Here is a 72089-nt window from a genome sequence, read left to right as displayed (position 1 = left end):
TGACGGCCATTGTCATGGCTTTCTCTCTTCACTTTGAACTGCTTGTACAAGATGAAGACGTTGTCTCTGGAAGCCTGATGAACATGGTTGTCATTACAATATCAGGCTTATTGGTTGATTTTTCTATTTCTTCTTGGATTTTTTTGGTTTTGCCCTCTGTTTTGTTGTTTCTTTGGTTTTAGACAGGGCCTCTGTCATGTCATGTGGCACCACCCCTAGCCCAAGTTTGCTATTTCTTTTCAAAATAAATCTGACATCTTATACCTTTCCAGAAATTTAGTTTTTTCCTTTCCAACATTTTGATGAACATTTGTTCACGGTATCCATTTAAAATGAGTTGTTTCTACAAATGTGTCTTTGTTCTTTGAAAACCATAGCCTCTCACTCTGTCTCCCCAGCAGTGTGCAGAGACCCTGGACACTTTATGGAAGGACCGTGGAGATAAAATACAGAAGGAGTTTAAAACAATATCCAGGCATCATACAAGCATAGCCACAGAAACAGCATGATCCACACATTCGTTGTTGCTGTTCACGTTACTAATATTTCCTTTAGATTTGCTTATTAGGAGAGATTACGTGGTTTATTAATTTTGCCCCTGAGTTTATTTTTAATTTCCTTTCTTGTGGTTACTTTTTTCTTAGCATATTGGAGTCATCTTTTCCAAACATGAGCTTTCCATACATTGAGCTTTCAGCATATTAAATTTTATCATGTTCTACAGAGTTCCAGATTTCCCTCCCAGGTCCATTTTCTCTGTGGAAACACCACTGCTGTTCCCACACTCTGCCTCCGTGGTTTTTTACAAGTTCTGCTCTGATCCCTCTTCCTGGTGATCTTCACATGATTTTGTATTTTTACTGCAGTGTTGTCTGAGTGGTGTTACTGTTAGTTTGGCATACAGTAAAACAGGGCCCTGCGTATGCTAGGCAAGCCTCTGCCATGAAGCTTCAGTACTGGACTCATATGACGCTTGTATGTTCTGTCCTTGCTAGCAAAGTGTTTTACTCTCTGCCGAGGACCCAGGTGTACCGGTGACTTCTTCACGTGTATGTGCGGGTTTAAGCATGTTACCTGTATTGCTTACGCCAGGTATCTATAGTGATGTTTTATTTGTGTTCTAAGACATAAAGCTTGCCCGAAGATCAGAGTGCAGAGCTAAGCCACTAGGTGCCAGGGAGTGATAGCACACACCTTTAATCCCAGGACTCAAGGCTACCCTGGGCTACAAGAGATTGAACCTGTCTAAAATGAGAAAGAGAACTCACACGCAGGTACTCCCAGCACTGGAAGTCCCACGCCTTAGATCCCAGCACTAGGGAGGTGGAGACAGGAGATATAGCTGGGCAGAGTGAGGTGTGTAAGGCAGGAGGAGACAAGAGTGTGGCAGTCTGAGGTCTGACGAGAGCATGCAGTCTGCGGCCATGTTGAGGACGGGATCACCCCTTTATCTGAGCCTCGGTAGAGGTAAAATCTCTGATCCTCAGCTTGAACCCCAATATCTGCCTCTGGTTTTTTATTATTCATGCTACAGATATCTCTCTACTTTGTTTGGTTCTCAAAAGAAGCACATTACTATCTCATGACTTTATTTGATTTTGGTTTTTTGAGATAAGGTCTCACTATACTGTTCGGGCTGGCCTCAAACTCACAAAGATCTGCCTGTCTCTGCCTCTTGGGTGTGGAATTAAAGGTATGAACCATCACACCTGGCCCTTGTTACATTTATTTATCTATTTGCTTGTTTGTTTTTTGAGACAGGGTTTCTCTGTAGCTTTGGAGCCTGTCCTGGAACTCACTCTGTAGACCAGGCTGGCCTTGAACTCACAGAGATACACCTGCTTCTGCCTCCTGAGTGCCGGGATTAAAGGCATGTGCCACCACCGCCCAGATAAATTCTTAATTTTACTGTTTAATTTTGTGGATATGCAGCAAGTTCTAGCTTTTCTGGAATGTTCGCAGCTCCACTATGCTCTCATCCCCTCGAGGTTCCTTCGGGTGAATACCCAGTTCTTTAATGAATCATTCTTCTCTATTTGGTGTACGCTGTTAACTTTCTTCTCCCTCTATGACAGTGTAATCTTTCTGCTCTCTAGTGTTTTCTTCCCATAGGAAATCTACCCGCTGGAGAACACTGTGTACCTCGAGGAGAGGAAAGAAAGCATAGGTGCTAATTAGGTCCTTAGTTTAGGGACCTTCAGTGGGGAAGCTGCCATCTAGCGGAGGGTGTCTAGCATTACAGCCTAGACTTGACCACTTTGCGCGGGCACGAGGGTCAGGTCGCTTCAGCAGAACCCCACCCTTTTGTATTAAGAGCTCTTGTGGTGTGGGGCAGTATTCTTAGGCTCCTGCCTCGTCCCCACCTGTCTCAGGTACAACCTGACGTCACTGCCCCGGTCCCATCAGTTACTGGATTTTTACAATGGTTCTTTGATGGCAGACAGTAGCAGTCAAGGACCGCTCAAAGGCAGTGAGATGGGAAAGTGGCCCCATTAATAAGGTTTCTCTGCTCTTCCCAGCTCCGCACAGACCTCTCCTGCCCTGGCCACTGCTGCTTTCCCTCAGGGGCTCATCAGCGTCTCTCTGTCTGTCTATCTCTCGGGGATGTGCCGCAATCTTTACAGGCTTCTCTCAGATTCAGTATTCTTCCTCCTTTCCCCACCGCTCGGAGAACACGTGGTGCATTCTAAGCAGGAGTCCCAGCACTCAGCTACCCCACCAGCCTTCCAGAACCTTCTTCAAGAATCTTTCTCCGCTTCCATGTTGAGTGCAAGAGAGCCCCTGACATTCCAGGAATGCTTTCTCTTGGTTAGAAAATGCGATCTTCTGAGAAAGGAAAGGCAGGCATGTTCAGATACACGCCTGAGGTCCAGAGTGTCGCGTCCCTCTGCAGGCAGTCCAGGGCTAAGTATGATAACCAAGACATTGCTTTCTATAGTCAGAGGGGATGCTGAGTCAACTACAAAATGTCCATGATGCGGACCAGAGAATCAAGAACCACTAGTGTACAGCTCCTTCTACCAAAGTCCCCAGTTTCGTGATCCGACCATTCCATTTGGTTCCGGTAATGTAACCGCTTAAGCTCTCTCTGTGCCTTGGGCTCTGCAGTAAGTTGTCCCTCTGCCCTTTGAGCTGAGGTAAAAGTGGCCACCTTTGGGATGGTGACACTACACTTCTCAGGCTGGTTTTGAAGTACTGGGCTTTCGCAAATACCTCCCACCCCCGCACCCAGAGCATCCGGGTCTTTTCTTTTTGATGCCGGTGCTGCTTTCATCTAGACCAACACTCTGCCATTGAGATTCACTCCCCTAGCGGTGCTATAGGGTTCAAGTGAGTTGGTAGCTGGAAGAGGGTTATTAATAGTAACCTGGGAGGTGACTAATGTATATTTCATTTGGAGAGCTAGAACAGAAAACAAAAACAAAACAAACAAAAAACCTAAGCAACAAGAACCCAAACCTGAGATTTTATGTCAAGCTCTGTAATTCCTTCTTTTGTAACTTCGGGGGGAAAAAAATCACTTCACCTGTCCGAGATAAAAGGGCGTGGAGGCTCTGAAGGGCTCTACCTCCCTGGCAACTGTACGATTCGGGTTGTACCATGACCTTGACTCTGAGTCAAAGGGAACAGAGCAGGAACACCCTGCACGGAATCAAGCCGTTATCCATAAACACTCGCCAGGGGAGTTTGCAAAGACAAGTAAAACCCTGTTCTGAAGGACTAATTAGGCAAGATGTGTATTTGAGTTTGTCTAGGAAGTGTCCCTCCCCCAAAGGTTCACTGCTGGGGGCTGATCCTCACACGGCCGTGCTGGGGTACAGCTTGACCCTTCCTGTCTCCTGACTGCAGTTCTCAGCCACCAGGATGCAAGTCCTCATCATCCTCGCCATGACAGACTGAGCCCTGAGGCCACCAGGAAAGTAAGTCTGCCCTCATGAACGTTGTTCCCAGCAAGCTTCTGGTCAGTCACATTCAAACTAACACAGCATTTATTCTAGGTGTTTCTGTAGGTCGAGGCTGAACACGGAAGAACAAAAGGGTCAGGGAGATGGCTCGGTGGGTAAAGGCACTTGTCATCGAATCTGGCGACCTAAGCCTGGTTCCTACAGGAAAGAAGGAAAGAGTCAACTCCCGCAAGCTGTTGTCTTGCTTATATTTGCACACCACAGTGCGCACTCAGGGTGGGCACGCACACACACACACACACATACACACACACATATACACACACACACATACACACACATACACACACATACACACACATACACACACATACACACACACACACATACACACACACACATACACACACACACAGACACACACACACACACTGTTTAAGAACAAAAGAATGAAAGTGTATACACATTCTTTGGGCTGGACTGCCAGGCCTGAGCGGTACACAGGAACTGAACCCTGACACGGCCTATTCTTCAGAAAAATAAGCCTGCTGAAGACGTGTGCTCAACCAACGCTGCTCCCAACTGGTATAGAAACCCAGAGAACACTGTGTCTTTCATCGTTAGCTGTTTTGCATGCAAACAGGATAATAAGTATTCCTACCAAATAGGACAGTCTCCTATGGGCAAAGGTAGTAATAGTTTACATAACGCCCACAGGGAAAAGACGTGTGTTCGGGTCATTTGAGGGCAAAAAAAAATTGTCTTCATCCAGAAGTCAAACAGGCTAGCAGAGGAGAAATTTAACTTCTAACAGGTTCCAGCTTAAGTTGTGTCTGCGGAGGGGTTGTGGTGTGGGAATCGAACTCTCCTCGGCCAGATCACCAGTGCCTCAGAGAACACAAGCGTTTTCAGAAGCCTTATTTTGACCAGTTTCCTCCTTCTGGGGCCTGGTGGCTCTCTGATGCCCTGGGTTCTTCAGACTCCTCACAGCACAGAAGCAGAGAATGCTTCTCTCTGACACGGGTCACCTCCATCCCCAGAGCTCTCCTGTCTCCTCTGGCACCACCCAGGAATGACTGGAAAGAACTGGAAATGTTGCAGTGGTGGGTTGGGTAAAAACACCAAGCAATCTAAGTTCCTATGAACTGTGAACGTAGTTTCTTTTCCCACCCTCCCTCCAGTCCAACACGACTTTTAACTCGGGAATCGCAGCAGGAGAGACTGTGATGTGTTCTCAGAGGCAGGCATCTTCCAAGGACACATGACAGACTTTAGTTTTCCGATGTTGGGAATGGAGCAGAGCCCCAAGCATCCGAGAGAAATGTCTTGTTATAGAGCTACGCCCATGGTCCCACACGTTTCTTTTCTTCATATAAACACCAATCTTCAGCGTGGAGTCTGCCCTCGTGTTAAAAGTTTCCCGCTCGAGTTTTAATCCCAGTCTTCTACATCAGATTGACAGACACATTCTTTTTTTATATACATTTTTTTTCTTTTTTTAAATTGATTTTTATTGAGCTCTACATTTTTCTCTGCTCCCCTCCCTGCTTCTCCCCTCCCCTTTAATCCTCCCCCAAGGCCCCCATGCTCCCAATTTACTCAGGAGATCTTGTCTTTTTTATACTTTCTACTTCCCATGTAGATTAGATCTATATAAGTCTCTCTTAGGGTCCTCATTGTTGTCTAGGTTCTCTGGGATTGTGGTTTGTAGGCTGGTTTTCTTTGCTTTATATTTAAAAACCACCTATGAGTAAGTACATGTGATAATTGTCTTTCTGTGTCTGGGTTACCTCACTCAAAATAACACATTCTTAACATTTTCTCAAAAGGGGTCTTAGTAAACACCTTAGAGACACATTCTGCCAAGTAAAGTTTAGAATTCACATTCCCCAAGACAGAAACTTGGGTACAAAATTATTCTCTCCAGTTTAAAAAAAGGAGGTAGTAGTGCTTCAACAGTAACAAGATAGGGCCTGAAGCCCGCGGAATCCCCTTTGAAATGTAGGGCTCTGCTGCCCTCTGCTGGCCAGTATGAGATACTGCATAGAGCAGAACGAAATCCCTACAGTATCTGACACACTACACACTACACACACACACACACACACACACACACACACACACACACACACACCCTGAAGGGCACTGTCCTCACTGTCACCCTGCTATAATAAACACCATAACCAAATATCACCTTGGGGGAAGAAGCAGCACACTTGCCTTAAAGTCCCAATCGCTGTCAGTCACTGGGGAAGCCAGGGCAGGCAGGACCTGGAGGCAGGAATTGAAGCAGAGAGCGCACGGGTTGTATAACCTGGTCTACCTGCCCAGGGTGGAACCACCCACAGTGGGCTGGGCCTTCCCACATCAATCATTAATCACGGAAATGCCCCACAGACACCTACAGGCTCATCAGACGGCCGCGAGTCCTCAGCTGGGTTCCTTCCAAGGTGCTCTGATTTGTGTCAAATTGACACAACCCAAACTTGAAATCCTCTCCCCTCAACCTCTCAGTTAACTCGGATCAAGGCTTCTGCCACCAAGCCCAGCTTCTGTCGTTGTCCTTGATGTCCAAAAGTCTGGGGACAGCAGGCAAAGAACATACAATCTCTGTCCTTGACGGTCAGTCTGATATTTAACATGTTCCAACATGTATGGTTCACATCTGTGAGTGAACACACACACACATACACAGGGGCCATATCCATCCTATGCAGAAAGAAAGGAGGTGGGAACTTCTCAAGAAAAAACAAACAAACCAGCATCAGTCAGTGAGACAGTGGACAGGCAGGGAGCAACCCTGAGCCTAAAAGGGCTGGAAGGACTGGGGTCTCTGACGGGGAAGGAAACCCAAAGAACAACGGGACATGATCTTTAGGTGTCTTAGTGCAGAAGCCAGTGCTGCCAGACACACCTGCGATGCTCCTAACTTATGACTGCCCCTTGTCTTTAAGATTCCCAAGCCAAGCACTGTCTGTGTGTTGTTCCTGGCTACTAAGCTCCTACCATTATCATCTTGCACATAGTAAGTATTCAGAATAAATAGGAGAACAGACAGATACATCTGAGAAAACTACCTGTAACAAGATCGTTTGGGGTATCCACGTGTGGCATTCCCTGACTTAGAAGATGGAGACCTTCAGAGGAAGCAGAAGTCAGTGAACACAGAAACATCTATCACGTGTCGACACATGCTCTGACAAGCTAAATGGACATGAGGCTTGGAAGTTCTTGGTGGATGGAGGGGTTAGGGGACCCCCTGAGATGCTTGCCATGAGCAATGAGTCAGGGAGGTCCCTCGTCTTGACTCTGCATCAGGTACTCCTGACACCTGTAACGGAACACTTCAAGTTCAAATTCCCTACTTCGCTGATTATCCGGACCGTGGTTCTCAACTAAGAGTGATTTTGCCTCCTGGGGGCATTTGACAATGCCTGGACGTATTTCTGATGGTTGTAACTACTTCCTACCCCTGGGCTTGGTTAAGTAGAGGCCAAAATGGCGGCTAAAGAGCCTCCAATCACAGGACAAGAGGCCAAGAGCCTCCAATCACAGGACAAGCTCTCACAGTGAAGAATGACCAGTCTAAAATGTCGATAGGGCCAAGGCTTAAAACCCAGGCCCCAGAATGAGGAATCAGAAAGTGGCTACAGAGAATGCATACTGCTCTTGCAGAGGATCCAAGTTCAATTCCCGGGGCCTGAGGAGGCAGCTCACAATCACCTGGACTCTTCTGGCCCCCATTGGCATCTGCATCTCATGTGCACACACACACACACACACACACACTTGTCTTTAATCAGACAGTACCATACAAACATATTGTTCACTCAAGGTCTCTCTAAGGCAATTAATATGATTATAATAACCATTCAATTATATATAATAACCATTCAACTAGCTACCTCAATGAAGCAGGAATACAACTCGTAATGGCTGTGAGTGAAATTTACACACACAAACACACACACACACACTTCAAATGTATTAGTCAGTCCTATTCCTCAGGAGTACATATTAAGTCCAGGGTCTCAGGAAAACATTACTCAATTCACTTTAAACGGTGAGGTTTTCCTTCTATCGCTGGCCGCTTGCAGTGTGGAACAGGCTCAGCCTCTTCCTCCTGAGTTTGCAATGACACCGATCATATGTTCAGTGGCCTTCAGCTGGCTATGTGTGCTCCCCATAGGAAGTTTATAACCAGGAAGAGGAGTTTTATGCAGAATACAAACTGGGAGTATTACATGACTACCTCTTGAGGCTGCGGAGCTGTGCAAACAGCATTGCTTTATCTGACGCGGTGGCTTCGGATTGGTCTGTCTGTTAGCCCCAGGGCTGACTGGAATCACAGAACGGGGACATCAGTGTCGTACCCCAGCTGCTGCAGAAAGCTACAGGAAGAAAGGGAGATTTATGAGTATTTGGGTTCGACTGAACCAAGGATGCAGGAGCTACACAGCAGGGAGCCTGGCGACTCGAAATTGTAGGCATTATGCAAAAAGAAAATGCAGAGTGAGGTGTCCAGGGAGCCCTCCAGCCGCAATAGGGCATCTTCGCAAAATCTCCAAAGAATCAATTTAACAGTTATTAAAGAACACCACCCCATTGTTGCGAATGCTGAACTTTATGCCGCCAGAAGGGATACTGGGATTCTCAGGGAAACATCTGTCATTTAGTAGTGACAGTGACCTCAGCACTGACAAGCAATTCAAGTCTCAGCTGGGAAGGATGAGTTAACCCTTTGTGGGCAGCCAAGCTGAGAGGACTACCATGAGCAATTATTGATATTTCTTGTTTGCCCAAGATCTTTGACGCCCAAGGAGAAAGACTATTATAACTAGATTAGTCCTGCTAAATAAGATATTATTTCCTTCCTATTTTATCAAATCGTCAGGTCTTGATTTTGTTAGTTTGGGTCAGAAGCCTACACAGACCTTGAGAAGAAATGAGTGCGTACAATGTAACCATCAAAATAGATTCTGAAAATTCAAGGCTACGTCGATTCTCTTCAGTAGGATAGCCACCAGTCAGATTCCCATGCCCCTGTAAACAACCTAACGACACTCTAGGGGCCACACATAAAGACGTGAAGGCAGAGAAGGCCGAAGGAGGACTGTCCGGGAAAAGGGACGGGATTAGAGGTGTGGGAGATGAGAGAATAAAGGGAGTGATTGATGGAGGAAGGTCATTGGTTAAAAAAAAATAAAGAAACTGCTTGGCTGGCCCTCATAGGTTAAAACATAGGTGGGAGGAGTAAACAGAACAGAATGCTGGGAGGAAGAGGAAGTGAGCTCAGAGAGACGCCATGCCCCGCTCCCGGGCAGACACACTCAATGAAGCTCCGACCCAGGATGGACATAGGCTAGAATCTTCCCGGTCTTGGTAAGACCGGTGCTCACAGATTATTAGAGATGGGTTGATGGGGATATCAGAATTAGCCAGTAAGGGCTAGAGCTAAAGGGCCAAGCAGTGCTTAAATGAATACAATTTGTGTGTTGTTATTTCGGGGCATAAGCTAGCCAGGCGGCCAGGGTGCTGGGGACGCAGCCCCGCCGCTCTTATTACTACAGGTGATTACTCTCAAAATATATTACGTGTACATATAAAATGTCAATTAATCCATTCATCATATATATATATATATATATGTATGCCATAAAAACATTTTAAAAACTGATTCAAAGTAAGAAATCTTTAAACCCAAATGTCTGTATTAATTTTACACACAGATTTGCCAGCCAACACTTGCTTTACTCTTTATCTCTGGTTACCAAAAGTAAAATAAAATAAACTCTGGTTTTGGGTAACAGTAGAAAAAGTGAAGTAGGAGCAGCCCCGGGCACCTGACAAAACAAGGAGCTTCCTTCTTTGCCTCTTTGGAGAACCCAGCATGAGAGGCTATTTCACCTTCATCTCGCTGATGAGAAATGAGGTCGTCTGCTCACACGCCTTTCCTGAGACAAAAATGATGCTGCAGGTCTGGTAACAAACTGTACATGATGTCGTCATAGGAAAGACGCATGGTCACCACGTCAAAGGGAGGTTCTGCTACTGCCACTCCCAGGCTTGTCAAGCACCAGGACCACGCAGCCAACTGTGTACTTGGTAACACCATTTCAACGTCCCAGAGGCAAAACCAACTCAACATACTCCCAAGTGATTTAGCATCTTCCTCCTAAGTCTAAATCTCTTACCTCGGGAAACAGTCTCAGTATCTCTCTGAGTCTGGAAATAACCAGGGACAATGTAAGGGCTCATGGGGAAATACACAGAAGCTGGAAGAAGTGCAACATCTAAGTCAGTGTTTTCTACTTTATTCATTGTTTCTCTGTCTCAATACACTGCAACATTATTCTATTCATTCAAAATAAAACCAGGAGCAGCAGGTTTGGAGAAAAATTCCCCATCCAGATGTAAGCTCCCTCATCAGTGTCGAGCACCATTTGTTTATCTGTTCAGACATTTTTCCTATGAATAAACTATCTTTTCAGGCTGTTATGCAAACAGCTTGGATTTTATGTATTTATACATGTATAGAGTTTCCCAAATGGGATTCTAGTATACAGTGCCACTGGCTTTTTCTCTCCCAGGTCAGCATATGCAGCCCACTTCTTTCCAGTGGCTGGAGCATGCCTGTCCCATCACTTAGCCATTGTTCTCACTGATGAGCCTATTTCCAGCTTCCTGTCACTACCGGGAGCGCTGTGAAGACCAGCCTTACAGAGATTTCAGCAATTCTTAAACCAGTGCCCGCCTCCCGCCCCATTTGATCATTTCTGGTGCTGGAGGGCATCCTGCCATGGATGACGGGGTGGATTTCTTTTATGAAAAGCGGTGCACCATCTTCCTGTCAGAACACAAAAGCATTTGCTTCAGTATAGCTCCCGTACCTTTTCGATTGGAAGCTAACAGTTCCCCTCATTCCTAGGTCTTCAGACCTTAGAATTTCAGCAACTGTGTCCTCTTTACAGACACAGCTAAATCCAAACTGCCCACTGCATCTGGGAAAGGACACTTCTTCACCAACAGAAGCCATTGCCGATCTCTGATCTAACTGTAGACAATGATTTAATAAACTCACCTGCATTTCCAAACATTCCTTCTGTTACTCTTCCATTTCCTTACGCTATCTTTGGCCCTCAGCACCCATCCCTGCCACCCTTAGGCTAAACTCACAAGCTAGGCCCTTGACACTCCTGCCCCAGCCCCCCAAACGCTACATTTACAGCTGTAGACCATGCTGTTTAGCTTCTGACTAACTTTAATGTACCAAATCCGTCACTTTTTCCTTAGGACTTCTGGGGTGTGGATCTTGCCTAGAAAATTCTCTGTTCTGAAACCAGAAGTGACTTTGAGCACTGTTGTGTGCCCCTCCATCCACTTGAAATTTCTGTGCATTGTGTGCAATGTCTTTAGCTCCTTCTTCAGCTGTTTTCCCCAATGACTCTAACATACCACTGATGTGCGTCTCTGGGAGTTCTTGCTGCACTGTTTTCTATGAAATAGAAGCTCCTTGTCCTCACTGCTTTGTAAGCTGCCTTTGCACGCGGATTCCTGAGCCAGCTGCAACTGCATTGACCTAATGGTGTTGCTGTCTGTCCTTCCTACAGAACCTCTTGTGCAGCCAGCCACTGCCTCCGAATCGAAGCATCCCTTCCTACAGAGAGGGCCTTAAGACTCAGCAAGTGTAGGGAGCTCAGAATCTTACTCGATTCACAAAGTCTCTCCCTGGGGTTATGTGACAAGCAGTTTATGGGCAGATGTGCTGTACCAAGGAGCCAAGAGGTTATGCAGGAAACTCCAGGGATGCAGATTTCTTGAGTGGCCACCACGCTGGGGTGCACTTTCTGGTGAGGCAACCGCCTTTGAGTTATGCTCTGGTAAGTGACCCCAACAAACTCACTGGTTCACTAAGCTAGAGTGGGTGAAATCACTTCTGGATCTGCCTGCAGTGCCCTACGTGGCATTTACACAACAGAACCCCCAGCTTTCCATCCGAAACCCCACCCTTCCTGGAAGCTAACTGGAAGTTCCCAGGGCTGCTTTAATCAGTAGGACTGGTACAGAGCAGTTCCAGGGCTGCTGTGAGGCAGAACCGAGCAGCCTCCTGCTTTCCCTCCTTCTTCCCTGGGTAGCTAGGCTCGAGGGGGCTGCCTGTGACATGGTGACGTGCTCAGCGGCCCTGCGTCAGCTGTTCAGATTTAAGACCAATGTTCATGTGTGTATTTGCTACCACTCGCGTGCTTGGTGCCAGAGGCCAGAAGAGGGTGATGGATCGATCCCTTAAAACTGGAGTTAGACAGTTGTAAGCTACATTGTGGGTGCTGGCAACCCACAGCAGGTCCCCTTCAAGAAAAGCAAGACACTTCAACCTTCCATAAGCCACTGTTATTTTTAACTTTTACCCATAGCCTATATTAGAACAACTGGAATGTAAATTGATTAATCTACTTGAAACAAACTGACATATAAACAATCATTTTTTTAATTAGAAAAATCATTTATTTCTGCTCCTTTCATACATCATATTGTCCAGGAAACAGTCTCCCGTGTGTGTCTGAAATGGCAGAGTGCCACACACACCATTTAAAGGAAAAGCACCGCTGGAGGAACTGACCAGTTGTCCAAGAATCTCAGCTCTCACGATATACTTCTCAATTTGTATTAATTTCTGAAAATCAGAAATATCATGTCCGAAAAATAATAGGGAGGGTTGTAAAAAATAATCACTTTATTCAATACCAGCGTATTAGAAATAGAGTCTATTTTCTTTAGGAAATAAAAAACTAAAAAGACAATGCCACCTAACATAGTTGGTACAGAAGAATAGGTCAGCAGAAAAATACCGTAATGAACTTGTCTCTGATACATCAATTCCAGTCCTAGCTTTCGTATGCTCAGCGCTGCTTCAACTCTGCTCTTCACTCTTCTCCATGCCACAGAAGGGAGTGGCTCAGCCTTAAAAGCTTCACTAACAGGAGCCAATCCAGGATTCACTGTTTCTTCTCAAAAGGCACTGACCCAGCAGGTTGCCCCGCAATTTCATTCTCATGAATACTCTAGCCATGAAGAAACTCAACAGGACACAAAGCCAATGAAGAGAAGAAGAAACCTATTGAGTTTTAGAATATTTGGAGCATTGGAACGGCCCAGAATTATGAAACCTAAACCTCCCATTGTGAACAGGAAGCTAGATGCAAGCCCTTTCATAATATACTGTCCGTTTACTCTGCAAGCCAAGAAAGCTACCGGTTTCTGATGTCCACGTTCATCAGTCCTTGAGCCAACACTTGGAGGTTCAGCAATAACATCATAGATTATTCCTCCAGTAATGAGGAAGTAAGACACCACCACCAGGGTGTACACCATCATGGCCGACGGCATGCACACGCAGGGCGGCTTCTTTAGCTTCAGGTTGGGGCATTCAAGTATTAAAAATGGGACTTGGTACAGAGTCTCTATGTCGGCGGCAGCATGGCAAGCCCTCTGGCCTCCAGCCTCCCGTGCTGCCCGGAAACACAAACAATCATTTTCTAATAGATAGGAATATGAACTAGGCAGTAATGGTGCACTAATCCCAGCACTTAGTAGGCAGAGGCAGGCAAATCTCTGAGTTTGAGGCCACCCTATTCTACAGAGTGAGTTCCAGGACCGGTTCCAAAAGCTACAGAGAAACTCTGTCTCACAGAGAGAAAAAAAAAAAAAGACAGGAATACAGGTTGTTTTGTCTACTCAAGTATTTCATATTCTCCATTAAAATATGTAGCGTGAGAATCAACAAAACAGAAACAAAGAAAGCAATAGAAGAATCAATGAGCCAAAGAAAAGGTTCTTCGAGAAAATCAGCAAAATAGACAAACCTTTATCCAAACTAACCAAAAGGCAGAGAGAGAATATCCAAATTAACAAAATCAGAAATGAAAAGGGGGACATAACAACAGACATGGAAGAAATCTGGAAAATCATCAGGTCATACTTTGAAAACCTGAACTCCAAGGAATTGGAAAACAAAGGAATTGGACAATTTTCTGGATAAATATCACTGACCAAAATTAAATCAATACCAGATAAGTAAATTCAACAGACCTATAACTGCTAAAGAAATAGAAACAGTCATCAAAAGTTTTCCAATGAATAAAAGCCCAGGACCAGATAGTTTCAGCTCAGAATTCTACAAGATTTTTTTGTTTTTATTGAGCTATGTATTTTTCAGTTTCTTTATACGGTATATTACATTGACAGATTTTTGTGTGTTGAATGATCCCTGCATCTCTGGGACGAAGCCTACTTGGTCATGGTGGATGATTTTTCTGATGTATTCTTGGATTCGATTAGCCATTATTTTATTGAGTATTTTTGCATCAAAGTTCATGAGTGTGATTGGTCTATAATTCTTTCTTAGTAATGTCTTCATGTGGTTTGGGTATCAGGGTATTGTAGCCTCGTAAAAAGAGTTTGGCAACATTCTGTTTCTACTGTGTGGAACAATTAGAAGAGTTTTGGTATTAGTTCTTTTTTGAAAATCTTGTAGAACTCTGAGACTCTATCTTATACCTGTAAGAATGGCCAGGATCAAAAATACTGATGACAACTTATGCTAGAGAGGATGTGGAGTAAAGGGAACACTCCTCCATTGCTGGTGGGAGTGCAAATTGGCACAGCCCCTTTGGATATCAGTATGGCAATTTCTCAGAAAATTAGGAAACATCCTACCTCAAGACCTAGCAATTCCATTTTGGGGTATATACCCAAAGGATGCTCAATCTTACCACAAGGACATGTGCTCACCTACGCTCATAGCAGCACTGTTTGTCATAGCCAGAACCTGGAAACAACCTAAACGCCCCTCGATTAAAGAATGGATAAGGAAAATATGGTAATTTACACAGCAAAACAAACAAAAACATAATGACATCTTGAAATCTGTCAGTAAATACATGGATCTAGAAAACATCATATTGAGTGAGGTGACCCAGACCCAGAAAGACAAATCACATGTACTCACTCACAAGTGGCTTTTAGACCTAAAGCAAAGATAATCCAGCCTACAATTCACAACCTCAAAGAACCCAGACAACAAAGAGCTCCCCAAGAGAGACATGCATGGATCTAATCCACATGGGAAGTAGAAAAAGACAAGATCTCCTGAGTGAATTGGGATCATGGGAGAAGACAGAAAGGGAGGGGTAGTGTAGGGGGTCCTTCTGTTTATGTGTTGCTTTCATTGGTTATTCAATAAAGAAACTGCTTGGCCTGATAGGGCAGAACTTAGGTAGGCAGGGAAGACAGAACTGAATTCTCAGAGTCAGAAAGCAGCCATGGAGACGCCAGGTCAGACATGCTAAATCTTTCCCAGTAAGCCACAACCTCGTGGTGAACACAGATTAATAGAAATGGGTTAAATCAAGATGTGAGAGCTAGCCAATAGGAGACTAGAGCTAATGGGCCAGGCAGTGTTTAAATGAATACAGTTTCCGTGTGATTATTTCGGGTGTAAGACAGCCGGACAGCCAGGACAACAAGCAGCCCATTCCTCCTGTTACAGAGGGGGCAGGAAGGGAAAGGACCGGAGAAAAATATATAGCTCAATAAAAACAACTTAAAAATATGTAGCCTCTGTTCTTGAGTTCTCAGTAGTCCTCATTGTCCGCTATGTTCAGAGAGTCCGGTTTTATCCCAGGCTTTTCCAGACCCAGGCCAGCTGGCCTTGGTGAGTTCCCAGTAAAACATCCCCATTGTCTCAGTGTGTGGGTGCACCCCTCGCGGTCCTGAGTTCCTTGCTCGTGCTCTCTCTCCTTCTGCTCCTGATTTGAACCTTGAGATTTATGTCCGGTGCTCCAATGTGGGTCTCTGTCTCCTTTCATCGCCTGCTGAAGGTTAATATTCAGGAGGATGCCTATATGTTTTTCTTTGGGTTCTCCTTATTTAGCTTCTCTAGGATCACTAATTATAGGCTCAATGTCCTTGGTTTATGGCTAGAAACCAAATATGAGTGAGTACATCCCATGTTCCTCGTTTTGGGTCTGGCTTACCTCACTCAGGATAGTGTTTTCTATTTCCATCCATTTGCATGCAAAATTCAAGAAGCCCTTGTTTTTTACTGCTGAGTAGTACTGTAATATGTATATATTCCATACTTTCTTCATCCATTCTTCCATTGAAGGGCATCTAGGTTGTTTCCAGGTTCTGGCTATCACAAACAATGCTGCTATGAACATCATAGACCATATACTTTTGTTGTATGATAAGGCCTCTCTTGGGTATATTCCCAAGAGTGGTATTGCTGGGTCCAGGGGTAAGTTGATTCCGAATTTCCTGAGAAACCGCCACACTGCTTTTCAAATGGCAATGGGTTTCTGATCCTACTGCACGCACTGGCTTTGTGGGAGCCTAGGCAGTTTGGATGTTCAACTTACTAGACCTGGATGGAGGTGGGGGTTCGTTGGACTTCCCACAGGACAGGGAACCCTGATTGCTTTTCGGGCTGGGGGGGGAGACTTAGTTGGGGGAGGGGGGGGGGAAATGGGAGGCGGTGGAGGGGAAGAGACAGAAATCTTTAATAAATAAATAAATAAAATAAAAAAGGTGAACCCAAAGAAAAACATATAGGCATCCTCCTGAATAATAACCTTCATCAGGCGATGAAAGGAGACAGAGACCCACATTGGAGCACCGGACATAAATCTCAAGGTCCAAATCAGGAGCAGAAGGAGAGAGAGCACGAGCAAGGAACTCAGGACCGCGAGGGGTGCACCCACACACTGAGACAATGGGGATGGTCTATTGGGAACTCACCAAGGCCAACTGGCCTGGGTCTGAAAAAGTCTGGGATAAAACTGGACTCTCTGAACATAGCGGCCAATGAGGACTACTGAGAACTCAAGAACAATGGCACTGGGGCTTTTGATCCTACTGCACGTACTGGCTTTGTGGGAGCCTAGGCAGTTTGGATGCTCACCTTCCTAAACCTGGATGGAGGGGGCTGGTCCTTGGACTTCTCACAGGGCAAGGAACCCTGATTGCTCTTTGGGCTGACGAGGGAGGGGAACTTAATTGGGGGAGGGGGAGGGAAATGGGAGGCGGTGGCGGGGAGGAGGCAGAAATCTTTAATAAATAAATAAATAAATAAAATAAAACCACACAAAAAAAATATGTAGCCTTTTTCATGACTCATCCTTCCTTCCAGCTCATATCTGTAGCATGGAGTTTACATTTCTGTTGTAAATGGAACTTTAAATTTTCCTCAAACTACCTTTTTGATCTTTGAAACAAGGTTTCTCTGTGTAGCTCTTGCTGTCCTGGAACTTGCTCAGTAGACCAGGCTGACCTTGAACTCCCAGAGATCCGCCTGCCTCTGCCTCCCAAGTGTTAGGATTAAAGGCATAAGCCATCACTGCTGCTTCAAACAATTAATCTATCAGTAATAGTTTTTCAACTGATATTTGGTGATGTTGCCTCCATAATCATCCTGCCTGAAAAGTCTACAGTGTCTTTCCCTAACATTTCTCAGGTTAGGTTAATTTCAGCAGCATAGTCATAATGGTTCAGAAAAGCCATAGTTGTCCCCCCACACACACATGTGTGTAGGCACATGGAGGGTGAGAGCTGGCTCCTGTGGAGGCCCAAGGCTACCATCAGTCACTCCATCACACTCATCTTATTCTTTGGAGCAGGGTCTCTCACTTGTCCACACAGCTAGTCTGGGCTCACCAACTAGTTCCTAGGATCTCATCTGCACTTTCTTTAGAGTGCTGGATTTATAGGAGGCTGACCCACACAGCAACTGTTCACACAGCTGCTGGGAACCAAGTCTGGTCCTCATTCTTAGCCAATGGTTTACACACTGTGCCATTTCCCTAGTCCTAGAAAATTTAGTTTTAAAAGCTTAATTTTGGCTGGGATGTGGCTCAGGAGCTATGAGTGCTTATTACACAAGCATAAAAACCTAAGTTCAAATTTCTAGAACATAAACATCCAAGTGTGGGCACACACAGGCTGTAACTCCAACACTGTGAGGGACAGAGACAGGAGAATCTCTGGGGCTTACTGACTACCACCCTAGCCCCAGCTGCAGTGAGATCCTGTCTCAGGGAAACAAGGTGAGGCATGAGGGCATCCCACATGTATGTGGGAGCTGTGGATGTGCACAGACATGTAATACTCACACATGTCTACAGGTGCTCAGACATTAATCAACTTAGTGTTTTATGTTAGTTGACCATTCGATACCTCAAACTTTTGAGAAGTTAACTTCATTAACTAGTTGTCAACTGTTATGAAACTGTGGGACTCCTAGCAGTGGGAGCAGGGCTGGTTTTTAGGTTCTGTTCCTCATACTAGGCTGCCATGCCCAGACTTGATACAATGGGAGGAGCTTAGCCCCACAACTTGATATGCTTTATTGATACCCATGGGAGGCCTGCCCTTTTCTGAACAGAAACAGAGGAGTGGATTTGGGGAAGGGGATGGAGGAAGGAGTGGGAAGAGAGGAGGGAGGGGAAACTGCAGCCAGGATGTAAAATAAATGAATAAATTTCACCAGTTTCCCAAACCCCAAAACCAACCTGTATCATTGACTTAAGAGCACAGCTCCTGATCACTAGGACCATGCCTTCTCAGTTGTACAGAATGCCATCTCTGAAGATAGTAACTTAAGCAGGCCAGTGTCCTGGACTCTTGATGAACATGTGGCTACAGCTCATTTTGTTTTTAAAGGAAAGAACTTGAAAGAGTAAAGGAGAAACAATTCATTATTTTTTAAAAAACAGAAAGCTTGTCTCTTGGTTCTCCAGGTAAACAGACACGACAAAAGAGCACACATTATTTGTATTAAATTGTATTTTCAGGAAGATTCCAAGGTTTGACATAGGCACAGAGAAAAGAGCGAACTAAAGCTAGTATAAACAAGTTCCTTCAGACTGACCTCTGAAATGTGTTAGAAAATACACAGTAGTCACGCTTTTAAAATATGATTGAGGAAAAATGTTTCAAGTCTTCTCAATCACTTAAAATACTTGTGAGCTAAACTCATACATTAAGGCAGATATTGATTTTTAAATACTCATCTAACTGATGAAATGTTTAATCTGCAATCAAAAGAGAAAGTTTTGGTTTAAAAAAAAGAAAACATTTTATTGCTACAAAGGTAACTGTACACAAAAGCTGTTAAGCCATCTTAATGCTGTTATTCAATGTAAAAACAAAACAAAAGAGAACAAAAAACCCACAATCAGGACAAAATACTTGCCCAATCCATCTCTTCTAGAGTAAGAATTCAAAAACTGAATGCACACTTAAAGTTTCACTCCCAAGAGCAGCATTTAAGTTAAATTGATTACAACAGATAGAGGAACAACACATATCTATTATCCTGAACACCAATACGGTAATAAGAATTAAGCTTAAAAATCATACAAACAATTTATCATATCTAAGTTTAGTATCTATAAAAACTAAACTGAAATCATCTTAACTTCATTTTATTAAACAAGTGCCAAACATTTAGAAATTATACAAAAAAAATTTTATAGGTGGAATGCATGCAACATGGTATCAATTAATATCATAATCTATTAAATGTCTTCTCTTTTCTACAGTAGGACAGGTGTAAAGCTCCACTCAGGTCTAACACACTACACCTGACTGTGCTCACACTGCTCAGCAGGACAGGAGGCAGACTCCTCCTTCCCCTCCTCCTCCTCATTCTCTGCTTCTCCCACGTTCTCATCATCCCCTGATTCTGCTGTTCCCTCCCCTCCCTCTAGATCTCCTTCTCCCTCCACTACTCCAGCTTCCCCTCCTTCCTCTTCTTCTTCCACCTCTTCTGTTTCCCCCACTTCCTCTACTTCTTCATCCTCCTCCTCTTCTTCCTCGTCCTCTTCTTCAATGGGTTCATCAATCTTCTCTTCATCCTCTTCATCTCCTTCTATCTGCTGATCCTGAGAATGATCTTGAATTTCAAAAGGATTCTCTCCCTAAACGAGAGAAAGTGGCACTTACAGTCAACACATTTGTTTTTCTATCAGTGATACTTGCTATGTCATGGAAAAAAATAGTATTTGAAGTTCTTTTTTTTTTTTTTTTTTTTGATTTTTCGAGACAGGGTTTCTCCGTAGCTTTTGGTTCCTGTCCTGGAACTAGCTCTTGTAGACCAGGCTGGCCTCGAACTCACAGAGATCCACCTGCCTCTGCCTCCCGAGTGCTGGGATTAAAAAACCGCCCGGCTTGAAGTTCTTTTTACTTTATGAGAAGCATATTATATACTTTTAAGTATCTACTTCATCCCAATATGAGTATATAGTTTATTAGTTATTTTACATACCATAAATTAGAGCACTCAAAAGGTCAAAATTTTGAACTGAATTCCTAAAATCATACATCGAAGCAGAACTGTGTGTTGTAATACAAACAGCAGCTGATGCAGATGATCTGCTCAAATACACCTACTCAATGTGCTTCTCTCTGAGGTCTCTTCAGAACTCAGTAAGAACCAAGTATCTCGATTTGGTCACTAGGTATCATGCCTTACATATTTACACTTCTAAAAACTAGACAAACATTTATTTGACAAACATTCACGGGTACAACTTTATCGTTTTTATTACTTTTATCTCCTGGGTGTGTGTGTACACAAACATGTGCGTGGAGAACAGACAACCAGCAGCAATAGGATTTCTCCTTCCAGAGTTCAAGGACTGAATGCTGGTCAACAGGCTTGAGGGCAAGTGCCTCTACCTGACTGCACCACCTCCTCAGCCCTACAATTTTATCTTAGTGATATTTATTTGGGTTAGGTCTCCTATAAACTGGTCATACTGGAAGACTATAGAATAAGGGAAATGAAGAGGCAGCGAAACTTATTAAGAAGAATCCACTAGGGCTGGTGCTACCTTGTAAGATGGATCAGACAGATGTGGGACATTAACAGAAGAGGTGCATTACGATGGGGAGACAGAAGTGGGTGGGTATGCCGCACACAACTAGAAGCTGAGGTCTGAATGTTTAATAGGCACCTATAAATTTTCAGCTCAAATAGAGTGCTCAAGTGAAATATTTACATTAATAGATGACTTGAATTAAGCCGAAAGTGGAATTAGCGTCCCACATGGGACAGCCTAAAGTGGACTACAGGAATAAAACCCTGAAGCAGCCTATACAGGAGCAGGAGTAAGAGAAGCAGAACACGATCTGCCAAAACCATAGCTTAAAGAAAAAATGATAAATGAGTAGTGTTAAACAGTAAAACAGATAAAGAGTCCATCATTATTAACAACGAATGAAGAAGGCTCCTAAGTATTTAGTTTTGCATGTTTTAAATAAAAAGACCTTAATTTTTGTGTGTTTCTATATTGCGTGCATGTATGTTCAAGTGTATGTGGAAGTCGGAGGACAACTTCTGCTGTCATTCCTCAGGACCGACTGTCTGTGCACCATGATTTTTGAGGCAGGGTCTCTCCGCAGCCTGAGGCTTGCCAATTAGGCTAGGCTGGCTCAGAGAGCCCCCAGGACTCTCCTATCTCCACCTCCCCAGCACTAGATAACAAACAAGCATCCCCATGCTCAGCTTTCTTAAATGGGTTCTGGGGCTCAAACTCAGCAAGTGGTTTACCAAACGAGCTAAGTCTTAAGCCCCAGTAAGTTGATTTTAAAGCACTCTGGTGACTGACCACTGATAACTCTAAGTCTGAGGAGGAGTACAGCCATGGCAGCTGTCCAAGGACACGTCTCTATCACTTGATGGACCCACTTCCTATTGAGCTGACAGAAGGCACACAGGGAAAGAAAGTTGTCAGCGCCTGGAGCTCTTTCTTACCAATAGTAATGTCTAGTCACTCAGAACTTCTGATCAAAATCGCCAGGTAGAAGCCTAGTAAGAAACACTTCAGGAGCTGGGAGTGGTGGCACTCACCTATAATCCCAGCATTCGGGAGGCAGAGGCAGGTGGATCTGTGAGTTCAAGGCCAGCCTGGTCTACAGAGTAAGTTCCAGTACACCCAGGACTATACAGAGAAACCCTGTCTTAAAAAAAACAAACCAAACAAACAAAAAATAGAAAGGAAGAAAAGAAAGACTTCAGGGTATAATAATTTGAAAAGCTTGGGAAATTAATTCAGAAGGTCTTTAAAAGGACTTGGGTAGTTTTCTACTTAACCACACCTTTCAAAAACACCCTGATGATACTCTTCCAGGCGAGAACTATTCAGTTACAGCACATCATAGGAAGTGAAGAGCCTATGGCAGGGCAAGCTATCTTTTGAAGTATGGTAAGAAAAGGTAGTGAAAAATGCAGGAGCCAGAGTCCAGGAAAAATGAGGTCACTATTTAGTTTAGGAAAATCCTAAGCAATATAAGATCCAAAGGGAGCGGGAGAATGATGAAACCAGACCCCCAGTGAAGGAGAAAATGGCAACAAAAGTGAGGGACCATATATAAATACACGCATAAATCTATGGTAGAAACTCACATTGCTCTCTATCTCCCTAATGCAAAAGAACATGGAAGTGGGGAGAATCAGGAAGAAACCTGGGCAATGTGAAAGAGGGAAGATTTGAAGTAGTAACTATGAAAGGCCCAAGACAACCTTAAAGAACAAAAATCAGACAAACGGGTTGGGGAAATAGCTCAGTCATAGAGTGTTTGTCACATAAACATAGGGACCTTGGTTTGAGCCTCAGAACTCAAACTTAAAAGGCAGGTCTAGTAACACGAGCTTATTATCCCAGAGTTGAGAAGGTAGAAACATCAGTCTCGAGAAATATGCAAGCCCCAGACCAATCACAGGTCCTGTCCCAAAAACAAGGTGGATAGCTGCTCCTGAGGTGACATGTTCAAGGTTGTCCTCTGGCATACACATCCACATCACCGGAAGCATGTACAATCTCACATACAACACACGTGAGTAAAACTAACATTTTTTTTATGAGAATTACGTTTTATTTTATATCTTCACTTTTATTATCATACAGTTGAACAGCTTTATTTTTCAAGATCTAAATGACCTATACTGAGACAAAAAGATAATTAAGAAATAATAAATATTAGTTAAAGAAAATTAACTGTGTATCAAAGGTTATTCTATTTTTTTTAATTTTTTTTTTTTGGGTGCACCCACACACTGACACAATGGGGATGTTCCTACTGGGAACTCACCAAAGACCAGCTAGCCTGGGTCTGGAAAAGCCTGGGATAAAACCGGACTCTCTGAACATAGCGGACAATGAGGACTACTGAGAACTCAAGAACAATGGCAATGGGTTTCTGATCCTACTGCACGCACTGGCTTTGTGGGAGCGTAGGCAGTTTGGATGCTCAACTTACTAGACCTGGATGGAGGTGGGGGGTTCCTTGGACTTCCCACAGGACAGGGAACCCTGACTGCTTTTCGGGCTGGGGGGGGGGGACTTAATTGGGGGAGGGGGAGGGAAATGGGAGGCGGTGGCGGGGAAGAGACAGAAATCTTTAATAAATAAATAAATTAAAAAAAATAAAGGAAAAAAAATAAAATAAAACTAACATTTTGATCTTTTTTACCTGTCACTGCTTTACGGTGAGGGAAAAAAATCTGCTCCCCTGTCCTTTGATTCCAATAATTAAGAGAAACAATATGCTACCTATAAGCAAAATAGTAAGTTTAAAGTTCTTCCCAGTGTGTGGTACTGTACTTATTTTATTTTATTTTTGTTTTGTTTGTTTGTTTGTTTGTTTTTCGAGACAGGGTTTCTCTGTGGTTTTGGAGCCTGTCCTGGAACTAGCTCTTGTAGACCAGGCTGGTCTCGAATTCACAGAGATCCGCCTGCCTCTGCCTCCCGAGTGCTGGGATTAAAGGCATGCGCCACCACCGCCTGGCATAAATTGTACTTATTTTAGTATCACAATATGACTCTATCACCATTTTAATTATACAACAAAAAAAACACTTCCTAAGAAGCTTTTGTTGCAGGGCTGGAGAGATGGCTCAAAAGTTAAGAGCACTGGCTGCTCTTTCAGGAGTCTTGAGTTCAATTCCCATCAACCACACAGTGAGTGGCTCTCAACCACCTACAATGAGATCTGGTACCCTCTTCTGGCCAGCAGGCATACATGCAGGCAAAACACTGTATACATAATAAATAAACAAATCTTTAAAAAAAACGCAAGAAAAAAAACCCGCTTTTGTCAGAAGTCTTACCTTAACAAAGCGCTCGTACCTCGCCTTCACGATTGGATTATTTAAGATGCTTGTAGCAGTCAGCACACTTTCTCTTTTTATTTGTTCCTTATAAGCCTGGAAAAACAGAACACAGTGAGACACTGGAAAGTTTAGAGATGTAAAGTGGTATTTTACACTCAAGAGTCCCTAGATTTAAATGACTTTTTATAAAAAGTTAAGCTATGAATAACTATAGCGACTGTGCTTGTAACCTAAATAATTCAAGAATTAAGACCATGAACTTTCATAAGCCAGTAAAAACACAGCATTCCCAGGTGAAAGTCTATCAAATTTTGTCAAAATAATCCAAAAATAACCAGTCTTCTTCCGGGTTTCTAAGTTATTACAAGAAGTATACAGAGGAGAAAGGGTAACAGCGTGTGTACCAGCAGACAGCACGGCTCAGTGTGTCAGCCTTGGGTGTGTGGGATTCACTTCACTATAAAACAGAAATTTAAGACTCAAGTCTTTTCTATTTAAATTTAATCTTAAATCATTAATTTTAAGTTTTTAAATACATTTTACATAAGAACACATTTCCTGCAATATAAGCACTCATGTCTCTTGAAGGAAAGCCAACTAGACCAAGCCCAGCATGAAGAGCAGAAATGGGCACTGAGAACAGGCAGGCAGGCAGGTGCTCAGGGATGTTCTATTCTGAAGTCATAATTAATAAGCACTAATGCATTTCTCCAAAATGAGAAAAATAAACGAGTTATAATAAATGCTGAATCTTTAAATATACTTCTCCAGCTACCAGAAAAATAGGCCAGTCATAATAAAAACTTCCTTTCCAATTTGTTCTAACGCATACATGTTCACAAAACCATTTTGTAGCAACTTAAAAAAAATAAATAAAAACAGCTAAACTCTGATTTCCTGAATGCTCACCATCACCACCCACTGTCTTACCGGGTACCACATGTTAGTCAACTGAATCCTTAAACAACAGTGCCAGTCTCAGCTCACAGACAGGGAAAGTTCGATAAGGAACTTGTTCCGGAGCCGTGACCGCAACTGTGACACAGCTGCCTCCCGGCAGACATGCAGCTGCTCCCATTTCAGATTAACAGCACAGGATTATGAAACGATGGCCAAAGGATAATTTTTAAAAGCTTACCTGCTTCCCTTTGACATGGTCAGGAGACTTTAGGTGCTGCTGGACGGAGCTATGGAAGGCAGGGATGTAGACGCTGCACGCACTACAGTGAACAGTCTCGACTTTCATCATGTGATCATCCGCAGTGACACCTACAGAACAAGCGCGTTAGGACACGCCCTCACACTCTTAGTTTTGACAAGTCAGGACCTTACTCATTCATCTGTATTCCTGACACCAGAAGGATCGGCGCATGTAGGCTCATGTCAAGTTCTTCCTCACATCTCACAGGGAGTTAACGGTAGTTGTGGATACTGTAAACCAAACTCTGGTCCTCTGCAAGAGCACCTGTTTCTTCACTGCGACATCAACTCTCCAGCCCACATCACAGTCTCTCATAGGCTATTCACCTATGCTTACAACTCTGTTAGTCCATAGCCTCAAAAAACATAAAGCTAAATGGATGCTATTTTCAGTAAAATAAGTTTCTGTTGTTATAAACATGAGTGGGCAGGAAAAGCAAAAAAGATGTATAGTATAGGTCTCAAGCTGTTGCGACCCCAACCCATAAAATGATTTTATTGCTACTTCCTGACTATAATTTTGCTGATGTTGTGAAGTGCAATGTAAACACTTCTGAGATAGAGGTTTACCAAAGAAGCTGGAGCCCACAGCTGAGAACTGCTACTCTACAGTGAAGAGGAGGAGGAAGAGGAGGATGTATAGTATAGGTCTCAAGCTGTTGCGACCCCAACCCATAAAATGATTTTATTGCTACTTCCTGACTATAATTTTGCTGATGTTGTGAAGTGCAATGTAAACACTTCTGAGATAGAGGTTTACCAAAGAAGCTGGAGCCCACAGCTGAGAACTGCTACTCTACAGTGAAGAGGAGGAGGAAGAGGAGGAGGAGGAGGAGGAGGAGGAGGAGGAGGAGGAAACTTCAAGTCATAATAAACTTGTAGGCATGGAAATAAGAAGTTAGGAAGTCTGTTTTGATAAACCAGTCAGAGCTATAGCAGGTACAGCTGTGAACTGCATCAATCTCAAAGGTCTCAGGTTATGATACATAAAATACAATTGTAAATTTACAAAACAACTTGACTACTCACCCTCCATAACATCCTTTTCAATTATTTTGTAAGCTTCTGGGTGATTAAGTGTCTGTTGCTTACGAATAGAAGCTTTTTTAAACTTATTCACCATACATTCCTAGAAAACAAACAATGCAAACTGTGTCAAGCAGACCGACCAAAGCTCAGCACCACACTCATCTTGTGGGGAGCACTAGCAGCGCAGGTGTTTCTGTCTGCAATACCTAATTTCCTTTCACAAGAAACCCACAATTTACTTAAGAGACTATCATGAAACACTAGCAAACTGCTTCACTTTCAAAATATCTTCTGGGCACCTGGAGAAGGATTAGAAGCTGCAGTGACCTCAGCTAAGTGGCCATGTCATAAATGACCGAGAAGAACTGTTATAGGATACTCACAGCAACACATTTTAACAAAGGACATAATTCTGCTGGATACAGAAGGCTGAGTGTGCGCTGTACTGTCAACTCTTTACCAGATCAGATTAGCTTTGTGCACAGTCAGCTCGAGCCTCTTTTTTAGTTTGTTTGTTTCGAGACAGGGTTTCCCAATAGCTCTGGAGTCTGTCCTGGAACTTACTCTGTAGACAGGCTGGCCTTGAACTCACAGAGATCTGCCTGCCTCTACCTCCTAAGGGTTGCTTGGATTAAAAGCATGAGCCACCACCGCCCGGCTTCGAACCTCTTGCAGTATCTTTTTGTTTTGTTTGTTTCTTCAAATCCCCCAAGTATCTATGCATTCTTGGCATTTCCACCTAAACAGACTATCTGTGCACCTGTGAACATGTTTTATTTTCAATTACAGTTGGTTCATTAACAATAAAGTTTGGGGTCTTCAAAATAATCTATTAAATTGATAACTACACAAGGAAAAGACACCAGACAGATGCCCGCCTCTCTGGCTCAGAATTCTGACTTTGATACCTATGACAAGGTCATTTAGCTTGTATGGACATGACCTTTCAATCATTCTTGTGGGGGAGGTTATGGAAGCTCATCCGAAATGAAGAATTCACGAAGATCATACTCCCAGGCACACAGTGAACTGTGCAGGAATGACAGATAGATCCAAATCATACAATGACTAAAGGAATTTTCTGACAATTTTCTCAGAAATGACTATGAAAAATAAATTCTCACACTAGAAATCCAAATTCTAAAATAGAATTAACGAATTAATTTTAACAACTTTCCTTAGATGAGTAATAATTAAATTTTTAGAAACATAAAAAGGTGAAAGAAATTATAAAAAATGAAATAAATTCAGATCAAATAAAATGCTTCTCATTTCAAAAACCCCTACTTACATGTAAAAATTCCATAACTACTTTATCAAATTTGGTTTGTTTCTGAATATGATCTAATGTTTCCTGGTGTGAAGAACTTTCCAGATGCAGTTCAATATCTTTTTCTTCAAAGGTTCGAAATTTACAAAATGAACATGTGAATGCCATTCTACAAAGAAAAGAAATTTTCTTTAGATATTACCTTATTCATTTAGATCCTCTAAAACTAATTTTAATGTCTGAAACAACTTTCTTTCGATTTTAGAACTCTTAAATTTAAGGCAGAGGAAAAGCTAATATTTCTTTAAGTACCTATGGACAACACAGTAACTGAAGTACTTTGTGTTTTAAACCCCTGGGTATAAAAAGGACCAATAAGGTAATGACCTCAAGCCTTGCCCATTCAAAAGCAAAAGTTAATGCAAAGCAGCATCAAGTTGCAAAATCTCACACAAATTTTACACTTTGGCCCATCCTCAAGTTTCTAAACCATCCACAAAGCCAGGTAAATACAAAACAACTATCCAATCCCACGGAACTCTGGGGATACACAGTCCCCCAACAGCCATCAGGATAACTGACAGGCCTAGACTGCACAAATATATGTTATTTTTTTTTCTTGTTTTTTTTTTAAAATATATGTTATTTAGAAGATGAAAATCCATCCAGAATTAATTCCTCGATAACTTTCCTACTTTCTTTTTTATTAGATATTTTTCTTTTACTGTTGAGATTATATCATTTACCCTTACCTTTCCTTCCTCCTATATACCCCTCCTTACTCTTTCAAATTATGGCCTCTCTTTTCATTAATTATTATTTACTGTTATATGCATATATATACATATATATATGTACTCACACACATATATTCCTAAATATATATGTGTTTATATACAAGAATAACCTCAGTCTGTATAATGTTTCTTGTATATATATTTAGAGGACTTATCATTAGGTATCAGATAATCAGCTGGTCTGTTCTTCCCTGAGGAAGAGGGACCACTCCTCCATTGCTGGTGGGAGTGCAAAATGGTACAGCCCCTTCGGATATCATTATGGCAATTACTCAGAAAATTAGGAAACATCCTACCTCAATTCCACTTTTGGGTATAAATCAAAGGATGCTCAAATGTACCACAAGTACATGTGTTCAACTATGTTCATAGCAGCATTATTTGTCATAGCCAGAACCTGGAAACAACCTAAATGCCCATCGACCGAAGAATAGATAAGGAAAATGTAGTACATTTACACAATGGAGTACTACACAGCAGAAAAAAAATAACGACATCTTGAAATTTGTGGGCAAATGGATGGAGCTAGAAAACATCATTTTGAGTGAGGTAACCCAGACCCAGAAAGACAAATATCATATGTACTCACTCATAAGTGGTTTTTAGACATAAAGCAAAGAAAAACAGCCTACAACTCACAACCCCACAGCAGCCTACAACTCACAACCCCAAAGAACCCAGACAATGAGGACCCTAAGAGACACACACATGGATCTAACATACATGGGAAGTAGAAAAAAGACAAGATCTCCTGGGTAAATTGGGAGATGGGGACCATGAGAGGATAGAAGGGGAGGGGAGGGCAGAGAAAGAGAGGGGAAGCAGAGAAAAATATATAGCTCAATAAAAACAATTAAAAAAAAAGAAGTATAAAAAAATGGATTCCTCTCAACCTACCTAACTAGCAGGTAAAGTCACAGATCTTAGAGGAGAACCTACAACCACCACTTTACTAAGCCAGCATAACCCTAACTACATCCTATCTTTAGATCCACAAATAAGTGATAGTCCTCATCCCTGAACAGAAGCCATTACAGAAAACCACACCCAGTAACAGCACAGTGCTGTGGAGCCCAGTCCTCTGATATCTACAAGAATAACCCCCACATCCAAGGCTCAGGGATCACTGTGGAAGAGTGGAGAGATTCTAACAGTCAGACGACCGGGGAGTGTGCTGTGAGACTGTTTTTCCTACTAATGTCAGAAGCTACACCACGTTTCACCAACATGACTGCCTAAACACGAGCTCAACAAAAGGACAACAGACAACATGCCAAAGTAGAAGAAGGAAAGACAACTTTCCCACTTTCTATGTATGCTGTTATTTCTTTTTCCTTACATTATGACAGCGGTCTCCTACCTGGGTTCTGACTCAGTTTCCATTTTCCAGGGATATTTTCACACCACTACTAGATTTATTTGCTGAGTTTATTTGGGAGTTAACTGCTCAGTTTATATCTATCTCCATTTGTGATCTTGGGCAAGTCATTGAACTCTCTGGCCTCAGTCTTATGTTAACGCAGTCTTAGATGTCACATGGAGCCCTAAGAAGCTCCTGTCACCTACCTGGTGGTGTTGGTGATGCACGCCTTTAATCCCCGCACTCGGGAGGCAGAGGCAGACGGATCTTTATGAGTCTGAGGCCAGCCTGGTCTACAGAGCTAGTTCCAGGACAGGCTCCAAAGATACAGCAAAACCCTGTCTCGAAAATACAAAACAAAAAGAAGAAGAAGCTTCTGTCACAGATTGAGTCAATTATTTAGTTACTTCCTACATCAGGCAATACACATTACTGCTTAATGCATCACTGACTCCTTCATACTCAAAAAACAAACATGAAAATGCCTTCAGCTGCTATCCAGGACAGTTTCTGATCTCTATTCTCCACCTATGCCCAATAATCTCATTTAATATAGCACATACTAGGTCTTTATTAAACGTCATGTTTATTTAATAATTATGTTACATTTTTAAATCACTAGTTCTTTTCAATTCAATTTTTTACTTTCCAAGTATCAGTAAAAAACCCACTTCTTTGCTTTGACCTTAAGACACGTGATCCACATGGACTGCTTCATATAATTCTTGTAATTCTACCATTCTTAGAGCAGCTCAAACACCACCTCCATCACATTGTCTCCTGGAATTTATTGCTACTAAGACTGACCACTCCGTATCTCTTCTGGCACATCTTAACCGTGCAATGCTGCTAGTGCACACCTCATGCATACACACCTCTCACCCAGATTCTCTGAAGTAGTATATATACACAGTCACCTTTGCCATATTGAAAGCATTCAAATAACAAAAGACCCATCCAAAAATAGTCATTTAGCATCCATCTCAAAACTGTTCTGATCAATTAAAATAATTGTACACACTACTGCAGATGGAATTCTCTGGGAGTGAATTTCTTTAACATGCCTTACATCCTGGTTTAATCATCAGTAGTTTTCTAAACCTAAGATACTGCAGGAATTTTTTAAGACTCATAATCTATAAAATGACAATTCAACTGAAATTGTTGTTTAGGGAAAAATGAGAATTTTATTTTCTCCAAATTGCAACATTTATTCTATATTCAAATTTTAATAGGAAAAGTACTCAGAGAATAATTAAATACAAACGTTGACCTTACAATGCACAATCATATTTAGACTCACATTTGTTTATTTCATTTCCACAATACAGTAACATATCTATTATCTATGCCAAAGGGAATTTAAAGAGAAAAGAAGCAAAAGAGGGCCAAAGATCAAAACAGCCCTGTTAAAACTGTAACTGCCAGACCTCCCCTGTCCTTCTTCGGGGTCTGGCCTAGTGAGTCTCCCTGACCATTCACCCCTTCTCCCCAGGCCCCACAACTAATATCCTGGCCTAGGTTTCTGCCAGAACATTCCCTACCTACAGGTCAACCAATAGGCTCCTCCACGTCACCTCCAACCTTGGCATCAAACTTGGTAAACGCCCCCATATTCCTGGCTTGGACCACTATGAAAAAACCAAACCTTCAAATTACAGACATTGATAAGAGAGATGAATCCGAAGTCAATGGCATAGACCAGTTAATCAACAAGATTACAGAAGAAAAACTTTCCCAAACCAAGGAAAGACACACCCATACAAATACAGGAAGTACACAGAACACCAAATAGACTAGACCAGAAAAGAAATTCCCTATGGAATATCACAGTTAAAACACTAAGTATAGGCCGGGCGGTGGTGGCGCACGCCTTTAATCCCAGCACTTGGGAGGTAGAGGCAGGCGGATCTCTGGGAGTTCGAGGCCAGCCTGTTCTACAACAAGAGCTAGTTCCGGGACAGGCACCAAAGCTACAGAGAAACCCTGTCTCGAAAAACCAAAAAAAAAAAAAAAAAAAAAAAAAAAAACACTAAGTATATATACATAACAAATAAAGTGAATTGAAAGCTGCAAGAGAAAAAACGCAAGTCATATATAAAGGAAAACTTGTCAAAATAACAGCTAGTTTCTCAATGGAAACTCTGAAATCCATATAAGTCTGGAGCAATACAGTCCAAGTCCTAAAAGATCAGTCAGCTCAGACTAATATACCCAGCAAAACTATCTGCCATGATTGAAGGAGGAAGAAAAACTTCCCACATTATAAGCCACATAAAAACATCCAATAGGGCTGGAGAGATGGCTCAGTGGTTAAGAGCATTGCCTGCTCTTCCAAAGGTCCTGAGTTCAATTCCCAGCAACCACATGGTGGCTCACAACCATCTCTAATGAGGTCTGGTGCCCTCTTCTGGCCTGCACACACACAGACAGAATATTGTATACATAATAAATAAATAAACATTAAAAAAAAATCCAATAAACCAAACTTAAGGAAAATACAGGAAGCAACAGTTTGGGATGAAGAGAAGAATGAGCATAGCAAAGACTGTAGAAAGAAATATAAAAGCATAACCATTAAAACACAAAGTACCACTGAGAACACAAACAAAACCAAGACTGCAATTAAAACATACATTTCAGGGGTTGGAGAGATGGCTCAGTGGTTAAGAGCACTGACTGCTCTTCCAGAGGACCAGGATTCAATTCCCAGCACCCACATGGCAGCTCACAACTGTCTGAAGATCCAGTTGCAGGGGATCTGACACCTTCACACCAATGCACATAAAATAAAGTTAAATAAACCATAAAAAAATATTTAAAACCATAAAAAAACATACATTTCAATGATAACTTGAAGTATCAGTGGCCTCAATTCTCCAACCAAAGGACACAGGCTGACTGAATAGACCAAGAAACAAAGTTCATCTACCTGCTGTCTATAAGAAGGACATCTTATCTTTAAAGACAGGCACTGCCTTAGAGTAAAAGGATGGCCAATGTACTCTAACAAAATGATACCAGGAAACAAGCAGGCATCGCAGTCCCAATATCTGACAAAATAGACGTCAAACTAAAACCAAACAGAAGAGATTAAGAGGGACAGACACTTCATTCTAACAAAATGGACTGGTAACCAAGAATACATTACTATCCTAAACATAAATTCACCAAACTCTGGGACATGCTAGTTCATAAAAAATGTACTGTTAGATTTAAAGACACAGATTAACATCAATCCATTAATAACAGGGGATTTCATTTCAGCAGGGGTGTGGTGGTGCACACCTTTAAATCTAGCACTTGGGAGGCAGAGGCAAGCAGATCTCTGTGAGTTCAAGACCAGCATGGTCTAGAGAGTGAGCTCCTAAACAGCCAAGGCTACAGAAAAACCCTGTCTCAAAACACACACACACACACACACACACACAAAATAGAGGGGATTTCAATACCCATCTTTTCCAATAGACAGGTCATCTAAAACAAAAAATACAGAAACATCAGTTTTTATTACCATTATACATCAAATGCACTTAACAGATACCTACATAATATTCCACCAAACACCAAGGAATATACATTCTACTCAGGAGAACAGTGCAACTTTGTTAAAATAAATCATACCCTGAGAAACAAGACAAATCTTTACAAATTCACAAGTACTGACATCACTTTGTATGCATCCTATCTGACTACAATGCAATAAAATTTGAAGCTGACAGCAAGCATCCATTGTTGAACATGAGAGTAAAAAGAAACCAAAAAATGAAAACACAGCCAAGCCTCTGGGATCCACTGAAAGCAGTCCATGAGGACATGTAACTCTAATGCCCTGCATTAACAAACTAGGAGGAGCACACATAGATGACTATGGTGCAGGTCAAAAGTCAGGAAAAAGAGCAAACCAACTCCAAACCCAATCAGCAACAAAAAATAAAACTTAAAAAAAAAGTAAGAGGTGAAATCAATGAAACAGAAACAAAGAAAACTGACAAAGAATCACTAAATCTAATCTATTTGAGAAGATAGACGAGACTGACAAACCCAAGGATTAACTAACCAAAAGGAAGAAAAAGAAAAGAGAGGACCCAAATTAACAAAATCAGAAATGAACAGGGAAACACTGCAACAGACACCAACGAAATTCAGAATACTATAAGGGAATATTTCAAAAACATGTACTCCATTAAGCTGGAAAACCTAAAAAAAATTGGATAAATTTCCAGATTCTGCCAAGCCACCAAAGTTAAAGCAAGAAGTCAGAAAACTAAATAGACTCATAAATGAGGAGATTGAAATGGTAAAATAAGCTTTCCAGCTAAAACAAAATTACAAAAGGAAGGAAGGAAGGAAAGAGGGAGGGAGGGAGGGAGGGAGGGAGGGAGGGAGGGAAAGGAAGGAAGGAAGGAAGGAAGGAAGAAAAAGGGAGGGAAGGAGGGAAGGGGGAAGGAGGGAGGGAGGAAGGAAAAAGTGTCCAGGGCCAGATGGAGTCACAGCAGAATCCTAGCAGACATTCTAATTTTACAGCAAACCCCTCTTCAACAAAGAACTTTTCAATGTGATTCAAAGGAACAGAAACAGAAGGAACAGTCCCAAACTCCCGCTGAGCCAGTATGGCTCTGATAACAAAACCAGATAAAAGCAGCACCCTACCCCCTTCAAAGGAAAAACTGCAGGGCAATATCCCCACTAAACACAGACTCAAAAATACTTAATAAAATATTTGCACACAGAATGCAGACATAAATTGGAAAGATTATCCTCAACAGACACGACTAGAACCCAGTTCACGAGCTTTGGGCAAGGGGCTGGAGGTTGAGGAAACACACGCAAGAGACAGTCCGACACACAGACCTCCAATCGCTGGTACAAAAGCCCCTCTTTAACAGAACCATGGAGGCTTAAATACCCTGAAGTCAATGGCCAACAGGTGAAAATCCCATCCTCTGATCCTCTAGGCAAAGCACAGCTTTTAGTAACTTCAATTAGAAGGTTCTAGCAGGGAAGAGCAGCTGAAGACCAGGACTCAATTGATCCCAACAAATAGATGTAATAAAGTCACATAAATGAACTGAAGGACAGAAATTAGATACATGAAGGCGTAAGTCACGAACAATGTCACACCAGTTTGGAATTATGATTAATAGGGTGGTATTTATTTAAAGGGGAAAAAACTTACAGATCACACCGTCCCAGACAACAGCCCTCTGCGCAACCAGGAAGGGAGTCTAGTCGCCAGCAGAGCAGGAAGTGAAGAGAGAGAGGAGAGGGAAGTGACCGCTTTTTTAAAGGGAGAGAGACCACGCCCCAAAGGGCTGGTATCTCAGCAGCTCAACTATCCCAAAAGTGGTAGACTTAACCTCATAAAGAGAACTTCTTGGATTCTTCCTAGAATTATACGTGATGCTCCAATAACTGGAGCTCGTACGTCCTATACTGATGCAAATAAATCAGGAAAAGCAGGTTACAAGTCAGATGAATTAAGGTGGAACAAAGCCCTTATAATTCTGTCCAGAAGGCAGAATTATAGTAAAAATAAACAAAATAGAGTTAAAATAAAGCCATACAAAGATGGAAAATAAACAGAGAAATTTGATACTGTATGCTATTATGCTCTCTTTGAATTGTTTGAATGCTGAGGAAGGAGCAACAGCTGCTAAAAGATATTTGTTTATAAATGCTGCTGAACTAATCCAACGTAGAGATTTTGAAAATACCTTGACTTTACAATTTGGATCTAAGGATATGATACTTTGGAAAGGAGTTTCTTCTTTTGTTTTCACAGAGGATGAGACACAAAGGATATGATACTTTGGAAAGGAGTTTCTTCTTTTGTTTTCACAAGAGGATGTATTTTTTCTATTCGAATATGATATGATGGACCATGCCCTCCTGACAGGTTGCTGTAAACACCTTCAAAAAATTACTTCACTCGACTGCTAACTGAGATGAACCTAGCAGACAGGTTATCCCATAAAAGATCTAAATAACAGTGCCCCCATTCAACAGGAAGTTTGGAGAGAAAAAACTGCGCCCATGTTCCCAAATATGGTTTATAAATATTCTTTTACATTTAAAGGGGGATATGATATAGGTATGAATAATTTGCATTAGTATAAATTTTGCTTTATTGATAGAGATTTAAGGTCAATCTTGTTATATGTATATGTATTTCTGATCTTGATTAAGGTATTGTGATTGTGTAGTTCACTTAAAAATGTAATGTATATAGGTTGTTAATAGATAATCATAATAGTCAAGTTTGTAGTCATGTTAGTTAAGATTTTCTAGATGTACACAGATATATTTTAGATAGGCATTCTTCATATCTTTCAAAGATTATAGATGTAGCATTTTAAATGTTTTAATAACTTAGGGTTTTTCATGACAATGAGACATTCTGCTCCTGGCAGCACCAATCTACTTCAGGAAGAAGATGGGCATTGAAGAGGCTCTTTATGGAGTTTGATAGCCATTTGGGCAAGAAACTGCTCTTGCCTGGACTATTGCATAAACTGGACACAGAGAACCCGCAGAGAGAGGACTACTGAACTTGCCTAAAGGTGAGATCTTTCGGGGTTCCTGATTCATGAAGGAGTCTGCAAGACATTCTGCAGGACACAACAGATAGTGACTGAAGTGATTTTGAATTTTCCTGCTTCATGGAAATGTCTGCTGGATACCATGGGCCTGTAGGCCAAAGATGTATGCCCCAACGGTACAGAGAAACTTTGGGTGACTGTCCAGGCAGCGAGATGTCTCTGTCATTTCTAGAGTTTTGGATTTCTTGTTTGCTTATGTAATATTATATCCTTCTGGAGTCTTTGATGGAGTTAAAGAATATATAGATAGTTATAGTTTCCCTTAGTTATGAAAAAAGATAAAATAGATGTAAATATTGTAACTTTTACTTGATAACTGTTTTGTTATATGTAATTTTGCTATGTTAAAATTAAAGCCTTCGGGTTTTTTTGTTGTTGTTTAAACAGAAAAAGGGGAAATGATGGAGGAAGGTCATTGGTTAAAAAAATAAAGAAACTGCCTTGGCCCATTTTATTGGTTAGAACATAGGTGGGTGGAGTAAACAGAACAGAATGCTGGGAGGAAGAGGAAGTGAGCTCAGAGACGCCATGCTCCCCTCTCCCGGGCAGAGGATAGCTCTGCTCTCTGAGGCAGAGGCGATGAAGCTCCAACCCAGGATGGACACAGGCTAGAATCTTCCCAGTAAGCGCACGTTGGGATGCTACACACATTATTAGAAATGGGCTAGTCCAGGTGCGAGAGTTAGCCAAAAAGAGGCTAGATATAATGTGCCAAGCAGTGTTTAAATGAACACAATTTGTGTGTTGTTATTTTGGGGCATAAGCTAGCAGGCGGCCGGGGTGCTGGGGACGCAGCCCTGCCACTCTTATACAACAGATACAGAAAAACAGACAAATCCAATACACTTTCATGATTAAAGTCCTAGAGAATGTAGGACTATTAACCAACATAATAAGAGCTATGTACGAGAAGCCCACAGCCAACAGCATCCTAAATGGAGAAAATCTTGAAGTAACCACACTAAAGTCAGGAACAAGACAGGACGCCCACTATTCCCACTCCTTTTCAACACTGTACTCCAAGCATTAGCTGGAGCAATAAGGCAAGAAAAGGAAATTAAAGGGATACAAACAGTTAAAGTAGCCCAACTATCCCTATTGCAGATGACATACTATACATTAAAGATTCCCAAACTCCTGGAAATGGTAAATTCAGCAAAGAGGCAGATACAGACCAATAGCTTTTCTATACAACAATAACAAACACACAGAGAAAGAGATAACAGACACACTCTCATTCATAATAGCCTCATAAAATACCTAGGAATAAACCTAACCAAAGAAGTGAAGGACCTCTACACTGAAAATATATGTAAGGCAATTTTAAAATGTAATAAACCACATAATTGACTTAACAAAAACTACATGATCATCTATTTCAATAGATAAAGAAAAAAGCCTTTGATAAGATTTAACATACCTTCATGATGAAAGTCCTGGAGAATGTAGGGCTAAAGGGATCATACCTCAGCATAGTAAAAGTTACCCATGAGAGACCCAAGCCAATGTCATCATAAATGGGGAAAAGCTTAAAGCAATCCTAGTGAAGTCAGGAATGAGAGAGGGGTGTCTCCTATTCTGATTCCTTCTCAATATTGCGCTTGAAGTGCTAGCTGGAGCAATAAGGCAAGAGAAGGAAATTAAATGGATACAAATAGGGAAAGAAGCAAAACTATCCCTATCTGCAGGTGACATGATAATATGCATTACAGATCCCAAAAATTTTACCATAAAACTTCCAGATATGATAAATTTAGCAATGTGGCAGGATAATCAACCTGCACAAATCAACAGTTTTTCTATACACTAATAACAAACAAACAAACAGAGAGATCATGGACAATTCATAACAGTCTCAAAGAAAATTTAGTATATACAAATAAACTTAACTAAAGAAGTGGAGGATCTAGAAAATGAAAACATTAAAACCTCTGAAGAAAGAGAGAAAAGACACTTAAAAATGGAAAGACATCCCATGTTTTGTGGCTGGTAGAATTAGCATTAGGAAAATGACTATTCTGGAAGAAGCTACTTACAGATTCAATGCAATCCCAACCAAAATCTCCATCTTATTTTTCACAGAAATAGAAAAAAAATCCTAAAATTCATAGAGAACCAACCACAACAGACACTGTATGACAAAATAATCCCAAGTAAAAAGAACAATGCTGGCCGGGCAGTGGTAGTGCACACCTTTAATCCCAGCACTTGGGACGCAGAGGCAGGCAGATCTCTGTGAGTTTGAGACCAGCCTGATCTACAAGAGCTAGTTCCAGGACAGGAATCAAAGCCACAGAGAAACCCTGTCTCGAAAAACCAAAAAATCAAAAAAAAAAAAAAAAGAAAAGAAAGAAAAGAAAGAACAATGCTGGAGGGATTGCCATTTCAGATCTCAAGATTATTATAAGACTGTAGTAGTAAAATAATTCAGCACTGGAAAGAAACAGACATCCAGACCAATGGAACAAAATCAAAGACCCAAGCATGACTACACACACCTTCAGCCACTTAATATTTGACAAAGATGCCAAAAACGTAAACTGTAAAAAAGTATCTCCAAGAGATGGTGCTGGGAAACCTAGAAAAATGGCATTACACCTGCATCTATCACCTTGCACAAAAACTAATTCCAAATGGATCAAAGAAAGCCCTAACTGTGAAACCTGAAACTCCTAGAAGAAACATAGGCAGTGTCTACATGATATGTAGGAAAGGACTTCCTGAATAGGACTCCATTTAATTAAAGCCAACAACTGACAAGCAGGACTTCATAAAACTAAACAGCTTCTGCACAACTAAAGAAACAGTCAACCAAGTGAACAGGAAGCCCACAAAGCAGGAGAACACCTTTGCTAGCTACATATTTGACAGAGTATCAATATGCAGGATATATAAAGAACTCAAAAAACCAAGAAGACCCATTTCAAAAATATGCCTTTGACCTAAACAGAGTGGTCTTGAAAGAAAAAGGGTGTGTGGGGGCGGGGGGGGGGGGGCTAAGAAATATCTCAAAAAATGTTGACAGTACCTAGCAAAAAGGGAATGTAAAACAAAACAACTTTAAATTTTCTTCTTACCAATAAAGAAAGAATATTAAGAGCTGCAAAGGAAAAAGGCCAAGTAACATATAAAGGCAGACCTATCAGAATTACACCTGACTTCTCAATGGAGACAATGAAAGGCAGAATGTCGTGGTCAAGCATTATACAGACATTAATAGACCATAGATGCCAGCCCAGACTACTATTCCCAGCAAAACTTTCAATCATCATAGAAGGATAAAACAAGATATTCTATTAACAAACAGATTTAACCAATACCTAGCCACAACCCCAGCCCTATTCAAAGTACTGGAAGAAAAACTCCAATCCAAGGAAGTTGGCTACATCCACAAAAACACAGACAACAGCTGTCTCACAGCAGCAAATCCCAAAGAAGGGAAAAACACATAAATTAACATCACCAACAACAAAAACTAAATTAACAGGAGATAGCAATCACTGGTCATTAATATCCCTTAAAATAAATGGACTCAACTCACCTATAAAAAGACAGAGGCTAACAGATAAGATATGAAAACAGAATCCATCCTGGAGCAGACAAGAATCATATCTGAATCTCAAAGACAGACATCGCCTCAGAGAAAAGGGGTTGGGACAAAAATTTCCAATCAAATGGACCTAAGAAACAAGCTGGTGTGCCTATTCTAATGTCTAACAAAATAATCTTCAAACTAAAATCAGTCAAAAGAGACAAAAGACATTTCATATTAGTCACGGGAAAAATCCATCAAGAGGAAATCTCAATACTCAGCATCTATGCCCCAAATACAAGGGCACCCTCATCTGTAAAAGAAACACTTTTAAGATTTAAATCATACATTAAACCCCACACACTAATAGTGGGCGACTTCAACACTCCACTCTCACCACTGGACAGGTCAGTCAGACAAAAAATGAAACAGATGTTATGACTCAAATGGACTTAACAGACATCTATAGAATAGTCCATCCAAACATAAACAAATATACCTTCTTCTCAGCACCTCATGGAACCTTCTCAAATTGGCCACATACTCAGTAACAAAACAAACCACAATAGATCCCAAAAAAAAAAAATGGAAAAACTCCATGTATCTTATTGGATCACCATAGTTTAAAACTAGAATTCAAGAGCAACACTAATTCCAGAAAGCACACAAACACATGGAAATTAAACAATGCTCACCTGAATCATCAATGGGTCAAGGAAGAAATAAAGGGAGAAAATTAAAGACTTCCTAAAATTAAATGAAAATGATCATACAAAATACCCAAATTTATGGAACACAATGAAAGCAGTGTTAAGAGGAAAGTTCATAGCCTAAATGCCTACATAAAGAAAATGGAAAAATCCCATACTAGTGAATTAACAGAACATTTGAAAACTTTAGAACAAAAAGAAGCAAACTCACCTAAAAGAACTAGACAGCAGGAAATAAACAAACTGAGAGCTGAAATCAACAAAAAAGAAACAAAGAAAACAATACAAAAAAAAAAATCAATGAGCCAAAGAGCTGTTTCTTTGAGAAAAATCAGCAAAATAGACAAACCTTTATCCAAACTAACCAAAAGGCAGAGAGAGAATATCCAAATTAACAAAATCAGAAATGAAAAGGAAGACATAACAAAGACCCTGAGGAAATACAGAGAATCATCAGGTCATATTTCGAAAATCTGGACTCAACAAAATTGGAAAACTTAAAGGAAATGGACAACTTTCTGGATAAATATCTGATGTGGGAGATTCTTCTGTTTTGTGTTGATTTAATTGGTTAATAAAGAAACTGCCTTCCCTTTAATAGGACAGAAAATTAGATAGGCGGAGTAGACAGAACAGAATGCTGGGAGAAAGAAGCTGACTGAGTCAGGCAGTCGCCATAGCTCTCCTCTCCGAGATGGATTCAGGTTAGAATCTTTCCGGTAAGCCACCACCTCGTGGTGCTACACGGATTAATAGAAATGGGTTAGTCAAGATGTAAGAGTTAGCCAAGAAGAGGCTAGATGTAATGGGTGAGGCAGTGTTTAAATGAATACATTTTGTGTGTTGTTATTTCGGGGCAGGCCAGGAGCCGGGTGGCAGGAATGCAACCCACAGCTCCTACTACAAATATCAATTATCAAAGTTAAACCAAGACCAGATAAGTAAATTAAACAGACCTATAACTGCTAAAGAAATAGAAACAGTCATCAAACGTCTCCATCCCCCCCCCCAAAAAAAGCCCAGGACCAGATGGTTTCAGCTCAAAATTCTACAAGATTTTCAAAGAATTAATACCAATACTCCTCAAATTCTTTCACACATTAAAAACAGAAGGAATACTGCTAAACTCTTTTTATGAGGCTACAATTACCTTGATACCCAAATCACATAAAGACATTACTAAGAAAGAGAATTACAGATCAGTCACACTCATGAACATTGATGCAAAAATACTGAATAAAATACTGGCTAATCAAACCCAAGAATACAACAGAACCATCATCCACCATGATCAAGTCAGCTTCATCCCAGAGATGCAGGGATGATTCAACACACGAATATCTGTCAACGTAACCCACCATATAAACACCTGAAAAATAAAAACCACATGATCATCTCTTAAGATGCCGAAAAAGCTTTAGACAAAATCCAACATCCCTTCATGATAAAGGTCTTGTAGAGAGCAGGGATACAAGGAACAAACCTAAACATAAGGCAATATACAGCAAGCCAACAGTCCACATCAAACTAAATGGAGAGAAACTCAAAGCAATCCCCCTGAAATCAGGAACAAGACAAGGTTGTTCATTCTCTCCGTATCTATTCAATATAGTTCTTGAGGTCCTAGCTAGAGCAATAACACCACAAAAGGAGATCAAGGGGATACAAATCAGGAAAGAAAAAGTCAAACTCTCACTATGCTGATGATATGATAGTTTACATAAGTGACTCCAAAAATTCTACCAAGGAACTTCTATAACTCATAAATACTTTCAGTAATGTAGCAGGGTACAAGATTAACAAAAAAAAAAATCAGTAACCTTCTGATATACAGATGATAAACAGGCTGAAAAAGAAATCAAAAACACCACCCTTCCCAATAGCCACAAATAACAAACAATATCTTGGAGTAACTCTAACGAAACAAGTGGAAGAACTTTAAATCTTGGAAGAAAGAAATTGAAGAGGACACCAGAAAATGGATAGATCTCCCATGCTCTTGCAGAGGCATAATTAACATAGTAAAAATAGTAATCTTACCAAAAGCAATCTACAGATTCAATGCAATGATCAGCAAAATTCTTTACAGACCTCGAAAGAATGTTACTCAACTAATCGTGGAAAAGCAAAAAACCTAGGATAGCCAAAACAATCCTGTACAATAAAGGAACTTCTGGAGGATTCATAATCCCTGACTTCAAACTCTACTACAGAGCTTCAGTACTGAAAACAGCCTGGTATTGGCATAAAAACAGACAGGAGGACCAATGGAACTGAAGACCCGGATATCAATCCAGACATTTACGAACACCTGATTTTTGACAAAGAAACAAAATATATCAAACGGAAAAAAGAAGGTATACTAAACAAATGTTACTGGCATAACTGTGTATCAACATGTAGAAGAATGAAAATAGATCCATATCTATCACCATGCACAAAACTCAAGTCCAGATGGATCAAAGACCTCAACATAAAGCCAACCACACTGAACCTCATAGAAGAGAAAGTGGGAAGTATACTTGAACGCATTGGCACAGGAGACCACTTCCTAAATATAATCCCAATAGAACAGATACTGAGACAAGCAATTAATAAATGGGACCTCCTGAAACTGAAGTCTGATCTCCAAAATATACAAAAAATTGGTCACCAAAAGAATAAATGATCCAATTAAAAAAAATAGAGTACAGACCTAAACAGAGAACTCTCAACAGAGGAATATAAAATGGCTGAAAGACATTTAAGGAAATGCCTGACATCCTTAGTCACCAGAGAAATACAAATCAAAACAACTCTGAGATTCCATCTTACATCTGTAAGATGGCCAAGATCAAAAACACTGATGACAACTTATACTGGAGAGGTTGTGGGGTAAAAAGAACACTCCTCCATTGCTGGTGGGAGTGCAAACTGGTACAGCCCCTTTGGATATAAGTGTGGTGATTTCTCAGGAAATTAGGAAACAACCTTCCTCAAGATCCAGTAATACCACTTTTGGGTATATACTCAAAGGATGCTCATAGTACCACAAAGACATGTGCTCAACTATGTTCATAGCAGCATTGTTTGTCATAGCTAGAACCTAGAAACAACCTAAATGTCCCTCAACTGAAGAATGGATAAAGAAAATGTGGTACATTTATACAATGGAATACTACATAGCAGAAAAAAGTGACATCTTGAAATTTGCAGGCAAACGGATGGATCTAGAAAATATATTGAATGAGGTAACCCAGACCCAGAAAGACAAATTAACATATGTACTCACTCATAAGTGGTTTTTAAACATAAAGCAAAGAAAACCAGCTTACAAATCATAATCCCAGAGAACCTAGACAACAATGAGGACCCTAAGAGAGACATAAATGGCTAATCTACATGGGAAGTAGAAAAAGACAAGATCTCCTGAGTAAACTGGGGGCATGGGGATCATGGGGGAGGGTTGATGGGGAGGGGAGAGGCAGGAAGGATAGCAGAGAAAAATGTACAGCTCAATTCTTGTCTCAGTCAAAATGGTAAATATTAACAAGATAACCAACAACAAATGTTGGGGGGATGAGGGAAGAGGAAACCCTCATCACTCTTGGTGTCTGCAGACTGGTGCAGCCACTATGGAAATGGTGTGGAGAATTCTCAAAACGCTAAAATTAAATCTAGCATATGACTCAACCACACCACTCCTTAGCATAAGCCCAAAGGACTTAACATCCTACTCCCCACATTCAATGCTGCTCTATTCACAATAGCTAGAAAACACAAACACCTAAATGTCTTCAACCAACAAATGGAGAATGAAAACATGGTGCATATACACTATGGAATACTATTCAACTGCAAAGAAAAATGAAATCATGAATTTTGCAGGTAAATGAATGAAAATTTTTAAAAAGATCATATTGACGGAATTACCCCCAGACTCAGAAGGACAATCGGTGCATTTCTCACTAGGTTGCAGTAGCAGCATACATTCCTTGGCAGTAACCAATAGCTCTGATTAGACTATGAGTTGATCAACTAGAGAGAAATCATGCCTGATCCTAGAAACCTAGCCAACTCCCTAGGAAAAGTTATGCATCTTGAAGAAGAACCTTAACCATAACAACCATTTTTCCAGGCTAGGATAACCCCAAGTACACTCTAAATATTTGTTCTTATACCCACAGGTAAGCGTAGTCTTCACCCCTCATCAAGGAAACTTCTTGCAACAGACACAGACCATTACAGAAAACCAATCAAAATGGAGAGTTGTGGAGCCCAATCCCCAAAACTCCCACACCTAAAACTTGGGGAACATTGTAGAAGAGGGAAAAGACTGTAAGAGCCTCAGGATCAGGGAATTTGTTGTCAAACTGTGTTTTCTCGTAATGTCAGAAGCTACATCCACAAAACCTCACCAACCATAACTGCCAAAACATGAGCTGAATAAGGGCACACCAAAGTGGACGGGCTCAACCCTACACAAAGAACACACACAGCTGAGAGATGCTCAGAGTGGGAGACAGCCTTCCCCAGGGAGGAGCACACCAACTGGTTCTTCAGCATCAAACGGTTAGCCCTTTAAAACACGCATACAAAACTACACTAACTCTGAGGTTTAGGAACACAGATGTAGATATACATACATGTATGAAAAAAAATGAAAAAAGAGCTCACCCATGAATTTCAAAGAGAGCAAGGAGGGTTTGGAGGGTTTGGAGCAAAGAAAAGGAAGGAGGAAATAATGTAATTATATTATGATCTCAAAAATAAAATTTTAGACAAAAACAAACTGTAACTCCTCTTTATGGAGTAATTAATTCATAGTATGTTTATATTGTTTCTTAAAGACTAGTAAATTAGGAGCAATAAAGCAGAAAAAGAACAGCTTAGTAAAGCTAGATACAAGATTATAAATGCAAATACCCAAGACCTAAAATCAAAGATAGAACAAATGAAGTATCTACAAATTCAGATGAAACTTAATATTCTTTTCTACCCTTTGTACACATTCATAGCAAGTAACAATCGTTTCCTACTTAATATGAATGGAAATTCACACTGTAAATAAAGCTTTCCTCAAAAGATTTCAGACACTATGTTAAAGATAGTCTGAGCTACACAGAACATTAATTTAATACACATCATTTCATCCTTTTCCCAATACATATACAACTGAAATTTTAATAAAAACATTAAGAAAGACATTTTCTGTTTATGCTTTAGAAATGTTATATTCTTTATTATATTATTCCATATTATCTTAATATAAGGAGTCTTTAAAAATTTTCATGGTGGTACACACACCTTTAATCCTAGCACTCAGGAGGCAGAGAAAGGCAGATCCTTGTGAGCTCAAGGCCAGCTTGGTCTACACAGCAAGAGTTCCGGACCACCAAGGCTACACAGAGAAACCCTGTCTCGAAAAGCCACACACACACACACACACACACACAAAAAAAAAAAAAATCCTGATAGACAGAGAGGCACATGCCTGAAATCTCAGCAATTGTGAGGCTGAGAAAGGAGGCTCACAAATTTAAGACCAACATGGGATACACAGCGAGACGCTACTCCTCTGTCTTTTGCCCTATAATTTACATCTTAATTATGTATTTTTCTACTTTTAATCTTTCCTCCAAGTTATTGCAAATTCTATAATTCTAATTTTTAACAATGAGCTCATAAGGTAATGAGCCAAAACGTATCAACTTCATCATTCTCTAGAATTGATATTTAGTTCCCACTAATACTTAAAGTAAATCATGCTATAATGAGAATTTTTGTAGATTAAACTCTTCTGTGTTTCAGATTATTTCCTTGGCAATATCAATGAATACAAAGTTGTTTAACTTTTTCCAATTGCCATCTGAATTCTAATAGTTATAATATTACACATTTCTGTCAGAGCCCACAAGACTACAGTGAATGCACAGCTGACCAAACAATAGGCAGATCCACGGAAAGCGTATATGTACACGTCGACATGGAATAACCCATTTTGCAGAGCTGAGGGAACACTTGTCTTTAGGAAAAGTCACTGTCATTTCTGTAAAAATCTTGTGAAGTCATGATTCTCCCTTCAAAATGGGATTCATTCCCCAAACACCTCATCAGTGTGACTTCTGCAAGGCAAGGGAGTGACCTTGCTCCATCCCCACACCAAGAGGCCTTGGAGCAATGGCTTTCACTCTTTGTTCTAACAGTCAAATTTACATAGAGTCAATCCCACAAAATCATCTGCTAACTAACCCCATAGAAATGTGTAAAGACTGGCACTGAGCAGGAAGGCAGTGTGCCCCACCTTTGCTAACAAACAAATCTGGGCGTCCCCAAAGCTCATTGTCACCAAAGAGATTTGGTGAGGAGAATGGGTGAATCCAGGACTCAGGGATGCTTAGTAACTTTATCTAATGGTTTGGGATGTCAGGTACTTCCCCTTGGATGCTGGCTCTTTCCTGGGTCGGGTCACCTATTCACAGCTTTGCCAGGTTCTACCTGCCCTGTGATTTTGATATACATATTATCATTGTCCTTGCCTAAGGAATTTTCCAAATATGTCTGTAAAACTAGAAACCTCATGGAGATGAGCCCTTATTCTGTTTCTTCTCCTTACTCTTCTTTTGTTCTCTCCACTACTACTTCTACTTCTTCCCCTTACTCTCCTTCTTCCGTCTTCTCCCTATTCTTCCCCTTATTCTTTTCTCCGCACCCTTTGATTTCACTTTTCCTCCTCACAAGAAAAGAACATGCAGAGGTAATGTATTAATTCTTTACCCTCAGATCCTCACCTGCTGCAGACATCCAATTGAGCCCTGAGGGGGGTAGAGGCTGGTACTCAAGACCCCCCCATACAGTTTCCCACTAAATTTTAAGTTAATTTGATTATACCTCAGCTAGTAAGCCAGTCTTTTTCTTTTTTTTTTTTTTGGTTTTTCGAGACAGGGTTTCTCTGTGGCTTTGGAGCCTGTCCTGGAACTAGCTCTGTAGACCAGGCTGGTCTCGAACTCACAGAGATCCGCCTGCCTCTGCCTCCTGAGTGCTGGGATTAAAGGTGTGTGCCACCATCGCCTGGCCCAGCCAGTCTTTTTCTAATATTTCTTTTGTACTTTACTTAAATTACTAAGTCTCAACATTTTCCTTAAAGGTATCAACTAGCTATATTCCTTCACTAAATTACCTATCAGATGTCTTAGTTTTCCTTCTTTAAAAAAAAGGGGGGTAATTTTTAAACAAAGTTAATGTTTAAATTAGCTGCCAGTCACTTCTTGCAATTATATTTTCTAAGACAATTTGCTTTCGAGTTTTGAGTCCTCTAGCTGGAGAAAAGGCTCGGGATTAAAAGCATGTGCTCTCTTGTAAAGGGCCCAGTCAGTTCTCAGCACCCACATGGTGGCTCCAGTCCAAAGGGTCCTATGCCCGCTCTGACCCCTGCAAGCATCATTTCTTTTGTACCGAGAGATAACTGATTTTAAGTCTGGGGTAGAGAAGTACCTACCTCACAGAGAAGAAAATTCTTTATTTTATTCTTTATTTTCTTTTCATTTTCCATGGCTTTTAAATTCTAATCTATCTAGATGGGATAGGAGGATCTAAACTGACTCTAAAATTTGGTTGTTTAACCAAATCTTTTTATTTAGCATCATCATATGTATTACATTCTTATGTAAATGCAGTCTGTGCACAGGTTAATGATTATAACCAGTTTTTTCAGCCTTGGGTCCTCATGCTTGTGCAATATGCAGTCTCACCCAATGACCCATCTCCCTAGCCCCACACTATGACCTTTTAATGTTTCAGTATCTAAAACTGCCAGTACCTCTTCAATTTCTAATCTTTTTCAGAACTGTCTCTAGCATCTCTACTGGAAATAACACACACACTGATGGTACTCAAGCTTTCCCAGCCGAGATCATCACTACGTCTCTGCACAGTCCTGGAGTGCAGGTGTGTCCAGCACAGTGGCCTGTGCAGTGCTGAGTAGTGAACAGCTCCCACAGGACTGTGCATCACAGGCAAACACAACCATCTGTGGTACTCCCAGCCCCAGTTCTTTGTTCCTTTAGTCAAATCTTTCCCACTGACTACAACTTTTTCATATTCTATTTCATATATTTGCCATTTCTAAAAACTTTTCTTTTGAAATAGTGTTTTAATGTGTAACCTAGTCTGAACTAAACTAACAATCCTCTTGCCATAGCCTCATAAGCAGCAATTACAGGATGTGGCACATGCTTAGGAAAGGCACCCAGCTTAGAAGACTGTCTTTTAATAAGCCTCATTTTTGATTTTGTGAACACAAACCTGTATCCATCTCCATATTTCTCACTGTTTTTCTCTCGTCTACGTCTTTGCTTCTCCCGCCGTGCCTCAACTCGCCGCTTTTCTTCTTCTTCATTTTTAGGGTCAGTTTTTGCTAAGATAATGGGGGGAAAAACTTTATTTTAATACATTGTGATTCTTTATCTGCTTCATTTCTGTGATTACTTGCTACACATTTTTGTTTAAATCTGCTCATATTTTGCTTATCCTTACCAAAATGGATGGTATCTATAGAGCCTAAAACTCATGAATACCTCACATACTTTAAGAAACACTGAAGGAGCCTGACTCAGGTAAACCTCCAACTCCAATAACAGGCCTGGATGGAAGGGAAAAACTCACATTTCGATTGTGAGGGTGGTCCTAAATTTTTTTAAAGTGTGTGTCTATAGAATTCCAAAATAAAATCAACTTTCTCTTTTTTTATTCTAGGACAACAGACAAACATACAGCTTCCCGCTCAAACTATGCTGACGTGTGAACTCAGGAGTGTGAACAGTGCTGCCATGTTGTGTCAGCACCACCACGGCCGAGCTCCTGAACACGTTCACACTGCAGACAGTAACTGGAGCCACTCAACAGTCCCTCTCACGTCAGTTCAGCTCTAAGACATTAGTTAGAGTAGTTACACCGTGTGTCAGTACTCCACTGTAAGTTAAATACTTAGGTTATTTTAGTGCTTGATAAGAGCTTATCTGGCCAGGTGGTGGTGGCACATGCCTTTAATCCCAGCACTCAGGAGGCAGAGGCAGGCGGATCTACAAGGCCAGCCTGGTCTACAAGAGCTAGTTCAAGGACAGGCTCCAAAGTTACAGAGAAAAAAAAAAGTTATCTGTATATTCTTAACTCTTTGAACACCTTCACTCAGATTTTACAATAATCTTCTCTATATTAAAAAAATCTAATTATATTACTTCAAATAAGAATATCTGGGGGCTGGAGAAATGGCTCAGAGGTTAAGAGCACTGGCTGCTCTTCCAGAGGTCCTGAGTTCAATTCCTAGTAACCACATGGTGGCTCACTACCATCCGTAATGAGATCTGTTGCGCTCTTCTGTCCTGCAGGGATACATGCAGACACAAGGCAGTGTAGAGAGGGCAGGAAGAAGATACCCATAGACCCAGCCCAGTGTGTGGCACGGTGCGTAAGTATGAGATGGAGAAAAGAGAGAAAGAAGTGCTATGGAATAATCCTTTTGTACAGTGAAGATTTGTTACTCGGGTTGGTTTAATCAAAAGCTTACTGGCTGGTAGTCAGACCGAAGTATAGGCGGGACAACCAAACTAAAGACACTGGAAAGAAAAAGGGCAGAGTCAAAGGAGTCAAGAGACACAGAAAGAAGCAAGATGAACGTCCTGTGTTGAAAGAAGGTACTGCCACACGGCAGAGCGTAAGTAAGAATTATGGCTTAATTTTAAATGTAAGAGTTAGCTAGTAACAAGCCAGAGTTATTGACCAAGAATTTACAAGTAATACTAAGTCTCGGTGTCAGTTATTTGGAAACTGACAAGCGGGAAAGAAAAATTTGTCTACAGAGAGAGCACAACAGTTTGAGCAACAACTATGAAGAGAGGCGATCTGGAGACACGAGGCTGGAGAGGACAGCGTGAAGAGAATGAGTATCCCACGAAGTCACCTGGGGATATGATAAGTCCCAGTCTAAGCTGATGCTGGGGGCCACGTCTGGGTCCATGGCCATGTGGCAAGCAGGGGTTTGTGTCCCTGACCACAGCCCGCACATCACCACCAAAAGCCATGTAGATATCCCTGGTCTGGACTGCTACTTGGGACTATGTTGATATTCAAGGTCTGCACAGAGTCGGCCCCACCCCTCAATGACTGCAGCACTAGGGAGAGCTGTTCCAGCTGCAGCTCTCTAGACAATGGGCCCTGCACTTCGCCTGCGCAGCACCACAGAGCGGACTCTGACAGTGTGGATGCAGGGGAGCTAGCAAGCTAACCAACTCAGCCACAAACCAGGTCCAATCCAGAACTATGAGTTAACCCACCCCAGCATCCACCCCATCTATGAACTGCCAGAGCATGAGAAGTGGCTGATCCTGCAGATCCAAACCTGTAGGAGCTCCATGACACAGGGCAACAGGAGGGCCAAGAGGAGTTCTAGTAAAGATCTAGTATTGATAGTGTAGCAGAAGTCAGAGGCCTGGAACCGGATTAATGACTCATTGCAATGAATATTTGCAAATAAAGATACATGGATTAAAGAGTATATACTGTGTGACTGACTGTGACACACTACAGCTTCTGTGACAAGATTTTTCTTTTGTGCTTGTCTTCTGAGGGGGTTGCAAGAGCAGATATAAAGGGACGGGAGATGAGTGGATTGGGGTACATAGTGTGAAATCCACAAAAAATCTTAAGAAGTTTAAAAAAAAGATAAAGAACAACACAGCAAGAAACCCACAATTGTCTTCTGCCATCTGCATATGCACACGTAGATATGCATAACACATGTGCATATACATCACACACATACACAAATAAAGAGGTGGGCTGGGGAGATATAACTCAACAGGTAAAATGTTTGCCAAAAAAACATAAAGACCCAAGTTTAGAACCTTAACACCCACTTAAAAGCTGGGCAGGGTGACAGACACCTGTCATCCAAGCACTGAAGAGGTGGACAGAGTAGGAGCTTGCTGGCCAAACAATCAAACCAAAATTGGTACGCTCCAGGTTCACTACAATAAATAAACACCTGAGGAAGATGCCTAATGCCTTTGGTCTCTGCATACATGTGGGAGGATTGCTGAGTTGGTGTTTGTGCTGCCAAAGCTTGACCACTGTGGTAGTTTAAATATAACTGGCCCCCATGATCTCATAGGGAGTGGGCACTATTAGAAAGTGTGGCTTTGTTGGAGTGGGTACGGCATTGTTAGAGGAACTGTGTCACTGGGTGGGGAGGGGCTTTGAGACTTCCCATGCTCAGGATACTGACAAGTTTATCAGCCAACTGCCTGTTGCCTGCAAGACCTGTAGCACACTCGGAGCCAGCACATCTGCCTGCACACCACTGTGCTCCTGAACCTCTGAAACTGTGAGCCACCCCAATTAAATGTTTGCCTTTACAAGAGTTGACATGTATGGTGTCTTCACAACAACAAAAACAACCACCTTAAATTGGAAGCCATATCAGTCAAATACTAAGCCAGCCAGGACTACAGCACAGGACCACATCTCCAAAACAGGAGGGGGAAGGAGGTAGTGAAATGGCTCAGCAGGTAAAACATTTGTTCTGCAAGTCTGGCAACTTGAATTTATCTTTAGAGCCGATGTAAAAGTAGAAGGAAAGGACCAACTCCACCAAGTTGTCGTATGACTTCCAGAAGCTCTCTCTGAGTAAATCAGTTACTTTTTTCTAAAGCAATCTCCATAGACTTACTAAAGTTTATCAATCAATCCTTTTTAGTCTAGCCATTCTGGAGGACACAGAGCACCTAACTGTGCTACTTATCTGCAGCATTTATCTAATTGGTGACTTTTGGTGAGCTTTACATAAGCTCACTGGTTATTTATGTCTTTTTGAAGAAAGTTTGCATATATCCCTTGCCTATTTTCCAGTTATTTATGGTTTTTTTGTTTTATTTTTTTGTGAGTTGAAGTTTTTTTTTCCTTTATTGATTCTTCGAGACAGAGTTTCTTTCTAGCTTTTGGTGCCAATCCCAGAACTAGCTCTTGTAGACCAGGCTGGTCTCGAACTCACAGAGATCCGCCTGCCTCTGCCTCCCAAGTGCTGGGATTAAAGGAGTGCGCCACCACTGCCTAGAGTTAAAAGTTCTTTATATACCATGGATACACAGCTAATGAGGGTAGAAGACACAGAGTCTCATCTCCTAAGCTGGCTTCACAGTCACCATCCCACCTCAGACTCCCTAGTGCTGAGAGGACAGGGTACACCAGCACACACAATTTCTTTTCACTGTCTACGAATGGCAGCTTGGAAGCACAAGTTTTAATTTTGATGTAATCTAGTTTATTCATTTTTATTTGTTGTTCATGCCTTTTGGTGTCCTGTGTAAAAATTCCTTGTTAAATCCAAAATCATGAACGCCTGCCTATGGTTTCTGCTAAGAGACTTCTGAGATTTGTTCTGAGAAGCAGTTCTTGGTGTTAACTGTAAATAAGGCTAGTCAGTTAGTCCAACACTGGTACGAATTGTTCTCTCCCCCTCTACATAGTCCCGGCAGCCTTGTTTGGCTCCTTTCCCATTTCTCAACTCTCTCCCACAGCTCCATAATCATTGTGTCAGGACTGCTCTGTCCCGATTGTCCTTGCTCTGAGCTAAGACTGCAGACTGTGATGTGTGAGTCCCTAGCAGTCCAAAGCCTGAGGGCTCTGCTACAGTCCAAATTTAGGAGCTAATACCTTCTGGACAAAATGCCTTCCAATCCCACCTAGCTCTCCCTTAATTTAGATTTCCTTTAATTTCCTTCACCACTGTTTGTAGCTCATGAAGTTTTGGATTTTTAAGTTTATTAGTAGTGTGTCACTTCTCTCAGTACTGTCAAAATGATCTTATTACCATCTTCATACAGGCTTGAACTTTGCAACACTCTGTAATAACTTCTAAGAGATCTCATCTCCAGAAGACTAAAAAAGCAAACCATTTCCTAGAGGAAATAGTTTTACCTAGTGCCAAGCACTTGAAAAATTATTTGCCTTTGTCCTGATACAGAAAATTTTGTACATTATGACATAAATACTCCTCCAATAGTAAACATAACATCCAAGAAAGGGGTCTGAATCAAAATCATCTGCAAAAATGATTTTTTTAAGCCTTTTAAAAATACATTTTGCTGGGTATACTGGCACATATCTTTAATCCCATCACTCAGGAGGCAGACAAGTGGATCTCTGTGAGTTCAAGGCCAACGTGGTCTACATAGCAAGTTCTAGGCTACCCAGATCTTGGCGGGAGGGGAGTAATTAAGGTTCCAACACACAAATTAGACAAAATAAACTGACCAGCCGGGCGGTGGTGGCGCACGCCTTTAATCCCAGCACTCGGGAGGCAGAGGCAGGCGGATCTCTGTGAGTTCGAGACCAGCCTGGTCTACAAGAGCTGGTTCCAGGACAGGCTCCAAAGCCACAGAGAAACCCTGTCTCGAAAAACCAAAAAAAATAAAAAAAATAAACTGACCAGTGATGTGGGAGACTGCGCTTTCGTTTTCCAACCAGTGCACATTAATTTTAAAAGTACATTTGAGGGGGTGGGGGGGTTCAGAGGTTAAGAGCACTGAATGCTCTTCCAGAGGTCCTGAGTTCAATTCCCAGCAACCACATGGTGGCTCACAGCCATCTATAATGAGATCTGGTGCCCTCTTCTCGTGTGCAGGCATACATGGAAGCAGAATGTTGTATACATAATAAATAAATCTTTAAAAAAAATAAAGTGCATTTGGGGACTTGGCAAGCAAATCAGCAAGGAAAGGCACCTGCCACCGAGCCTGATGACCTGAGTTCAATCCTGGGACCTATAAGGTAGAATGACAGCAGTAATTCCCTCAAGTTGCTCTGACCTTCCACAGGCATGCTGTGGCATGCACGTGCCCATATACATAACATCATACACATACATCCATAGATACATATAGAAATACATTTGAACATAACAACTGACTAATAGCTACATAAGGGGATACTATGCACTTTTCTATATGAACACTAAAGCATCCTAAACCACGTGCTCTATAATGTAAAGTGCCCTGAGCCACAGCCAACAGTCTTTTACTTACCAGGTGATTTGCTGAGGTTCATCTTCTCCATAGGTTTTGCTAGCTTGGGTTTCTTGATAAAGGTTCCCCCGGGCTTATTAAATATTTGCATCATTTTTCTTTTTATTCCTCTTGTAGTAGCAATCGGCACACTGGTAGATTTGTTTTGATAGTCAACAATAATTCCAGGTCTATGAATGCTTCCAAAATCACCCATATGCTGTAAATTTGTGAAATCAAGAAACATTAGCATAACAATACAAAATAAGGATTAATATAAATTTTTGTCATCTAGTTACTAGTTTTCACCTGAAAATTCTGAGGAACTTAACTGAATTTTACATGTTCTCTCTGAGAAAGCACATATAAAAATGTATAAATTATTACATGAACTCAAATCCAATGCATTAGTATTCCCAGTATTACAGAGGTGGCTAGGTCCTATTTTTTAATTGTTACAATTCAGAATTATGTGAGACCATAAACAACACCATATGCCTGTCAGAGGGTCACCACTTGTACAGCTCTGACAACTCCTCTTCAGAGTTCCTACTTGATGTTTTCCCATCAAAGACCGTAAAAGAAATCTTTTATTCTACTAAAACCTTGCTTAAAACTAAGATATACAAAGATGATCATATTTGTAGTGTAAAGTAAAAAGGAAGCAGAAATGATTTGGGTTCTCCCTGTTGGGAATGGGATGAGCAGCGAGATGGAGCATTAGTATGGAGAGGAGAATTACAGCACACCCATGCAGCGCCTTCCAGGACACACTTCAGAGAGAACTGCACCTGCCATTCCACTTGCATTCGCCCCTCAAGAGACAGGTGATACCCCACACCCCAGAAGCAAGTTCAGGCTCTGTGCCCCTTCCTCTTCTCCTGTCATTAACAAAGTCCACTACACCAAGAGGTTATAGTCACAGAAATGTACTCTGCTAATCTTCCTTTCAGAAGGTAAAGACTGAGGAATAATCTGAGGAGAAGGACCCAGTGGGAATTGTACAAGGAAGTTAGAGTCTACTGGTTCGTCTATTTGGCTAACAGAAGGAAAGAAAGAGAACTCCACTTAGAATAGAATGGTAAATAGAAAGTACAGGAATACTCAGTTTTATATCAAGAAAACAAAATTGATACCTGAATCCTCATTAGGAAAAAAATCCTTTGCCCAAACTATTACACAGCATGGAAGAGGTTAAATGGGTTTCCAAATTTTCAAACTAGAATGTATTTTCAATTTCAAAACCCAAAGCCTACGACTCCAGCTACTTTTAATTAACCTGTAATCATCAAGTATGGTGGACCAACACTGCTGCTTACACATTAATATATGATTACAAATATCTATCTAACCTAGGAGATTTGCATAACTGTCTCCATGTAATTTATATGGACACATCAGAAAAATCTTCATTATGAATATTAAAGGTGCAATGCATTTTAAGTAAGTAAAGAGTGACTACTAAAAATACAAAATTTCTACACAAATAAGACAAACTACACTGATGACCAAAGGCTAATGAACAGTCAAAAACACGTGCCCTACTACAGTTTTTATCAGAATACTTTCTTCTACAAGGAGAATAATAAACACAACTGATTTTGAAAAAACATCTTATATTACAAAAATATAAATATACAATAGTATTTATATGACCAAACTACATAATCCTGTAATCTATGCACCCTTACTAGGTAAAAATTTATCAAGTTACCCAAGACCACGGGCATAATTGCTACAAAATATATCCTTGAAATTAAACACCTATGGACCAACATATTTATCCAGTTAGGCAATAACTTGCAAAGTATCACTTCCTAGGAAGCAACTGTAAACATATATACAAGTAAGAGATTCTTTCTCAATAGAGTTAGGGGAAATGAAACAATCACCAACAGGACATACAATAAGAGAGCAAGTTAGCAAAAAACTACTACTGATCACAAATCACTCTACCGTCTGTTACACATATCAACTTCTTCACCACGCAAACATGGCTAAGCTGCCCTGAGCTACCACGGGCTTTTGATCTCTAGTGTGTTTAACAGGAAACATGAACTCTGAAAGGATTCTACTTGCTAGAGTTTACTAACAAAGGGTAAATGTTTTGTTATACATTGCACCTTTAACCTACTCAAAACTCAAAAAGGGTTCAGTTACCTTTTACAATAATCCAATAGCTATCTCACCAGCAAAACTGCTAGTGTTTATAAGAAAAAACGCAACTCCTTTTAACCCCTTTTAGACCAAACCTAATATCCTCACCTTTTTCATAAAGGGAGATTTGCCATAACTTCATGAATAATCATCTCACACTGCAACTTATTTTCTGAAGTGCTGGAAAAGTTTTGCAGTCAACCTAAAACTTTATGACTCAGCCTCCGCTTAAAACACACTGGGACAAACAGTGTTTGTTCTCATTAAAAACCATGGTCTTGAAAGGGTTTAAAAGAGTGACTATTGAAAAGAATCTGAAAAGATTCTGTTGTACTTACTCCTCGGCCTCGGCCTCTGCCTGTTGATGGTCCTCCAAAAGCATCATAGTTTCTGCTTCCAAACGTACTTTCAGGATAAGCAGGCGTTCCTCTCCCCCGAGAGCCTACAGGTGCAGGCTTCATATGGGGTGAAGAAAAACTGCTGTAGGAAGAGTAATTCTCTCTTCCTCTGTCCTCCATAAACCCAGGCCTCAATTTTGAACGGGAGTAAGGTTCTTCCCAGCTAGACCCGCCCTGGTTTCTACCTCCGAAAGAGTCAAGGCTATTCCGGTAGGAGCTCTCAAATCGACCACCATAACTACCTCCGAAGCGGCTTTGTTCGGGTTCATTAAAACCATAGCCAGATCTGTACAGATCTCGCCCACCCAGAGAAGACCTGGAGTCGTAAGACTCATAAGGTCCAAACCTGGAAAAGTTGCACAGTGAGGGAAAAAACAAAAGTAAGCTTACTAATGTTAGACAATTCAAAAGACAAGTTATCAGATGACATTTATCAACTAAAATTCATTTACACCAGTGGTTTGCACAGCTGCGCTTCTGCTCACACTTGATTAGGGCTGGGCAGTCCAACATGAGACCAGACAGAAAGCTATCTGAGTCAGTTCTAAATATAAATTGAGTTCAGTTAACCTTAGCTTTAAACTCTGCTTTTTAGCAGCTTTTCTATTTTATTTTAATTTGTCTGTCTAACAATTAAAGCCCAGCCCTAGTCTTAGAAAAGGTTATTTGCTCAAGTTCACCAACTAATTAAAGTTTTTTTTTAATTCTTCCCTAATAATGACAATTATAAAGCATTTACAACATTTTGGTTTTTTAGGGATACAAAGACTGCATAGATGGGAGAGGGGTCTTTGTGATACTGAGTGATCTTTTGTACCTCAATAATCTATATCACAAAACTGCCTATAGTAATCAAAGCTGAGGAATTAGGTTATAAAGTTTAGCATTGTGCCAAACTTCAGCCAAGGCCAATCCTTAAATACTCTGATAGACTAGCAAATCTAACAAATCTAGAAGAATAAACATTTAAAATAGAACATAAAAGTAAAAGACCACCAACATGTGCCCTCTACATATGAATATTCAAAGCAGATGAGAAAGAATGCATTTTATAAGGCCTTCAATTATTTGAAAAAGCATTTCCTATCAAGAAATTATCACATTGAAACTACTCTAAAAGGTAAGCACACTGTCTCAACAGAAAAAAAACAAAACATTTTACTTATCACAAATCCAAAACATGGATTACAGAATTGCTTATTATCTTACAACAGTTTTTAAAAAGCTCACAATTACGCAAGAGATGAATGATAACTACAGAAATAGTTTATGTACAACACACAATGTAAGAGGGCAATAACTGATAAACTAAAACATTTAATGATGTTACATTAGTCAGTGATTTATAGGTCGCTCAATAGAAGATAATACTAGCCATATACTATTCCTTCCAACTGCACATTTCAAAGCACTACGTAAGGACAGTAATGAACTGTTCGTTCTCGTGACTGTACTCTACTGTAAACCACAGGGACAAAGAAAACAAGCATCCTCAAGTCCATCATAAGGAACCCAGATCCTTCAGTTTATGAAGGACAGTGACCTCAAATGTCTAACTAGTTTACTTTGTATTTAAAAGGAAGTTTTATATCTCAAAAAACAGACTCCCCCTTAAGGTTATTAAACATGATCAGTCCTAAGACCTGTAGTTGTTTAATTAGTGTAAGTCTCAAAGAATATCAACAGTAAACTAGAAATAGTCTAGACTGTAGTTCAAGGTGCCCTAATTTTTAAGCACGGTGTCTGGATGTAAGCAGCAGCTGCCAGTCAACAACCTGAACACAATTTTAAGAACACTACTATTACAAAATGCTCTTCAAACTTGCTTTAAAAGTAAACTTAAGTGAAAGTCTATCTTAAATGTGTCTCAGAAACTGAAGGCTGCCAGCCTGTCCAGTTAAAGCCACTCTGAGCAGACTACTCAGCAGTCACACAGTGCCCACATTAGAAAAAAATTCTTTTCAACAATTAAGAAAAATAATTCACAAATAAATATTTCCAATAACAGTTTGAAGAGGACATTTTGACTGATAAGAAATTAAAAATAAAAGAAACTTTTTCTTTTTAAAGTGTCCGCTGTTAAAGAATGTCTTATTCTATTACACTGAAATAAAAGATAAATAATGTCCTCCGAAAATAATGTCTGCCAATGTGACTAAGAAAATTTTTATGCCCATTAATTAGCATCTTTAAATATTTAAGGTGATCCAATACCAAACAACAAAGTTCAAAAAAGCAAAGTATCATAAAAGCCTAAGGAATACTTAATACATCCAGAATCTTATAGTTCTAATTATTTGGCCAAGTGATGAAGCAATTTACCTGCTACCCCCACCACCACCACTGTGATTGTCCATGCCATAGGACTGGTTTAGGTAGGAATCCATGGATCTTTGACCCCCATAGGATCCATGGCCATAGTCACGATCCAGCCCTATAAGAGTTTAAAAAAAAAAAAATTAAATGATGCTCACCTTTACTGGCACTCAAAAGAAGAATTTTTAGATAAATATCCTGGAATGTCAGACCTCCATAAGATCCAGGGCCATAATCACGATCCATTCCTAAAGGAGTCAATAAGAGATTATAAGTAAAATAAACCATTTTCTTCACAAAATTTTTTATTAAATACAATATATTCATACAAATCATCTAATGCAATAATTTGCACTAACATTTAACTCAATATTAAATATAAAAAATAACAAAATGGTAATTTATTAAAAACTATTATTTGCTAACAAAGCTTCATATTTCAAAGAAAAATAAACTATCAACTACAAAATTCTACATTAAAAATATTTTCAAACTCGGAAGGAAGAAGCAGGCAGATCTCTGAGTTCAAGGCCAGCCTGGTCTACGCAGAGTGAGTTCCAGGACAGCCAGAGTTACACCACAGAAAAAACCCTGTCTCGAAAAACAAAAAAACAAACAAAAATAAAAATATTTTCAGTACAAGCATATTTAGTGGACTAGAAGTCTACTACTAAAATGCCTTGTATCTGGAACTTAGCACAAAAAAAGATTATAGCTTTATATATAACTACTAGGCTCAAAAAGTCAGCATTTAATAAATATCAAGAGGTATTTTTTTTCCTAAGTATACTATAATGTAAATATACTACACTTGTTTTTTGTACTAGTTGCTCCCAAAATGTCTAAAAACTCAACTATATTTTCAACTAGAAACATTCAGCTGATACAGATACTTTAAGAAGTAACACCACAAAGACCAATCTTTGGTCCTGTACCTGAGAATAACACAGCCCCAACAAACACTTCAATTCTCAAATCTTTTGAATAAAAGAAATGAGTGTGAATTTTCATAACACAAACACCAAAAAATTCTAGTGTAGGAGTATACAAACTTATACTAGAAAACTGAAGGTCATAAAATTGGTGAGTATAAAGATGAGTATTTAAATTTTTTCTATAAAATCCCTTAAAATGCCTCATTACCATTCACCCCATATTTTTATTATAAATACAGTAGTTGTACTTACAATCATTTAATGTTTCTAGTCTGAACAAAGATGGTAAAACTTTACATAAATACTACTCATAACTTTGCCTTTTAAGCCTGAAAGTGACCTTAGTCAAATTTAATCTTTTCACTTTTTAGATTTGCAAACTCAAGTTCACAAGAGAAAATGGGTTTCCCAGAATCATGTAAGTATTCTCCTAGCTAATCTCCTGTTATTTTTTTCTACATAAAAACAGTCATTTTTTTTATTCCAATCCAAGTAACTACTTGGAATCTTTTAATTTTTCACATTTATTTCAATTACTAAACTATGCAAGAAAACTTTCCCTGGTAGTCATTTTTCTTCTATTTACAGAACCTGTAGACTTTATACAGAAGCACAACAGGGCACTGCTGTGGCTTCATCTTCAATGTCTAATTTTTAATGCCTCTTAGAGGAGCAGTTATCATACAACCGTTTGAGGACCAGACAGTTCTGAGATCCATGAGACCAAAACTATTTCTATAAATAACAAGGATATTATTTCCGATTTCACAGCACACACTAAAAGTATACCAACATTATGGATAACTAGCATTTCGGTACAAATCAAGGAACTATGAAGCATCAGACTAATCTAGCAGTCATTATATTAATGTCAAACACCCAATGAAAAACAACCAATTTTTAAATCACCTTTGCTTTAGAATGCCCTTGACAGAGTAATTAATAATTTTAAGTCCTGGCCTTTGATTCAATTACATCTTTTTGTTACTCAATGTAATGAAACAGAAAATGCACACAAAGCAATTGTGCTACATGACAAAGAATCACAGTTCTCTCCAAGAAAAGTCACTGTACCATGTTTGCTTTATGACTCTAACTACTTTTTTATAAAGAGCACTTTTCAGTAGGAAGACTGGAAGATAAAAACTATGGTTTTCTTTTTTTTAATATTTATTTATTTATTATGGACACACTATTCTGTTTGCATATATGTCTGTAGGCCAGAAGAGGACACCAGCCCTCATTACAGATGGTTATGAGCCACCATGTGGTTGCTGGGAATCGAACTCGGGTCCTTTGGAAGAGTACACAATGCTCTTAACCACTGAGCCATCTCTCCAGCCCCCAAAAACTATGGTTTTCATGGTCCTATAAACTTGGTCAAAAGCCCATGAGTGGGGAGGTAACAGGCCCTAGGATCCTATCCCTGCCTGTGATTTTATTAAAGGGACTTGGTGCATACCCTGTCTAAATATTTATGTTTATAGTCATATAATACTGCTTCTCTTACAGCCTTGGTCAGAGAAGCTTCTTTACAGTGGAGAAATCCGTAACTGGTCAAAGGACTGAGCAAAAACAACTGCTGAGTGTCCAACCCTATAAAAGACTTCAGTATGATTCCCTCCACGGCTCAGGGACCACTGTCGAAGACAGTGCGGCAGGAGGAAGAGTGCTGGAAGTGCTGTCTGTCCCTGGACACAACATGGCAGCTGCACTCATCAACTCACAGCAGCTGTGCTGACTGCACACAACTGAACATGTCCACAGTCCGCCATGCTGGAGATGAGCTCAGGAAGCACCATCAGCAGGCTGAGGAACTACCGGCCATTAATGGCTGCTCACAATGGGTCACAGAAGACAGACATGAAAACAGAAGGGGAACTTGGGAAGAAGAGGCACATAGAGAACAGAAGAAATAGAAAGGATAATGGGGTGACTATAATCATAAGACATTTGCATCATGTGAAACTGTCAAAGAATAAAATACATTTTACAAACCCATGGTTTTCAGACAGGGACACTTAGCAAACATTTTCTCACATATGCACTGAAACTGTTGCTACGAAGAAAAAAAACTATTTGCTGCTACTGACAAAATTCATACTTCAAACTGAAAAAAAATCAAAATTCTTAAAAAACTTTTATCTATCCCTGTCAACCTGACAGCGGGTGGCATTCGTATGGCTCTTATATTGTACACTAAAACCTGTCACTATTTGGAAAGTCTGTATAATTCATTAATGCAGAGTCAGTCGTCTGCTTGAAATCACAAGGTATTTGCTGCAGCATTTGCCTGTACCTCTCATACAGAGGATGAAAATAACATCAATATTAAATTCTCTGCAAGACCTCACATAAAAAGTAACCTCAGCATTAACTTTAGCCACATACAGATGCGAAGGTTTAGTTATTTCTGCTAGTCTCTGAGTTAGTGGTGTCTTGTGTCAGAGTCTCTACTGACTCACAAAGACCTGGCCCTGTGCAGAATACCAGCACAGCTTTTCTGTCTCAGCACTTTCCACTTACTGTGCACACACCACAACTGGTCAAAGATGGAGGGTCTACCAACATTATCAGTGTACTTACAGAGAAATAAGTTTTCTGGATAATTTTTCTCCCAGGTTGCCAAAATGAATTTTAAAATCATTTTTAAATGTAAATACAAGGACATTATTTCGTTACTATTAAGTGAAAAAATTTAATCAGACGAACAAATCTGCCCCAGTAATTTGAGTCAAGTCTATTTAGTTGAACCACTATTACAAAAAATATGCTGAGCTGTGGTATCTGATAAAAACTGCAGCCAGGCGGTGGTGGCATACACCTTTAATCCCAGAACTCAGGAGGCAGAGGCAGGCAGATCTCTTTGAGTTCAAGGCCAGACTGTCTACAGAGTGAGTTCCAGGCCAGGCTCCAAAGCTACACAGAAACTCTTGTCTCGAAAACCCAAACCACTACCCAGTCATGTGCACAGAACTACTTCTCATGTTCCTGCACCCACAGTACTGCCAACTACCATGACCTTCACCTAGATTACTCCAAAGTCTAATTGGTTTTCCTACTTCCATTTCTACTTCCCTTCTGTTTATTCTAAAGATAAAAGCCAGAATAACTGTTACAATATAAGGCAAATCATGCCCAATGATGGCTTCCCACCTTATGCCAACTTAAAAGCCAAAGCCTTAAAATAACCTGTATGATCCTTTGTTAATGGTTCGCTCTCTCTCTGTCTGTGTGTGTGTGCGCCTGTGAGTATGTGCACACAACTGTGCACACATATGGACAGCAGAAAACAAAGTCAAATGTTCTACTCTATCAGTCTTTGCTTCATTTCCTTGAGACAAGATCTCTCAGTGAACTTTGGAGCTAGGCTAACAGCCAACAAGTCACAGCGATCCTATCTCCACCCCACATAGCACTAGAATTACAGGTGCATGCACACCTATAAAAAGCTGTGCTTGGCTTTTTACTTGGTGACGGGGATTCGAACCCCTCGTGCTCATGCTTACACAACAAGTGCCCTTACCCACTGAGCCATCTCCCCAGCCCCAACTAGTTCTTAACCAGAAACAACTCTCCCACACCACCTCCCTCCTTCCTACAACCCACCAATGAACACTGAAATGTCTGTAATAAAAAATTCTAGTTGTTACAACTAGGCAGGAGGTGCTTCTGACATCTACCACACAGGGATCAAGGATGCTGCTGACATTCTGCAGTGAACGCACAGAACAGACAAACGGATAGACACACACAGGGAAGGACACAGACACACACACACACACACACAATACCCTACAATAAAAATAATAGCTAATCCTAAGTGTCAATAGTGCCCAAGTAGAGAAAGCATCTACGCTCTGCCCCGTCACCACTGAACCCCGACTACCTTACAACCTCATCTCCCACTCCACTCCCAAGGCTCCTTTCTGTTCCAACAACGGACACCCACGTTTCCACTGCTCCTTTCCCAGGAAGGCTTTTCCGCTGTATCTGCAGTGCTCACTAAACACCTCTTCCAGGTCTTCATTTTCGTTGATTCTTATACACAAACAGATCGCCTTTGATTTTTCACTGCCTTCTGGCTATACCTCACCTCTCTAGCCTTATCTTCACACTGCTCAGCAAAAAGAATCTGTTTTGGTCAAACCAGTCTTTGTACTCTCTTTGAAGCTCAGTGTTCTCAGAACTTTTCCATCTGCTCTTTACTTAAGAAGAGAATGAGTAAGAAAAACACTGTAAATAAATAAAAATCCTCCTCATCGCGGTGTGGAGAAAATCTGTATCAGTGCCTTTCTTTCAGTAGAAACAGGAAACCCAAGGCTAACAAAATATTATGGGCTTCATTTGGAATCCATAAATCTTTTATTAGTATTTACTAAAGTCTATTACATTGTTGGTCCAGACTGTATCAGAGTTGGCATCTTCACTTCCTTTAATTCTATGCTCAAATGTTCTTTTTCTTTTTCTTTTTTTTAAATATTTATTTATTTATTATGTATATAACATTCTGTCTATGTGTATGCCTGCAGGCCAGAAGAGGGCACCAGACCCCTTTACAGATGGTTGTGAGCCACCATGTGGTTGCTGGGAATTGAACTCAGGACCTTTGGAAGAACAGGCAATGCTCTTAACCACTGAGCCATCTCTCCAGCCCCCAAATGTTCTTTTTCTTGACCTAGCAACTGTAAAATCACAGTGCAAACAAACAACCTGTCTTCTCCCCAACAATTTTTATCTTCTAACACAGAGTATGTTATTTTTAAAACTATTTTCTGCATGTTTCATCCCTTTAGACTGGAAATTAGTTCCACAAAGATTCTGTTCACAGATTCTGTCCCTAACTCTCAGAACATTACCTGGGTACACAGCAACTAAGAAGTACTGGTAAATGAAGTCAAATGCCCTGAAATTAAGTTCCTCATTGATAAAATGAAAACAAGTAGGACCTCAAAGTATTTTCAAGTAGTGGACCTTAGCCAGAGGTAAAAGCCAGTACCTTTTATTCAAAGTACTCTGCCCACAGAGTCAGGGACCCTTTGCCTAAAATTAAGCGCCAGGTGGTCTAGGCTACCACCTATACAATATTCACTTAGAAAATGTCTCTAGGGAATTATGACAATATCTTCTAATGAGAATCACTACTGGAATTATAGTACAAAAACATAAAATTGCAATATTAGAGATTTTGTAATACATCAGTATTGACATAAACTGACTTATGCGATTCTGAATTCCAAACAGTATCTTTAGAAATCAAACTCTAATTCTCCAGGAAAGCCTTCCATCATTCTAAAACCCACTAGCCTTACTTACTCCACTTTAAAATCTTGGATTCATTTTCTACCCATTATTAATAGCTTCCACATTCTGTTAATTTCCTACAAGAAACATATTAACATTTTTAAAATGAGTATTATCATTTCCCTACATTCAAATGTATTCACCAGCCTCCAATCTAGCCTAACGTTGACACAAAATCAAGCCTCCGGTCACTGTTCTCAAAAACATATCTTCAGCGCTCACTAAAGACATCCTAGTTTCCACACGACAGCAGCCTTTTTCTCAAAGTAGTATCCCAAGTGTCTCTTTGTCTTTAGAGATGGTAGATTAACCACATGCATAAAAATGGGTTTGGAGGGGTTGGAGAGATGGCTCAGTGGTTAAGAGCATTGCCTGCTCTTCCAAAGGTCCTGAGTTCAATTCCCAGCAACCACATGGTGGCTCACAACCATTTATAATAAGGTCTGGTGCCCTCTTCTGGCCTACAGACATGCACACAGACAGAATATTGTATACATAATAAATAAATAAAGAAATGTTAAAAAAAAAATGGGTTTGGAAAGAGAGCTCGGCAGCAGAGAGCCAGAGCAGTGCTGCTCATGGGAGGACCAGGTGTGGTTCCTAGCACACCAAATGAACTCAACTCCCTGTGACTCCAATGCCCTCTTCTTGACTCCAATAGCACTGCGCATACCTGGTACACATATAGAAAAGCAGGCACATACACATAAATAATGCTTTTCATAGCACAGTCTTTAATGGCACATTTGCTTTGGTTTCATGACTAAACATTTGGTAAAATAGTTGGATTTTGTATTTCTCTGGTAGTCAAAGAAATTTACCACTACTCCCTCATGCCTCTCATATGATGGTTTGGTTTGGTTTTACCCTCCAAACTGTTCTGTGCTATTCATCTTGTACAGCAGGACTTTAATTCTAATAGCTATCAAAACAATAGGCATGGTATCCACACGTCTCTTATGATTACAGCTTATCACAAGCCAACACCAGGTTTCTATTAACAGGCAGTCAGGATTCTCCATGTGTTCCTCTGGACAGTTCTCTATCACTCATTTGGTCACTGAAAACTGGCCTCAGCAGCAAAGCCAGGACGCATTCCAACAAAAGTGGCACAGAATCAAGACAAGATCTACTTCATCTATCTGTGTAAGTGAGCACAGATGTCTGACTCAAAAGTAATTCAGCCAGTGTGCTGCCATCAGTCACTCAGAATGTAGTCAAAAATTAAAGAAAAAATCCTAAATAGAAGAAAACAGATACAAAGTCAAAGTAACCCAACTTCCTCTTCTGATCCTAAGTTCAAAACTATACACAGAATTGGAGATACCACTCAAGGCGGAATACTTGACAGTACTCATGAGAGCCCCAGCAAGTGTACACGTACAAATTCACACACACACACCAGAAAAACAAGCACTATAAACAGCACGACATTAACACCGAGATTTATGAATCAAGAGTCAAAACAATACTGAAGCAAGTAGGTCAGTTTTTTTGTACTCACAGTTGTGCTTTCATATATAAGGAAATATATCTGTTCCCTCAACACAATTAAAAGGAAATTAAAGAGGATACTTACCATTAAAGCCCTGGTAAGTATTCCTGGAAGCAGAGTGTACGTAATCTACGAAGACATTCAACAGAAAGGAATTAGTGCAATGTTAGCAAAATCCAAAATCATACTCATCTACTCACAATCAATTTTTAAACATCATTAACTCAATTACCAAAAAAAACTGGGGTAAAAATAATTACAAATACCCATTTGGAAAAACAAATCGGTCCTTCACTGCCTAGTGGCAATGTAAAAACTAATTTACAGTCCACATATGTAACAGCCAAAAGAGTAGACCAGGACTAATCTACACAGAGAAGGAAGGCAAGCTATGTATCAAATAATGCAAGAAGGAGGGAGATATATGTCAGGCAGTGGTGGCACTGGGGAAGCAGATGCAGGCAGACCTCTGTGAGTTCGAGGCCAGCCTGGGCTACAGAGCAAAGGAGGAGACACTTTAGAGAGCGTTTCAAGGTCAGCATCTGTTTTACCACTCAGTCTGTTCTCCAAATACTCAGGACCAAGCCTGAAAAACACACATGCATTTATGTATGAGTGTGTGGGCTGTATCCATCCAGGCAGAATGTTAAAGCCTTTATTTAACTCTACAAATAAGCCTGAAGGAGCAGAATTTAATACAGGGCTTCTGGATATAACCAAACCCTGGCTCATAACACAGGATCAGATTCGGACCCATTCGACTGCACCAGTGGAGGGTGAGGAGGGCAGTTCAGAGATTAGCACTGACACTGCTTGTTATTTTATTATGATAATGAATGGTAAATTCGGTATGTTTGCTTTCATTTTCAACTCTCCACAGAAAATGTATTTCCTTACTTACTGTTCCCACTGTCCTCCTCCCACGCGGGCGTGCGCGCGCGCGCGCACACACACACACACACACCACACACCCCACAAGGTTAACTTCTGGTACCACGTATGCTGGCAGTGTCATCAAACTTAGGTATAGTATGAAAACATAATACAGTTTTCTTTTTGCTGTCAGCTCTGGCCACTGCACATAGTTGCAATTTAGAGTCACCTGTGTCAGAATGAGTCCCGGCCCAACACTAAAGCACCAACAGGGCAGGACACTGCTCTGAAGAGCTGAACTATTTCAAAGCAACTGGAAAAAGTACACCAAAAAGGGGGACTGTGTCTCCTTTCCTAGACTTATGTCTGACAGCCTTAACTGCTTGTAGCAAACCAAAAATCAAAAGCTCATTCAATGCAACATAAGCTAAGATCACATCTTATTCATGTTAAAGACTAACTTTTTTTTGTGGAGGCAGAGGCTTCCTTACAAGAAACAAACCGGTTTTATTTAGAAATCAGTACTTGCTCCAGATTACACTCAGTGTAAACTGTCCCATGTCTCCCTAACACTGTCACTATATACCATTTTATGTTGACACTAATGCCTATAAAACTTGAGCAAGATTTGATGGTATCAGATTAACTGTACTTCATGTCCCCAGACGGACGGAAGGGACGGAGGGCTGAAAAGCATCCTTACGTTTATTTATTCAGGAAGTCCCACCCGGGGCTGCTGTACACCGACCTGAACGTGAAGGGCATCCGGGGCTCGCTGTGTCAGAATCCCAACCGAAGCAGCCTGCATACGCCAGCCCCACCCCCGCCTTGAAAAGTGCACCGGTTACCGGGACGGTTTCGGGCGAGGCGATTACCACGCAGGTAAAAACGGGGCGAGTTATTAAACAGCCCCGTCGCAGATTCCGTCTCCGGGGGAGATCGGAGCCCACCCCGATGGAACGCTTGACATTCGTCTCCCACCGAGAAGCGTCGCACGAGGCAGCCCGCCCGTGCCGAGATTCGGCTCCACCCGCCACCCGCTCGCTGCCCCCGCGGGCCCGGGCCGCCCCTCCGCGCAAGGCCGGGAAGTTGCGGGCGGCCCTGGGCAAGCCCGAGGATGGGGCCCAGAGGCCGCGGAGCTCGCAGCGGGGCCGACCCGTGGGCAACGGGGGGGACGGCCCAAGCCAGGCCGGCCGCGGACCCGCGTGCGGCTCCCGGCCGAGAAGCGTCCGGCCCGGACCCGCCATCGCCGCGCGCGCGGCCCACAGAACAAAGCCGCACACACGGCCATCTTGAGGCGGTAAACAGACCCCCGGCACAGGCCCGCCCGCCCCGCGCGCCCGCCCGCCCGCTCACCGTCCTCGAAGTCCATGCTGGACGCCGCGGGGCTGGCTGACCGTGTCGGCACTGAGCTGTGCGGCCCGCGGCGAGCGTCCGCGACCCGACGAGTCCCTCCGAGGCGACCGGCCCCCTCGCGCGCGCGCGCGACCGACAGCGGCGCTACCGGCCTCCCGGAAAGCCGCGGGCCACAGCGAGGCTGGGGGCGGGGCCGGCGGGCGCTGCCAGTCGCGGCCGCGCGGCCTCCGATTGGCCGGCGCTGGTCGGTGGGCGTGGCTATGGCGAGAGGGGCGGGGCCAGCGATCCCGCTGCCTGGAGCCCCGGGTCCTGACCCCGGTGAGCACGGCGGACGGAAGGTGGGAAGGGACCGCGGCAGGCTGGCGTGCGTGGGGCCTTCTGGAAGGGCTCCGGGTGGCCGGCCCTGTTTGAGCCTGGCAAGAGCAGCGGGGTTCCAGGAGGGACGACCTTCCTCTTGCGCGGACTAAGCCAATCACAATAGCGACCTTTGGCTTCTTGGCTAAAAAACGACCCCGGGAGGAAAAAATTTAAGTACTGACGGAGTTCCTTCCTTGGAGACGTGGAAGCCTGGGGCGTGCAGAGGAACACAGGCTGCTAAATACGAAACAATCATAAGACAACCCAAGACAGGCTGTTAGCCACTGCCGGATTCTAGGGTGTAAGTAGAACAACTGAGAAAATTGGCAGATGGGAAAGATCTGGCAGGAAGAAAGTAGTCCACAACTCGAAGGATCACACACACACACACACACACACACACACACACACACACGGAGGCTGCATTATTCCGCTCTGGAATTCGTGTTGGGGACAAAGACAAAGGTATACACTCAGGAACAATATGGCGAACACTATTAGATGTGACTTGAACCACAGTTTTAATTAATTAATTTGTTTATTGCTACAGAGCAAATAGTAGTGACAACAATCTGGTTACTAGATAGGAAGCCGGAAATTCACCTGCCAAACCAAGTTCTGGGGAAGCAGACAATAAAACCGGAAGACCAACAAGGTGTATGACGGTAGCCCCAAACCTGAGCGAGCCATTGTTTCCTCCTCACCGTGTTCCTTCTCCACCCTCATTGACTCATCTTGTTCTCCACCCGTTTCTTGATCCCCCGCCTTTCCCTTCCTACACATGTTTTCTGTACACCTGGGTTGAACATGTTGAGAACTGAATCCCCAATTTCCCTTCTCAAACCTGTTTATCCTCCTGTATTTTTACATCTGTTCATGACACCGTAAGCCACCCACTAATCCCAGCTAGAAGGCTGAACGTCATCCACTCAAGCCTCACCGCTCCTCCAGCCTCCCACTTCCAGTCCACACACTGAGCCCTTTAAAACGTCTTGTCTGCCCCATCCTTTCCACTCCCGCTGTCACTGCCTGAGTTGAGACACTAGTTATCTCTCTGCGAAACTCTTGCATCTGCTCCCTAATTAATTTCTCTGCCCTTCAGCCTCACCTATTCTCAGCCTGAGGAGGCTGAAGTGATCTAAACGCAAATCTGAACATGCCATTCCCACAACGAAGGCATGGCGTAGATATGGTCAAAGCTGCCTAACACAGAGCGCAAACAGAAGATGGGGGCTCCTAACCTCTGACCTCTCCCTATAATTCCCTATCCTCCCTCCCTCATCTTTCTGTCCTCCCCCTCTTCTTTATAAAGATTCTTTACATTATGAGTATGCTATGCGTTGTCTGTAAGTGCAAATGAGTGCTAGCGACCTTGGAGGCCAGAAGAGGGCAGCAGATCCCCTGCCCCAGGATTGCGGGTGGCCATGAGCTGCAGGACGTGGGTACAACAGAACCCACGGTCTCCAGAAGAGCAGCAAGCACTCTAAACCACCGAGCCATCTCTCCAGCCTGCTCTCCCCATGTTGGTTATGATTCTGACTCTACTTTCCCAAACATCCCGGGCTTTTTCATGGTTCCTGACTTTGTATTAGTCCCTCGACTGGGAACCATCTGCGGCCTGATGCATCCTCAAAACAGAACTCAGAATTTACTTTTGTAGAATGCATTCCCAGACCTCATTCCCGTGTTCCAGACTTGTACTTCTCAAGCATTCCTTTGAACACGATCCGAAGTTATTAAAACAGTTTCGTACTCAGGCCTGCTGGCTGGAAGTCAGGAATGTCCATTCTAACAAACGTCCAGAAGCAGCAGCTGCTAGAAAACCACACTTTAAGGAGCAAGGCCTTGCAGTGCTGTCTCCTGCATTAACTAATGTGGCTCCATGTCCTCTTCATTCAAAGCTTTTGCAATTAGGTCTTTGCACCCTTGGTGTCAAGAACAGGTGTTTCCGGAGCAAAACTCGACTCTCCCTCGAGGTTTCTATTGCTTTTCTTATTATCATCTTTCTCCAGACTTACCTTCTGCCGAAAGAAGATTTTGTAACGTGAGGTCCTAAGACCTTAGTATGGCTGAAAAGTGATAAACATTGGATTACTGTTCTCTCTCTCTCTCTCTCTCTCTCTCTCTCTCTCTCTCGTGTCTGTGTGTGTGTGTGTGTGTGTGTCTGTCTGTCTGTCTGTCTGTTTATATCACCCCCTTCCCCTCAGCTTTCCTTCCTTCCTTCCCCTGGAAGAGAAAATGGCCAGGCGAGGAGCTACTAAATGCAGTCTGAGACTTGTACACTGAG

General features: G+C 41.4%; 2 protein-coding genes across 4 annotated transcripts; both read right to left on the bottom strand.

The window, feature by feature from the left end:
- Window positions 1-12933: 12933 nt before the first annotated feature.
- LOC121441009 (oligosaccharyltransferase complex subunit OSTC-like) lies at window positions 12934-13289 on the bottom strand. The gene has a single exon (XM_041642141.1). It carries the CDS (start codon window positions 13287-13289, stop codon window positions 12981-12983), a length of 309 nt encoding a protein of 102 aa, XP_041498075.1. The 3' UTR covers window positions 12934-12980.
- A 5332-nt stretch (window positions 13290-18621) lies between these two features.
- Znf326 (zinc finger protein 326) lies at window positions 18622-69606 on the bottom strand. 3 transcript variants are annotated; one of them, XM_041642113.1, is made up of 12 exons: window positions 69446-69606; window positions 67301-67345; window positions 59641-59730; window positions 57352-57512; window positions 57107-57223; window positions 54633-54831; window positions 48859-48970; window positions 27596-27743; window positions 26305-26404; window positions 25214-25344; window positions 24073-24168; window positions 18622-19879 (listed from the first exon to the last, which is right to left on the bottom strand). In XM_041642113.1, exons 1-12 carry the CDS (start codon window positions 69459-69461, stop codon window positions 19538-19540), a joined length of 1557 nt encoding a protein of 518 aa, XP_041498047.1. In that variant the 5' UTR covers window positions 69462-69606; the 3' UTR covers window positions 18622-19537. The 3 variants fall into 3 exon arrangements, with proteins under 3 accessions (XP_041498047.1, XP_041498046.1, XP_041498048.1); XM_041642112.1 differs by adding an exon at window positions 59489-59600 and having other exon boundaries at window positions 57107-57512; window positions 59695-59730; XM_041642114.1 differs by lacking the exon at window positions 69446-69606 and adding an exon at window positions 59489-59600 and having other exon boundaries at window positions 18627-19879; window positions 59695-59730.
- Between the last annotated feature and the right edge of the window lie 2483 nt (window positions 69607-72089).

This window comes from Microtus oregoni, unplaced genomic scaffold (genome assembly GCF_018167655.1).
Source record: "Microtus oregoni isolate MIOR12 unplaced genomic scaffold, Mior012 000072F_ref0000427, whole genome shotgun sequence".
In the NCBI taxonomy this organism is placed as follows: Eukaryota; Metazoa; Chordata; class Mammalia; order Rodentia; family Cricetidae; genus Microtus; species Microtus oregoni.
This window is presented reverse-complemented; position numbering and strand designations above follow the sequence as displayed.

Excerpts from the sequence above, each read along its gene's own strand:
- LOC121441009 (XM_041642141.1), bottom strand. The coding sequence starts at position 13,289 with ATGCCGTCGGCCATGATGGTGTACACCCTGGTGGTGGTGTCTTACTTC.
- Znf326 (XM_041642112.1), bottom strand. Across the intron at positions 24,169-25,213 it reads ACCATGTCAAAGGGAAGCAG|GCTTATAAGGAACAAATAAA; the intron begins GTAAGCTTTTAA and ends CTGTTTTTCCAG. Across the intron at positions 19,880-24,072 it reads GGTACGAGCGCTTTGTTAAG|GGAGAGAATCCTTTTGAAAT; the intron begins GTAAGACTTCTG and ends TCTCTCGTTTAG.